Source organism: Galeopterus variegatus, unplaced genomic scaffold (assembly GCF_000696425.1).
Source record: "Galeopterus variegatus unplaced genomic scaffold, G_variegatus-3.0.2 Scaffold200, whole genome shotgun sequence".
Taxonomy (NCBI): Eukaryota; Metazoa; Chordata; class Mammalia; order Dermoptera; family Cynocephalidae; genus Galeopterus; species Galeopterus variegatus.
Window position 1 is genome coordinate 640,483 of NW_007726311.1, and position 72,089 is coordinate 712,571.

The following is a 72,089-nucleotide window of genomic DNA, read 5'->3' on the forward strand; positions in this document are numbered from 1 at the left end:
AACAAATTTTAGATTTATTATTTCTGTGATTTCAGTAAATTTGATTAGAGCAGCTCTTTTGAATTATCACCTTCTGAGTCAGTACAGCCATGACCAGGAGTCATAGGTATTGGCATAAACTTGGGCATTGTGGCTCAAATCAGTTCATCAGTTTAGATTTGTGTATTCTTCCTCTTCCTGTTCTTATTCTTATTTTAAGAACCTGATTGCTTGCTTACTTGTGTTATTTTCATATCAAAGAGTGGTTTCCTAAACTGGCCACTTCCATTCATACATAATTTGAATGTCTTTTTTGTAGCTAAAGAAGATTGGGAGTATGTTTATGAATAGAATCTTGATTTTCATCAGCAGAATAGCTACACTGACAAGAAGGAGCTGGAAAGCAACATTTTAAACATATGTAAGAGAGCCTTGAACCACGCAACAACAATGTTTCTGTCAGGCTGCTGTCTGGAGGGCCTGGCTGGAAGGCTCTCCTGGCTGGACAGAAAGTGTGGACATGGGGTGGACACATGGCACCGAGCAGTTCACACCTTGCAGCATCCCGGGGGTGCTGAGGTTTCCACAGTGTTACCTGCTGAAACCTAGGGAGGACTGGGCTTTCTCACTTTTTCCCAGAACCCTGGAGTTCCACTGTCTGAACTCAGAGTCCAGCTTTGCCATTTGCTACCTTTGCAATCTAGGGTATATTGTTTAAATTCACTGTGTCTCAGTTTCCTCAGTTGAAAATGAGGATATGAATCACAGCTACCTTACAGGATGATTGAGAGGATTCAGTGGGTAACTTACTTAGAACAAGGCCTGCTATACAGTAAACATGTGTTTCATTTAGTCATTATTCAGCTACAAGTGACAATACATTCGAATGTTTGTTTTTCTCATGTGGTAAGAAGTAGGCAGCCCAGGGCTCTGTGATGGTTTCATAAGGCCATTCATGCATACTCTAGCATATTACCACTCTGCAGTCCTTTGGGTGTCTTTGTTACCTCATGGTCACATGATAGCTGCCTCATCTCCAGCATCATTCTTATGTCCCAGGCAGGGAAAAGAGGAAGGGCAAAGAGCAAAGGTGAGCACCAGCTGAATTGTCTCTCTTTATGAAGAGATTTCCCAGAAGCTCCACCCATCAATTTCCACTTATATCCTGTTGGCCAGAATTATAACTCATGGCCTTATTTATAAGGGAGGAAAGGAAACATAGTTTTTTAAATTGGGCATATTATCATCCCCCAAAACATCAGGGTGGTTATTGGTAGTAAGGAAGAATTAGTAAAGGGATATTGAGTAGGCAAACCAGCAGTGTCTGCCACAGCACTCAGTACCATTACCAGAGAAATCGTCCTTGAATGTAGCTGTCCCTAGAGATAGGGACCTCAGAGGAAGAAGGTTTTAGGATCCTGATTAGGAATCGTGGAAATATGCAGACCTGTGGGGGACTGATTACTAGAGTGAAGCAGTAGCATTCATTTCCAGGCCATACAGGAGGAGATATGAGCCTACCACCAACCCATTCTGCATCTTTCTCCGGCTTTCCTAGCCTTATCCACCTACCCTCTCCCATTACTGGCCAGGGACTTAATGTCCTTATCAGATGTTTTCACTCTATTCTGTTGCCTGTAAGTTCCACGTTGCTTTTAGGGACCACCTAGAGACAATACAGTGTGGTGGCCCCAGCAGCACTGAAGACAGGGTGCAGGCTGGCCCATCATCCACAAGAGGTGGGGAGTGGGCAAGGAGCATGCTTTGGGGATTTGTCCAGTGTCCAGCTCTCTGCTCGATGTCTTTTTTCCTCCTCTAATCAAATTCTTAGGCCTACGTACTTCCTCGGTTTTATTGGATTCCATTCCCATCCTGAGTGTTGATGAAATGGAAAAAGAGCCTTTGCCTGAATTAGTCAGCAGGGGAAAACTTGGCTCACACTCTTGGACCCAGGCATGGTGTTTCCCATCTGTGGCAGCCATCACTGGAATGACATGCTTACAGGACACATCAGTCAGTGATTGTGAATTTCTTGAAGGGCAGGAGGCCAGATGGCATCATCTGAAATTCTACCTCAATCAGAAACAATGAAAACTTTCTCAATATGGGAACAACTACTTAAAATGTAGGGCCGGCCCGGTGGCGCACTGCTACAGTGAGCCGCTTGGGAGTGTGGCGGCGCTCCCGCCAAGGGTTCGGATCCCACATACAGACCGGCCGCTCACTGGCTGAGCGAGGTGCGGGCACAACACCGAGGGTTGCGATCCCGTTACCAGTCACGAAAAAAGACAAAAAGGGGAAAAAAAAAAAAAAAAAAAAACAGATTTGAAGAAAACCCTGAGAAACCACCACACCAAGGTATTTTTTGTTTGTTTTTCAAAGTTTGCTAATCCTGGAGGGGAAGTGAGACTGCTGCAAACAGGTATGGAAAGCACTTCAGTGTTGGCTGGTCTCATGCTTTTGACTGAATGCAGCCCAAAACATTGGCTACTAATAAACCAGCCTATAACAAAGCCCAAACCTAAATTTTTTTTTTTTTTTCCCTTTTTTGTCTTTTTTCGTGACCGGCAACGGATCGCAACCCTCAGTGTCGCGCCCGTACCGGACCGGGACTGGCTACGGGATCGCAACCCTCAGTGCTGCTCCCGCACCTCGCTCAGCCAGTGAGCGGCCGGTCTGTATGTGGGATCCGAACCCTCGGCGGGAGCGCCGCTGCACTTCCCAAGCGGCGCACTGTAGCAGTGCGCCACCGGGCCGGCCCGAGAAGATATATTTTTAAAGTTTGCTAGTGAAATATAAATACTACTATGTCAGTCTAGTCTAAAAAAGGAAGATGTTTGAAAAGACCAGTGTGTCATTAATTTAATTGTGTGTGTGTGTATAGTGTTTTTTTTTTTTTGGTAAATGGAAGCCTTCTCACAGTATATCATTCAGGTATTTCAATTCTCCTTGAACAGCCTATTTCCTTCAGAGTCCCCTCCTCAGAGGTAACCAATATTTTCACTGTCATGTGTCTTTCAAGACTTTTTTTCTGTGCATTTATATTTGCCCATGGAAATTATCCTTAAAACCATATATAGTGTTATTCTGTGCATTATACAACTTTCTGCTTTTGACAGAACAGTGTATCTTGAAGGTTATTGCCTACCAGTGCATTTATACTTATCTCATTCTTTTTCATTGCTGCATAGTATTGTATGTAATGAATACACCATAGTTTTAATCCTTCCCCTATTGTTGGGCATTTAGATTGTTGCCAATGTTTGGGGGATTTTTTTGGCTTTGTTTTTGGATTATACAGTGATACAGTTCTAGTGTTTGTCTTCCTGTACATATGTGTGAGTGCTTTTCTAGGATAGATACTGAGAAGTAAAATATTTGAGGCATAGGGTATGTATATTTTAAATTTGATTAGATGTCTCCAAATTGCCTTCTAAAGTGGCTGTGCTAAGGTACCCTCCTAGCAGCAATATATGAGAGTTTCAACATACTTTTTTACATGGCATTTCTTTCTATGTTTTTAGGCAGCCTTTAGTGTTTATCTTTTATATGCATTTTTATTATATAATATGTCTGGGGCTACATTTAGTGTGTATGTATTTAGTAATGCTTTTAATTTGAAATAGTGGTAAATATTAAATCACTCTCAAAATCACTGAAGCAGCAGCAGCGCAATGAGAAACTGTGTCCTCAAGTTTTTCTCCTTTAATGAGGTATGTTTGGAGAGATAACACTATTGATTACTATTTATAGTTGACATTGTTGGTTTCCTACCAACCGTCCATCCTCCTTATCATTTTCTTATTAGCAGAAGCTCCCCTGTTTTTTTCTTCAGAGAAGTGACACCAATTCAGGGGAAAGTCTTTGAAATATCATTTTCCTTGTCACTTGAATTTAGGGATAAGCATCTGATGATATTCTAATCCATGAGATAAGGCAAGACACCTGTAAAGGGACTTCTTCTCATTATTATTACTTATTATTATTATTACTTCTCATTGTGGCACCTACGGAGGTGGCCACGATCTTTTGATTAAAAACAACATGATGAGGGTGGTAGAATGAGAAGATGGAAGGAAACTGGGTGCTTGGTCTGCTAGATCAGTTAGGATTGCTCTCAACTGCAAGAAACAGAAATTTAACTGAAGTGGTTTAATTAGGGAGTTCTTTTTATCATGCATTTTTGGCTCAGCTTCTCAGTGATGTCATCAAGGCTCAGGTTGTTCTACTTTCCATGTGCTGATTTTTTCCCCTTTATGCTTGTTACCTCCTGGTCACAAGGTGGCTGCCTCAGCTGGAAGGGGAAGGAGCTCTTATTAGCAGAAAGCAAAGGCCTCTCAGAGGATTGGCTCTTGTATCTCATTGCCAGTACTGGGCCACATGGCCATCTTTACCCCAAGGGTAGCTAAGAAGTCAGAGATCTGGAATAGGCAAAATAGTTCTCATGATTTGCTTATTAGACTAGTCATGATTTACCTCCAGGTGCAGTCTTAGCTAGAATTTTGAAGTTATATAACGAATTATGTCGTTGCTTGAGCCATTTGGGGTTGGGTTTTTTACCACTAGCAGCCAAAACAGTTCTAACATACAATTAAACAAATGGGGATATAATGCCAGCAATTACTGTGCTTCCTCCTGAAGGCATGAATCCGGTTATGTGTTCCTTTGATGGATATGTGTTATTTGTGACTTTCTTGCATGTGTTCCCTACATCTTATGTGAATAACACTTTTATTTTCTTTTGGAAGACCATTCATTCTTGGTTTATGTAGGGGCAGCTGAGTCAGTGTCAGCACATGCTCCAGGCCTGGCCAGAATTATCATCTTAGGTTCACTGAGACAGCAGGAACTTGGGTGGAGTTATGAAGATGGGATGAATCCAATATAGAGGAAAAAGAGAGCTGGGAGAAAGAGAATTTTGTGCTAAGTTTTGTGCTCATAGCTTCTGAGCTATCTACCCCTGACTCTTCACTCTGCTGTGTTGTTTAGGTTGTGTTTTTAGTATTTGCTACTGAATACCTAACATAATCTCCAGATTAACTATTCTTTCTTATCTTAGTTGGCTCAGAAGTTTGATTTGGGTACTCTGAGAGGAGGCATTGGTGGGATCCTGTGGGGACAAACAGCCAACCACTTTCTTGTCCACATAGATGTAGGGAAGAAAAGCTTAGAGTTTCCTGGTAAATGCGCAGGTCAGATACAAGGGAAGAGTGGAGCATAGCACCAGGGGGTCTGAGATGCACTGGCTGAGCACATCACTTCCTTAAATGGACATTCCTGGGGGGTAGAGGGGAGCAGGACACTACTGGCGCTAGTAGTAGTGATGATAATTGAGCATTGTGGCCTTGCCCGGTGCTGTGCTAATAAGCACTTCACACTCATTATCTCATTTAATCTTAATAGCAGTGGTCTGAGATAGGTGACCTGGACAGCACCATTTTATAGAGGAAAATGAAGTTAAGAAACTTGGTCAGTGGCAGTAGTGGGACTTGAACAGTCTGATTCCATGACTGTGTGTAGCCCTGGGTGATGTATTTTCCAGCTCACCTGAGTGACCCCTACTCTGTGTTCAGCGTTCTTCCAGGAGTCCATGTCCTCCTACAGTTCTGGTCCCAGCTCACCCTGCCACCATTCCACACATTTCCATTAGCTTTGGCCTGTGAATTCTGCCCAACCGAGGCCTGTAGACTTGCTATTTGCCTTTCTGGGTCACTTTATTTGAAAGTAACATATTTCTTTGGAGCTCTGTAGCATGTATCAGCAATTCTTAATTTTTTTGAGATTGTGGACCCTTTGGATAAGCTTTATTCTGTAGAAAAATGTATATATGAATGTAAGTTTGCATACAGTTTCATGGGCTCATAAATATTCTGAAAACCACTGTTTCTTTTTGTATGCTGAGAATCTTCTAGTAACTAACAGACTAGATGTACAAGACAGTGGGGCTGAATGAAATGTTCCTGTCATGTAAATATCTTTCTGGTGTTTCAGGTTTCTTCCTAATTCCCTAGAAGAGAGGGATAGTCTCAATCTTGTATTGAATAATATATTTGTATATTATGATGTAATTAGCACAGCTATTTGTCTTATAAATTGTAGGGTTTTATTTATAGTGGCAGTTGAAAGGAGCACCTCTGCTCTGTTTTTTTGCCAAATCCTTCTTGTTCCAAGTAGTAACTGCATTTCGTAGTCCATAGTAATGGGTCAGGAATTTTCTTTATGGGAAGTTAACTGGACAAAGTAGAAATAAAATTTTCAGGCTGGGTAACAAGTTTAATCAAATTTGATAGGCTCAAGAAATGATTGTGTGCTATAGACCTACCACATTATAACAATGTCTATTTTATAGAGAAAGCAGGAATTTGGGATTTGTATTGCATTGAAACTTGTTTCAAATTTTCCAACTCCACTTTCTTACCAGTTTGAGTTGACTGGCACATGAGCCTTTTTTTTTTTTTTTTTAAAGGCCAACTAAACTGTTAAAAATTCTGCTTCATGTATGAATTATAGCTTTTGGTTTTGGATCACTGGTGCTAAGATTTAAAATCTTGAAATGGTTTTGTTGTTGAAAGCAGACTTCCTGTATCTCAGAAATTACTTGATGTGAAAAACATGTCATTTAAAGTAGTTTTCATGATTTTCTGAGAGACATGCTAGCGCCTTTCAAACTAAAGCCTCCATTTAATAAGATTTCTTCTCTCATGAGCTAAAATATGAACTTTGACAAAGCATTTTCTTGGTCTAGAATGCTTTTGTTGAGGCTCACTGTTGCAGAACAGTGTCCCCTGCTGGGTGTTCTGCTTTGTCCTAGACAATGAGCGAGGCTGACAGGGTTAAAGATCAGCATCACAGGACCTGGGGAGGCAGCAGCACTTCTGTTAGGATGCTTGGGGCCTGCCGTAGTAGCTCCCGGGAGGACCTCAAAGGGGGCTGTGCCTCTGAGTCCAAAAGAGGCATCCTGCCTTTGCTTGCTGTCCCCTATTGTTGGAGCCTGGATCATGTGACTTTTGATTCTGGTTCATAGTAGGTATGAATTTATAGACATTACAAAGCATCCATTCGGTCTCCCAAATATGTTCTCTGAGTAACCGACCTCAGCATTTAACTTTAAAGCTACCGAGGGAGGCTGACATGAAACTCCACTCTGCAGTTATGACTCCTGACAGTCCTTACGTTTGTGAGGCATTCACCACTGCTTTTGTTCCATGCAGCACAACTGGTTTTACCAGAGTTCCCCAAGCTTTTGTACTTTGAAGAAAGAATTAGAGCATCAACACTTTAATCTGGATTATGTTCCATTTCACTTCCTCCTCATCTTCAAAGAAATGTGCACAATTTTAAGGTGTAGTATGCTCAATTGAAAATCATATTGCTACAAGATTATTTGTTTGCATTTTTTTTATGGACCAGGTGGTGTGGTTTGCCCTCTGACATGTTTCAGGGCTTATCTGTGTGAGTACTTCCTTTTTTTTTTTTTTTGATTGGTTATATCAGATGATGGTATACTTAGGAATAATGTTCATGGCAATGATGTCAGAATGATGTGGCTGATTTATCTTTCTGTTCACCATGTTAACACCATGTCTTGCTTCGATGAATGAATGAATTTATTACTTGAGCACTTAAGAGTGTCAGGCATGGTGCTAATTTCTGGAGATAGAAAGTTGCCTGAGATAAAAGAGAGAGATAAAGAAGAGGAAACCATTCCTAAACAGTGTGGTGCAGTACATTCAGATGCATAGGTTGTAATGGTGGCATCTGGGGGTACCTCCTCTCTGAGGAGGGTCCTGTCTTAGCTGATGAAAGAAGTAACATAGGTAAGTCAGGTGAAGGTGAGGTGGGATACTGCCAGTCACAGAAAGCACAGAAGCAATAATGGCTTGATGTGTGCTAGAGAATATAGTCAGTGGGGACACAGTGATAGGTGGCTGGTGGCAAGAGATCTATGAAGTGGGCAGAGTCCTTATCATGGAGGGCCTTGCATTACATATTGCAAACAAAACAGATTTGGTCCTATTCTACAGAACTGACCAGGAATAGACATGGTCAGTAAACTGAATAAGTTGATGGTTCTGTAGGCTTGCTAAATGAATAGACGTTTTAAAAATCCGTCATAATGGATGCTGTGGGACTTAGGATCATTTTGTTGTTTGAAGTTTTGTTATGATGGTTGATGAAATGAATTAATCATGGTTTGTAGCACATGGAAATGAGACAATGGTAACAGTTCTCTCTCAGTGGAGAATGAAGTATTTTGGTTGCAAGAGGAGAAGAAAGGTGCAGGCTATTTCCTTTGCAGCCTCTCCAGGCTGGGGGAGTGTGCATGGGCTGTGATTTGTAGGAGGCTTGTTGTTCTGTGGGTGGCGGGCACAGCGGAGGGCTGTGAGAACGCTGTAATGATTTGTATGCATGAAGCTCCTTGCAGTTTTGTGAAGGCTCTTCATCTGTGTTATTAATTTTGAGCTCACGAAGTCCCTGTTTAAAAAAAAACAGTGAGTATTTCCAGTTATCATGACAGCTGAAGTTCAGAGAAGTTAAGTGAGATATTCAAGAGTGTGCAATTAGGAATTGAAAGATATGTCACAAACCCCAAATTTGTGACTCCAGAACTCATGTGCTTTCCATATCACCACACTTTTGCCCTATCTGATGGCAGTTCAGTAGACCTGGCCCTTTTGCTGCCGGCATTGCTTCCTTCGGCGGAGAGACTTGCATGGGCAGACCATTGACAGTATAGAAACTTATCTTGATCAGGTGAATGTGGTGTTGGGTCTGTTCTCTGGAAGCAAAATTATTTTGGTTATGTGATGCCTCACTTTGAATTCTTCCCTTTATGTTTTTGCCTAATGTCTTAGAAATACCCTTTACATCAAATAACAGTCATGGTGGGGAGGCACAGTGTGAGCAGAGCTGAGTTAGGAACGTTGTAAGAGAGCTAACACCTTTGTCTTTTTATCTTCACAGTAGTGACTTGCTACGTACTCAGAGCTGATGAAAATATGTTCTATTTTTGATGAGCTGCAATATTTTAATTCTGGTAACCCCCCGCCCCGCCCCCCCCCCTTTGTAGGTAAGAATGTAAGAGTTTATATTTTTATTTGTTCACCTAAAAAGGCAATAAGATGAATATATGCAAAAAATGTTGAAATGCAAGTTAGGTCTGTTGTGTAGTTAACCATACTGTGCCAATCAGTTTTCTGTTTCTGATAATGCACTGTAGTTAGGTGAGATTTTACCTAAGGGTGGAAGCTGGGTGAGGGGTACACTGATCTCTGTACTGTTTTTACAACTTCTTATGATTCTATAATTGTTTCAAAACAAAAAATAAAAGAAAAATAATTAGTGTATGTTAATAAATTTAATATTAAAGAAATCAGGTATTTTCTTTAGATTTGAAACAATTTGTCACGACTAAGTCATAGCACAAGTAACATACTCAATTCATCCATTCACTAGATATTTATTGAGTTCTTTACTTTGTGTGAGGGATTTTAGTTGTAGAATAAGGAAGATGTGCCTTACTGCAAGGAGTTAACTAGAAAGAACCTTAATCTCTTTGTTTCTCAGCTATAGAACTGGGTTTCTTAACCCCAAGCCATGGATTTCAGGGGTGACGTTTGTGTGTACAAATATATGTGCTTTCTGCAGAAAGTGTCCCTAATGTCCACCAGATTTGCAAAGTTTAAGGACTGCTGCTTTGGATGATTAATTCTCTTGTGTGGATTTTGAAAGGAAATTTTAATATGCAGGAAAGCCTCTGGCATCCTGAATGCATTAGGCTCTTGCTTAATAGTCTTTGGGAAACTTCAGCTGACTGATGGGAAAAGTGTCGGATACTTAGAAAAAGTTTGACTTCTGCTCTGGATTGATTGAATTGTGTCCCCCAAAGTCCATATGTTAGAAACTCAAATTCCAACTATAACTGTTGAAGGTGGGAAATCCTATTATGGTAATTGAAAGGTGGGTCCTTGAAGAGGTGATTAGATTGTAGAACCATGCTGTAGTGAATGGATTAGTAACCATGCTGTAGTGAATGGATTACTTCTGCTCTGGATTGATTGAATTGTGTCCCCCAAAGTCCATATGTTAGAAACTCAAATTCCAACTATAACTGTTGAAGGTGGGAAATCCTATTATGGTAATTGAAAGGTGGGTCCTTGAAGAGGTGATTAGATTGTAGAACCATGCTGTAGTGAATGGATTAGTAATGGTGGTCAGGAGCATGGTTCTCAGGGCTTTAAAAGAAGAGAGCATGAGGAAGTATCTCTCTTTCTGCCATTTTCTGCCATGTGAGACCCCTGAGTTGTTGTTGCCACCACCAAGGCCTTCATCAAATATGTTCCCAGCCTCTGAAAACTGTAAGCACTAAGTTTCATTTTCTTATAAATTACCCACTTCCAGGTATTTTGTAATAAGCAACAGAAACAGACTAATACAACTTCCTAAACAAAAGTGTTTAGAACTATTGAACTGATCAGCATCAGCTGTGATTTTGGGGTGGTTAACTCATTAAGCAATGCTTGTACATTGATTAAGAAACTTGTAAAATGTTTCTGAAGGAGCTTTTATGTGAAGTGTAATACTGAACGCTATATTGGCACTTGAACACATTTTTATCACCCCCTCCGTTCCAAGTGGCCAACTTGCCGAACACATCTCCATTATTCAGATTGCATGGTCTTTTAAATGAATTCCAGGTAAAGCTTAAAATTCATAATATATTTTACATGTTCTCTCTTCTGTATATGGTTGGGACAGGTGTGTGATTTTTCTCTTAAAATCAGTCTGGAACTTACATTGAATTATAGTGCCCTGCAACTGTAGATATGCTTCTTGGTAGCATTTAGGATGTTTGACATGATTCCATTTTAAAGGAGTGAGATGCTGTTACAATAAGAGATACAAAGTGTGAGAAGGGGATTTTGGACTAAAGTAGGTCTGCTTATACCTATAATAATGTATAATAGTAATTATAAAGTGATTAGACTGTGGGTCCCTTGAAGGCAGAGTTAAGCTTATTCAGATTAGTCCCTCAGCTTGTAGTGTGGGATCTGGAAGCCTATAGGCATCCAGGAATTGTTTGTTAAAAGACCTTTGTATTTAAGTACTATTTCTCCTGTGTAGGTACCAATGAACCTCATAATGCTCACCCAGGAATATATGGGAAATCATCACACTATCAAAGAACCGTAGTGACTAGAGCACTCAGTGTTGTTTTGTTTTTAAAATGTTCAGAACCTCAAATTGTTTCCCCTAAATGTGCATAAAATATTATTCCACTCTTAGCAAACTTTTATTTTAAAAGCTTACAACTTATAGTTGAATTTTGTCCAGTTGCTTAAATAGCTAATTTTGGGAATGGAAAGCATCTTTCTTTTTTCCATAAAAGGAAACTGAGGCCAGCAATCAGCAATGTGAGCTGAATTAATTTTTGTTCATGTTGTAATTTTTCTGTTTGTTTGGGGCTTTCTCTATGGATGTTTCACATGCTTAACCATGATGATGTTCATTTTAGATTTATGAACTGCTTAGGAAGGAATTCTGTTTTAATTTCTCACAGCACAACAATTTCTTGAATGCATAGATCTTAGTGCATCTGCTAATGAGAATGTAATTCTAAACATTTACGCATACTGATGATGAAAAGAATAAAAAGCATACCACATCCAGTTCCAAGTTGATTCTCTTTGCTGCACTATCCATGGGAAATGATAAATGCCTCAAACTGCTGGAAAACATACCAAATTAGATGAAAGAAACATTTAGAAGAATAATTAACATTTGCATTTCTATGGAAAATGAAATTAAAAATACAATACCCTTATTTGCTTCAAAGAAAATGAAATACTTAGGTATAAATCTAATAAAACATGTACAGGATCCGTATGCTGAAAAATAAAAAATGTTGATGATAGAAGCCAAATAAGACTTAAATACCTGGAGAGACATACTGTGTTCATTGATTGAAAGACTCACCATAGTAAAGATGTGAATTCTCCTCCAAATTCAGCTACAAATTTAACACAACTCCTATCAAAATCTCATCAATTGTTTTTGTAGAAATAGACAAGATAATTCTAAAGTTTATGTGGAAATGGAAAGGCCATAGAATAGCCAAAACAACTTGGAAAAAGAAAATAGGAGGAATAGTCTTCCCAATGTTAAGGCCTGCGATAAAGTTACTGTAATCAAGATTTTGTGATACTAGGGGGTGGATAGATAATAGATCAGTGGAACAGAATAGAGAATAGAGAATAGATCCATCCAAACATGCTCAATTTTTGACAAAGGAGCAAAAGCAATTCAAGAGAGGAAGAATAGCCTTTTCAGTAAATGATGCTGGAGCGATTGGATGTCCATAGGCAAAAAATAAACTTTAACCTAAACCTTATACTTTATACAAAAAATTAACTCAAAATGGGTAGAGAAAACATAAAACTATAAAACTTACAGGAAAAAATAATCAGGGCCTAGGATTAGGTGGAGTTCTTAGACTTGACATCAGTTAGAAAACAGGCAGAGGATATGCACAGACGTTTCACTGAGGAGGATACACAGATGGCAAATAAACATACGAAGATGTTTAACATTATTAGCCATTAGAGAAATGCAAATAATGAGATATCACTAGATAAGAGTACCTCTCAGCATCAGGGAAATGCGAACTAAAACTACATTGAGATATCACCTCACCCCAGTTAGATTGGCTATAATCAAAAAGACGGTGAATAACAAATGCTGGCGAGGGTGTGGAGAGAAGGGAACACTTCTTCACTGTTGGTGGGACTGTAAAATAGTACAACCACTCTGGAAAACAGTATGGAGGTTTCTCAAACAACTACAGATAGATCTTCCATAAGATCCAGCAATCCCACTTCTGGGTATATACCCAGAGAAATGGAAATCATCATGTTGAAGGGATACCTGCACTCCCATGTTCATCACAGATCTGTTTGCAATAGCCAAGATATGGAACCAACCTAAATGTCCATTGATGGATGGTTGGATAAGGAAACTGGTATATATACACCATGGAATACTACTCTGCCATAAAAAAGAATGAAATACTCCCATTTGCAACAACATGGATGAGCCTGGAGAAACTTATGTTGAGTGAGGTAAGCAAAGCACACAGGGATAAATACCACATGTTCTCACTCATATGTGGGAGCTAAGAGAGAAAGAAGGAAGGAAAGAAAGACCACAGTAGTGTGCTGTTCTGACAGAGGGAGAGAACATTTCTTGGGCTACAGAGTAGAGTTGGGGGGAAGAGGGTGGAGGAGGGAGGTGAGGATAGTTGGGTGGGGGACACATGGTACAAAAGCAATTTCTGGTAATGAGTAGGCTGCCAGTATGAATCTGGCCCTTGCATCATGCCATGAGGGGTGACAATCAGCATTATATCTCATGAATATTCATAATAAATAAATTTTTTAAAAAAATAGTACGTCTCTGAATGGCTAAAGTGGCAAATAATGACAGCTATTGAGAATATAGAGAAACTGTATTATTCCTGTATTGTTGGTATGGCCACTCTGGAAGATAGTTTGGCACTTCCATTTAAAACTAAAAATGGACTGGCCATGTGACCCAGCATTTGCACTCCTAGACATATATCCTAGAGAGATGAAAACTTGCACTCAGTGTTTACAGCAGCATTATTTGTAATAGTCCCAAACTGGGAAGTACCCAAATGTCCTTTGGTGGTTGAACAAACTGTGGTACATCCATATCATGGAATAATACTCAATAATAAAAAGGAATAAACTACTGATACACAGGACAACTTGGACAAACTCAGAGGAAATAATGCTGAATGAAATCAAGAAAGCTGATCTCAAAAGAAAACAGATTGCATTTATCTAACATTCATGAAGTAACATAATTATAGAAATGGAGAACAGACTACTGGTTGCCAGGTTGGGGATGGTGTGGATGTGGCTATAAACGGGTAGCATGAGATAGTCTTCTTGTTAGATTTATGGATTGTGGTGGTGACACATGATAAAATTACATAGAGTGACACACACACGAGTTCATACATAACTGGTGAAATCTGAATAAGTTATATGGACTCTACCATTGTCATTTTCCTGGTTTTGAGATTGTACTATAGTTATATAAGATGGTAATATTGGGAGAGGCTGAGTGAAGGGTGCCAGGGACTTCCCTGTACATTTCTTTGTGCTTTCTTGTAAATTGATAATGATTTCAAAATAACACGTGTAAAAACATAGACCTGATACTGCATCTTCGCATCTTAAAAATTGTAGCTTAATTCCTAGTTATTTTTCTGTGTGGCGCTATCTAATTGTAGTTCTAAGAAATAATGATACACTTATTATACTTTAGGCATTTGTAAACCAATAGAATTTTTTATGAAAAAATTAAAGCATACTTATTTCCTCCCACTTTAACCATAGTTTTTGGTTTTTTGTTAAAATAAGTGAATTACTGAGTTTTTGTGGTCCAATTGCCTGATGTAAGAAATACTCCTGTGGCCACTATTAGTAGTCTTTTCAGATTTACCTCAGAGTAATTTTTTGGAAGCTGTGTTCCTCTCATGTGAGTTTTCTGCGTGACAGGTGTGGTTGAGCGATAGCAGCAGAGTTTCCAGGATGGAGCTGAATGCGTAACAAAAGGTGAAGGGGTTTTCCAACAGATCACCAAGAATGTTTTGCATTTCCTGAATGATCTAGGTGTTGGTTTAGCATGGGATTGAGTGTGCATAAAACTGGAGAACATAAGTGAATAGACTTTAAAAATAACAATAGATATGTTTACTCTGTTAGAAGGAAAGAGTTACTTAAACTCAGGCCAAGAAGTGTAACTAAATGATGCTCAACATTTCTGGTGAATTTTATGTTAGAAAAAAGTTTTGGGATAAGTGATTTAGACTTAGAGTGGGACCAGATTTTATATTCATTCCAGTTAATCCATATTCTATCTTGTGCCTTTAGTCCCTTACCAAGTAATGAAAGCGCATAACATTAGAATACTTTGTCTTCTGTTGAATTAAATGCTTTCATAATGATTATGAGAAAATACTTTCAGATGACTGACAAATGATTAGAAATTGAGGAAGCCCTTTTCAAGTAGATATTGTCTTCTAACAGTGATACATGCAGATATATCATGTTACAGAATGAAGTGGCTATTTTTCTGGGATGAATTTTCTAAAGAATATTTTGAAATATGGAGGTTAAAGTTATTGTAAAACATAATTTCCCTCTCACAAATTAAAGCTTTTGATCCCTGTAATTTCCAAACATAAGTTCTAATGAAGATATTAAGATCCAAGTGTCTGAATTCTCTGTTTACGTAAAAACATTAAGATAAGGAAAATTAAATTAAAATTTGGATTTTTAAAAATGCCAAAGATTATTTTCCATTTATATCTATAGTAATTTAATAAGAAACAAAATGGTTTAACCCCAAGGAAGCAAGGATTGCAATTGATTTTGCTTAGCAATGTTCTCTTTTGATTAAAAAGTAAAAGATAAAGTTTTAAAAAGCATTTGAAAAGATAGTTCTTTGGTTTTAATCACTCAGCAACCTAGAGATTAATAACCCTTTACAATGCTGATAAACACTTAATTTTTGCAATAAGCATTGTTAATTCCCATTGAAATAAGGCAGGCAGAGAGATGATACTCAAAACACCTCTGTATTGCTTCATTTTGAACTTGCTTCATTCTCTCAGCACTAATCAATGGGAAAGACATGTAGGTGACCCTGGAAAGTTACTTTCTGGTCCCTTCTCCAGGTACTAACCTGACCCAGCCTGAGATCAGATTGAACCCAACTGAACATCTGTCATTTGATAATCTCAAGGTATCTCAAGCACTCAATGAGAAACTAGACGTTTCTCAGGTATCTGGGTTACATACTTGGTTAGATAAGCCAATTCTAATTTCATTAGCACCATTATTTCTGCATAAGTTATACAAGAAAAAGACTTCTTTTTCATATAGTACAGATTACCATAAAGCATTGTGTTGTATTGAATTTATTTTGAAAAGATATATAACAATTAGGAAGCCCAGAAAGTTTTATTAGGTTATACTGTGTCCCTGTGTTACAAGGTAACAAACAAAACAAATGCTACTTTTACAGCTGGATAAACTTGGACACACAGAGAGTAGGTGATTTGCTGACGATCAAACAGAGAATCGGGTGGAAGTCCAGGCCCTGAGCTCTGGCCTTGGACTCCTGCACATTTCACAATCTAATGATTGAAAACACAGGGGTGATCTGAATTAAAAAGAAATGTGTGGAAGGTCATTTACTGTAATCTCTTCTTCATTATAGTGCTTAGAGTGTGAGGATGTTGTTGTCGTAGGAGGAACAGAGGCAGGATTCAGCACTGGAATTGGAGTTTATCCCACCATATGACAAAAAGACAAGGAAAAGCTGTATGTCATTTTATCTTGGTCAGCAAATCCAAATTTGTGAGCATTATAGGAAAAGGGTTTATGTTCAGGGTTTTTTTTTTTTAGTAGTACTCAGATGAAAGGCAAATACTGATTTTTAGGAAGGTGGCAGTTTCACCTGCTCCAGCTCTGTTGGGATCATAATAGAGGTCTGAAGAATTGGACAGGCAGCTACATGAAGTGTTAGCTCATCCTTTAGAGTGGTGTTTCTCACCGATAAATATTTTGTAATATCCCTTTTAATATCCTGAAATGGGAATTTCATAGGCAATATAAAACACATCTCTAACCATTTTAAAAGTCAGTATAATGCCCTAACTGTAATGGAAGGAGAAATGAAAGTCATTTATAAATGTTCATATTCATTGCTCAGGCAAAACTATACTTACTAGAAGATGTGATGAAACCGTTAGATGCTCCATGTATGTGGAATTACCATGGCGAGAAAGCACTTGACCAGACACTGTGAGTGGTGGAGTGGTCCATGATGCAGTTTTCAAATAGTGAGCAATTATTGATCAAACCAAACAAACTAAGCCAACTAAAGTGATCTCTCCATGTCAGTGTTACCTGCATTCCTGGAAATTTTGGGTATGTATTAAAGTCAAGCACAAACATTGTGTTTTTATGTAATAAAAATACAATATGAAAAAGTTGTTTTTGTTTGTTGGTTTTTGTTTTCTTACCAACATAAACATCTAAAACTTTTGAAATCTATCAGGATGTAGGACAGTATACTGTTGCACACATTGTGAGATGTCCGTATCCCTGCTTTCTGCCCACCAAATGCTAGTGGTGTTACCCAATTATTATGACTGCCCAGAATGTCCCACACATTTCCAAAGGCCTGCAAGGGAGAGCTGCTCCTACTGAGAACTACTATTCATATCCTGCTACTTTTGGATGATTTGCTTACTTTTCAGAAGGAGCCACTCTGTCATACCTTCTAATTTCTCCTGCTCTCATTGGTTGTAGTTTTGTTGGGAGGTGGGTTGGGGAGGAGAAAAAGGATTGTAGTGGTGAAGAGTCTGTGCAGAGTGTATGGAAGATTTTTTCCATTAATTCATGAGGGCAGGTGGAACAGTATCCTTAGTGCTGCATTGGCCCCTCAAAGCACTATTTGATACAAAGCAAAAATTTGTTTGCATTTTTTTAAGCAAACGAAAAAGTCTTTTGCTTGACTTCAGTTTCTCCATAGTTAATCTGATGATTATGTTAGATACTATTGTGAAAAGATTGATAATTGGAATTTTTCTTAGGAACACCTAAGTGTTCAGTACTATTGACTATAACATTTCACAGCCTGTCAACCGCCTGGTTTTGGCCAACACAGTAGAATCAGTCACTGACAGCTGGGTGTGTGTACCAGCAGTCAAACTGATAGCGTAGAAATAGTATTTGCTGTAACATCATAACAGTGATTTGTTATCATATTGTACCAAAATAATGTTAATTGTATTTCAGATTTTACACCTCAGGAGGATGCACGTCTCTGTATGCCTCATCCCTGTCCTTGATCCTCAAAGCCGTGTTCATTCAGGGGGCCTGATCCCAGCTTCAGTTGATTGGACTAGGTTGATCACCAATCCCAAGCTGGCAGGGTCTCCTTGTAGGAGCTGGTGTTGAGAGGAGGGAGAGAGAAAGAATGAGAGAATAATTTGAATTGAAGAGAGAGAATGAGAGATCCTATCCCTCTGGGTAGTGGATTTGGGTGCTGAGGGCTGAGATCTAGCTGTTGGCCTGGTTGGTTCCTCCTGAGGGCTGCGAGGGAAGGATCTGCTCCAGGCCTCTCTCCTTGGCTTGTGGATGGCTGTCTTCTCCCTCTGTCTCTTCACATTGTCTTCCTTCTATGCGGGTGTCTCTGTATCCAAATTTCTCCATTTTATAAGGACTCTGATCGTATTGGATTAGGGCCCAACCTAATGACCTCATTTTCACTTTATAGCCTCTCTAAAGACCCTGTCACCTGATTAGGTCACATTTTGAGGTACTGGGGGTTAGTACTCCAACATATCTTTTTTGGGGGAGACACAATTCAACCCGTAAGAGGTGCTGTAAGCAACTGTCCTGCTATATGGGTTGGGGAGCACAGGAAGGTGATTTGCAGAAAGAAAGAATAAGGCACAAACAAGACATGGAGAGACATGACCTCACAGATTCCTGACTTGTCATTTCCATTTTTTCCTGGAGCTCAATTGTATTCCTAATCTTGGATTCTGTGAGCTACCATTGTGGCCTTCCAATACATTCCCCTTGCTAAAATTTGCTTAGGCTGGTTCCTGTTATTTTTATCCAAGTAATGCTCACTGATAGAGAACCCAATTGGGGCAGGCATTCTAGTATGCTGCTGCAAGGAACTGGATATTACCTTCTAGCTTTTTTGAAGCCATCACCGGTTAGGTGGAGTGGAAGAGAAGTAGGAAGAACCATTAGAAGCCCTACTGTAATGGAGTCATGCATGAGGTGGTGGAGGGAAAGGGGGGATGGAGCCAATAGACACTGGTCCATTTCAGAGTACCTGTTGCTGTACAAGCCCCTTCATTTAAGCGGGGTCTGAATTAAGCACACAGATTAAAGAGATCCAAATAAAGAGGGAGAGTGGGGAGGAACTCATGTTGACTTTGGACTTTCTGTCTTACGCAGTGGGGTTGTTGGTTTGCTGTTAACCAGACAGAGGACTGTCAGTGTTGGAGGAAAGATTATGAGTCTGATTTGGAAGTGCTGAGTTCGACAGCCTTGAGGATGGTGATCGCCAGGAAAGCTGGCTGTGGTACAGCGCAGGTGCAGGGAGTGTCCTTGGAGGTCACTGGAACATGTTACGGTGGTGGAAGCTATGTTGACTGGAGGCTCTCACCAGGGAGAAGAGAGAATCCCAGAAAGGGCCATTTATGAGCATTACCTTTTGAGGATCAATCAGAAGTGTCAACAAAGACGACCAAGGCAGAGAAGCAGCCATCTGATGTAGCAATTATGTTTAGCAAACTCAACAAACGTTTAGCAAACGTTTATCAGCATAGTGGGGACAAAAGTTGTGAAGTTGTGCTGCTTACAGAGTTACAGAGGCAAGAACTGTACATTGAAAAAGCTGAGGCAACAACATAGATTGTTCCCTTAAGATTGCAAGAAGGGAAGAGAATGATCATGTGAGATGAAGGCAAGATAGAAGGCGTATTCCCACAGGCAGGGGAACATCCATGTTCCTCCTAAGATACAATACTTAAAATGGCCATTACTCATAGAGGCATGCACGGTGTCTAGCACTGGCTGGATGTTTGATATAATCTAATTTACCCCTTCCACAAACCTGTGAGACTTTAGAGAGAAAAAGTTAGACAAGCTACCCAGTCTTTCCGTGTACCTCAAATTCATATAGCTTGTACAAGGTCAAGCCAATATAGGAACCGAGGTCTGTCTGAATCCAAAGCCTCCCTCATCTACCTCCCTGAAAAATGAATTATCAGCTAAATACAAGAAAATACAGGGAAGGAATTCAGGCCATCTTTTGGAATTTCTAAAATGGGATTTGCCAAGCTTTCTGCATTATTGAATTAAGTGAATGATAATAGGGTTTAAAAAAAAATTGTAAATGACAGTAAGGCACAGAGGTCCTGTTTGGTTTGGAAAGAAATTGGTCTGAAGTTAGATGTGTAAATAAATTAATAGGAGTAGAAATTCAGACTCACTGATTGACAATTGGGGGGTAAATCAGTAATGGAAAACTAGATGAACACTTTCACTCAAGGTCACTAACATTTGTTCAGTACCAAAAGGAGAATAATTAACCAAGCTAGATATCAGTGTCAGAAAGCAAAAAAGGCATGAGTTTGAAACTAGACCAGGAGATAAGAAAGTGCAAGATTAATGCAGGAAAATTAAGTAGAAAGGGTCGAGTGAGACCTCCAACCCTCCCTCCCAAAGATGAATTCTAATAGAGATGAATTCATTAATGAATTCCATTAATTAGTTCTCCACTGGGTAACATTAATACATGCCACATCTTTTATTGTATATATGAAAGGGTATGTGTAAAATAAAACCACGCAGTTCACAGATTTCAAAGTTGGCTACCATTTGTTGCAGTAATGCTTTCTAACTCACATTCCCCTGCCTTCCTGTCTTCCTGACTCTTAATCCCACTAGATCAGACCATGTGTGTCTTTGTTCATCTGTTTCTTTAGCAGTTCCCACTCTACCTAGTGTATAGTGGCCCTCAATAATACCTGTTCATTCTGTGTGTTCTTTCATTTCCATTTAATTCAGGAATATGAGGAGATTTAGATCTTCATTAGACGATTTTAGGTTCTTGATCAACAACTCACAAACTCAATAAAATATACACTATTTAATTTCTGTATCTGGAGTTAGAAAATAGGGAATCTTAAGTTTACATTGGATTTTTAAATGATTAGAAAATGATGTCTTAATTATCCCTTGGCCTTTGGTTGCAAGTCTGCATTTCTCTTATGTTGTTTTTAAACCCAAGATGACCTATCTGTAAATGCAGTAGATACTTTTATATTTAACTGTAACTTTGTCAAATTGATACATGACTATAGGAGGATACTTCAAAAAGTTCATGGAAAAATTCATATTTTTTAGTTTTAATGCTCTTTGATGAACAGTGGGATTGTATTATCTTTTCATTCTATTTTTCCACAAACTTTTTGAAGTATTCTTGTATGTTGCGTAAAGGAACAATGTTTTATTTTCTTGATTTTCTTTTGAACTTCTAATTGAAACATAACATGTATACAGGGAAGTGCATATACATAGTTGCTTTTTACTCTGCAGATGCCCACTTTCACAGTAGAGTTGATTGGTTGGTCTTGCTTCTTGCACTTACTTTAACAGATCATAATGTTCACTTCTCAGTCTCCCTAATGTGCAGCTGCTAAAGGCAGGAAGAAGGTCAATGTCTACCCTAAAAGAACAACATAAAAAAGAAAAGTCATTTACTTAGGACCTGCTAGAAGCAATGCATATGATGATTGGTTTGATTTTTGAATTAAAGTTCTGTGACAATAGCACAGACAACTGAATGAGAAATTGTCAAATCAATATTTATATGGATTTTACCATTGAAAGGAAATCAGTTGTCTTAGATAGAATTAAAATTTCAGGCCTTCTAAAATTATTTCCTGTAAATTCTTTGTTCGTTATGGTAGATGATACCAGTTAAAAACTTTCATTTTTATGGATTGATACCTTATATGCTAGCACTTTATTAGGCTTTTGTATTCTCTCAGTATTTGGAGGTCTTATTTTTTATTGCAAGGTGGTAATCCTGAGCACTTGAAATTTTCCTTGAGAGTTTTTCTGTTGAGCTCAACTCATGCAAGGTGGGAATAATTTGCTGCGGCTGCTACTGGAGATGGTTTTAAAGGATTTCCCCCAACCCCCAATTGAATGCGGGTGAAAAATGGATGTGAACTTAAAAACTTACACAGCTTTATTAACCTCTTAGGAGCAGCTTTGTTAAATTGCAGCAAACTCATTGAGATGTCCTTTTGTGGTCTGCTGATTGTTTCAAGCACTTTGGGTATCTTGCCAAATGTATCACCCCTTTATAATCTTAAGCATTTTAACAAACGAAATACTGTCCAGTTTCTTTGCTTGGTTTTAAGTGTATCCTGTTATTTTAACAATCCACATAGTCCATCAAAACCATAGTTTGCCTTCTCCACTTAATCCTTTTAGTCTATTTTTAGACTTATTAAGTGCTTCTCCTGTAGTTGATGAAAAAGCTTTTATTTTAAAAATGATTTCCACATGACCCTGCACGCCTCCCATTGTAGTTTAACAATAGTTGAGATGTTGCATGTTTATTCAAAACTTCCAAGTAGAGTCAATGCTGGCAGGTCAGGGAACTCTAGACTTACAGCTGGGAGAGCAGGAGAGGGGAGTAATTTAACCTCTTCACTGCACAGTTATTGATGCACAGAGTTTCAGCTGCTTATCCAACGTTAGTCCAATGGTTAGGCAGTGGTAGATCCTGATTCCTAAGTACTCTTCTTTTGCCCGTGAATACCCAAAGACACTCAAATCATTACCAAAGAAATGCCTTTCTAGTTTTTTTTTTTTTTTTTAAAGGTGACCGGTAAGGGGATCTTAACCTTTGACTTGGTGTTGTCAGCACCACACTCTCCAAAGTGAGCCACGGGCCAGCCCTACTTTCTAGTTGTTTTGCATGAGACCTCTAAAGGAAAACATACTTTTGTCCTGGATATTTTTAGTTTTAGCTTTTAAAGAGAGATTTATGACCTTTTGTTTTTTCCCTTTGGGATAGGGAAAAAGGGCAGTGTTAAAGGGGAAAACACCTGAAAACATCCCCATACTATTAATAGGGAGGAGAAAGTCAGGCTGTGTGAGGGTTAATTCTAGGTGTCAACTTGGTTAGATGAAGGAATGCTGAGAAACCTGGTAAAGCTATCTTTTTAGGTGTGTCCATGAGGGTGTTTCCATCAGAGATTAGTATGAGAGCCTGAGTGGACTAGGTGGGAAAGACCTACCCTCAGTGTGGGCAGGAACCATCCAATCTGTTGGGGGCCTGGAGAGAACAAAAAAAATGGAGAAAAAAAGTGAATCTATCTCTATTTGCTGGAGCTGGGATACACTCTTCTGTCTGTGGACATCTGAGCTCGAGACTCTTTGGATTTTGGGTTCTAGATCTTACACCAAGGATACCACTGGCTTCCCTGGTTTTGAGGCCTTTGGACTTGGACTGAGCCATGCTACTGGCATATAATTTGCAGATGGCCTATGATGGAAATTTCTTCACAATTGCGTGAGCTAATTCCCCTAATAAATCCTGTCATATTTTTATAAAATATCTGTGAGAAGTGCTCTCACCTGTCCAATGCCAAAGGATGAACATGGAGACACAAGGTATGATGAAGTGAGAGTTTAATGGCGGTCACGCAAGATTGGGTGTCTGAGGGACAGGCAGACCTGGAACAGTTACATTGAGCAATTTATTCCCTAGTGCATGAATGCCTCCCCCAGTTCCTCACTGGCTGAGTACTGTTGGGTATACAATCTTCCTGAACCTCACTTAAGTTTCATTATTTCCTTATAAGATATTTATTCTTCACTTCCTGCTAATGGAAAGGGATGGACTCAAGACAAGCCTGTGAAAAAGGCCCACCAAGAAGTCCTGAGCAGGGAAAAGAACCAGGAAGTAAAAAGAACAAAGGGCTGGTAACCAGCCACCATCCTGAGAAGTTATTTCTCAAAGGTGACTTGCTGTTGTGGTGACTTTCTGGGAGTGTGCATTCTCTGGGGTTGTCATACCTATAAACTGGTTAAGCAGTTTTTGTTAGGCTATTTTTGAAAATGAATCACTTAAGCTATTTTCTTACAATATCCTATCAATTCTGTTTCTCTGGAGAACCCTGACTGATACAGGCTGCATTGGAGCTACCTCTGTCTGTCAATTATACAAATCCTGTAACACGCACATGTGCAACAATGGTCTGGCAGCCAGGATTATTATTGTTTTCTAATAATCTCTCAACTCTGCCTTTATGTTGAACTATTCTGACACATGCAATGTGCATGGTGATCTTTTCTGCTGATTTAAAAAAATTCAGAAAGAGGGAGAGATTCTTTTTACAGTCTATTTCCCAGGGTCCCCTATTATATTGAAGTTGGTTCTTTTAAGACAATTTACTATATCTTTAATTTTAAGTCTCTTACTCCTCGTGCCTATTCCTTTTTCTGCCATATGTATATAGAAATTATATACATAAAATAGCCCAAGTAAATCTATTTAGGAAGAGAACTAGTTTTCAAAAATTGCTGTCTATCACCCAAAGGTGATTGGCTTACTTATAAGACCACCAGAGGCCTACACTCTATGTTGTATATTGTACAATAGTCTTGGCTTTGGCAAAGTGAACATTCCTGGTTTTGACTTTCTAAGGTGACCTACAAAGGTCCAAGACATGTAGTGAAATGTTGAGTTGCAAACTAGGGTCATGTGCAGGGTAGGACTTGTGTGGGGGATCAGGGAGTTAGCTGCTGTCTGCACCTGGATGAATTTTGTGGCACACTCCTTGTTTTGTATTCTTCTCAAAGTAATACATTTTTCTTTCTTTGTCAAAATGGTCCAGAAAAGAAAAAGGCCACCTGTGATTCATATTGATTTGTCTGTAAACTTGGGACTCATTAAAATCTTGCTATGTAGCCCTTTCTGTGTCAGTGTTAGTGTGCTCAATTTATGGTACCTACCTTATCAATTATTTGTCTATTGTCTTGATCTTGCTAGGAAGGAGAAGAGAGGTTTTCAGCTCTGGCTGCTGCTTGTTGGGAAGGAATCATGTTGGATTCTGTTGAGTTGGCATTGGGCCAATACATCTGTACAGTTAAAAGCTCCCTAGGTGATAGTGATGTACAGCCATGGTTAAAAAACATTGAAATAGACTAGCGCATGCAGATCAAAGAGTTCAGGGAAAATATACAACCTCAGATTAATTCCACAGGATCAGGTAGAGGGGCTGTTTTTGCTTAGATCTGGGGAGTGGTTGCAGAAGCCCAGGGATACTGGCAGTCCTGTTGGTAATGGGAAGATAAGCTCTCAAGGATTTAGTTCTATTTAGGTTCATTCTCCCAATTGACTTAATAGAAACTCTCATCTTGTTCTGAAATAGTTGTGAATGGGAGCCTAGCTGTTCTCTGCTACTAAAGACCAAAAATACTGGTGCTTTAGAAAAGTCTTGTCTCCACTCTTGCTTGGAAGCTACTGAATCAGTGTGGTATGTTTCTCCTATTTTATTCCCAACCCTTCTCCTTCTAGATAATTAAAGTGATCAAGTAAACTAAACCTCCTCCCCGCAGTCCTTGGAAATTTACAGCATACATTAGCATATCAAAGGCTGGGAAAGTCCTGTGGTTAACAAGCCAAAAAGTCTTTTGAAAACTTTGCTAAAACAAACTCATTTGCATAGGAAGAGACTTTTTGCTCCTATACCTACAATTGAGCAGTTTGTCCCTTCTCACCAGATTGGGAAAAACTGGCCAAGTCACTTTTTGATTCAGTGATTTTTTTTAGGATTAATTTCTAACAACTAAATTTCTCTTTAAATTCGCCTTTGAAGCTGGACGGAATTAACAAATGGAAGACCTGGCAAAGCAGTTTACTAATTCATAACTATATCCCTCTGCTTTCTTTGTGTTGCTAAGTACTATAATCTTTGACCTGAAAGGAAGGATACTGCTAACAAGTAAATATTTAAAAGGTCCCATGAAGTAAAATGTGTGTGAGTTTGTGCCTGGGGAGACGTCTTCTGGATGAAAGAAATGAGTCACTTTTCATCTCCTAATGAAAGTGAGGTGGTTGTTTTACAGTATGGTGAAAGGAAGTATTTTAAGTGCTAAAGGTTACATTTCTTTTTCTTTTTAGCTTTAGTTAGCCATTGGCTTCACTGATTTGATAGTTGTGTGGTAAGTCGTAATTCCTAAGTGTATTAGTTCCCAGTGCAGGTGAGTGAGCATTATTGTGAATGAATGGACTCTGTGCTGCTGAGACTGCTTGGAACAGTAAGAGGAAACGGAAACATGACTCACTGATGTTCTTGAATATCAAGGGGGAGTCGCTCACTTCAGAGCCAGACCTAAAACAGGCAGTGGTAGAGCAGGCAGAGTCCAGATTGGGGCAAGACCAGGATTGTAGTCCCCACGATGTTACTGACTCCCTTAGTGACAGTGGCAGAATCAGGGAACCTCTCTACCTTCTGTGCATAACTGGATGTGTGACTTATTTGTCACTAGGATAACTTCCAGCTTCAAGGTTCAATAAATCCTTGAGTCCTATGATTGTCTGGTTTGTGTGGAAGTGGGTGTGTATGTTTTAATGGCCTTTGGATGGTATTCATTAAGCCTCCATTGAATGAAATTTTATTTTTTAAATTTGATGTGAACTGCTATGACAGTTTGACTAGGAAGGTTTATAACAGAAAATGAGGAAGCACATAAACTTTGATTTATAAGACTTCTGGCAACTTATTTCCTGTGGCTGTGGCATTGGGTATATAGAATGGTGCATATGTAATGCTTTAGAAGAAAAGTTAGTTGTTGTCTACAGGCGAGAGTTTTGCTCCATCAGACTTTTTTCTAAAAAGCTCAAGTAGCTTTTAGCTACTCTGTTTGGTATGCTTTACTATATTTATAAAATTCTTAGGTCAGCCTACTAAAATATATCCACAGACATTATCTCTTAAGAACATGACCCGCATACCTGCCACCTTCCAATCTTTAGCTGTTGCTGCATACTTTTTATGCAGTCACTATTATGTAAGAAGATTCTTGTGTTCTATTACTTTCATTCAATTATTTTCTTTCATGCAGGCTAGATTGACAACTACCTAGAAATGTTGGTGCTGTCCCTCTTAAAAATTACCTATGTATTCTTTTTTTTTTTTTTTTTCCCCTTTTTGTCTTTTTTCGTGACCGGCAACGGATTGCAACCCTCAGTGTCGCGCCCGTACCGGACCGGGACCGGCTACGGGATCGCAACCCTCGGTGTTGCTCCCGCACCTCGCTCAGCCGGTGAGCTGCTGGTCTGTATGTGGGATCCGAAACCTCGGCGGGAGCGCCGCCGCACTTCCCAAGCGGCGCACTGTAGCAGTGCGCCACCGGGCCGGCCCCCTATGTATTCTTTAAAAGTGATAATCTGGCTTATTTATTTTATGTTTGAGGGAGCAGGGGGTAGTTAAAATTTGAAAGCTTCCATAATTTTATTTCTTTTTTCTGCAGTTTAAGCCACAATATATTACTTCCTACCAGTGTTTTTTCTCCCTCTTCAATAACTGGTACCAGTAGTCCTTACCTATTCCTTTTGCTGATTATATTCTGCAAATTCTCAAATTCAAAAAGATATGTCTGATAATAGCAATGATTTCTATGTAGAATGCCTATCTGCTTGACTTGTAATCCCACTAGGTGGTGGTATTGCTGTTGTTTTCAAATCATCAATAAATAAATAATTTTTAAAAAGTAAATAAAAATGTTTAAAATATATAAAAAATAAAATAAAATAAAAGTGTTGAAATCAAGATGAGAATCCAACTCAACCTGATTCAAATTTTTGTGCTGTCTGCTCCTTTATGTTGTTCCAGCATGTTATTGAGAGGGGAGAGGTAAGTATTTCAGCCTTGCTTCTTATATTGTCTATTCAATAAATTTTTCCTGAACACCCACAAAGTTAAACTTTTTCTTCTCAAGGAATTGAAAATAATTAGTGGACAGGAAAAGAGATAATGTAGGTGGCCAGACATCAGTGACCTCAGGCAAACTAAGGAAACCCTACATGACCAGGCTTTGTGGTGCCACGTGAGTTCTCAGAGTGGAGAGAATAAATAAATAAAATAAAGAGCCACTTTGGAGGGTCAGAAATGATGCTGCAGAGGAAAGAGGCCTGGAGAGAATCTAGGACAGGTTGGAATCTATTGTGGGGGCCTAAATGGAAGGCAGAGAAGCTTGGGTTTGATGAGCATTGGAGCTTGGAGCAGGGGTTTACAAGGTCAGGGCTGTGGGTTGGGTTGACATGGCAGGGTGTGTAGGCCAGAATGAACAGAGGTGGAGCGGGCTGCAGCAGGCGGGGCTGGAGCTTTCCTTACAGGAAGAAGAAAGAAAGGTAGGGGAAAGGTCAGACCTCGACTCTTCTCAGTTTTGTTCAGAAGGACATTATCTTTGAGTTTGGGTGTGAAGGTTGGGTTAAGACTTAAAGGAAAACCTGAAAGTTTGGAACAACTAGGGCCCAGTATAGGGTGCTGATCAACCTTGAAGTCAGGCTGATCAGCACAGTTAGCCTCTTTTCTCCACTTATGAGGCTGCTGGGGACTGACTGAAGGATTGGAGTGAAGAGGGAATGCTGATGAAGGGAGGCCGGGACTGTACTGACTCCAGATAGAAGTTGTACTGAGGGGAGGCCGATTGTTGTTTGCAGTAGAGGGGATCAGTGTTATTGGCAGAGGGAAAAAACACGTTATCTGGAAAAAGAGATTGACAATACAAAGTAGGGAGCAAATTCATTTGTGTTGCCAGTAGGAGATGGGAATGAACAAGGAGGGGGAAGATGGGATAAAGGAGGTTTTGAGCCAGGGAGGCTGCAGGTGGAGAAACCCTTGCAGGTGACCCAGCTGAACTGAAGGCTCCTTGTGGGTGCTGAGCAGTAGTGGTTAGTTAGTCTTGGCCAAGCCAGTAACTTCTTACTTACCCTGAGCAAGTCTTGGAACATGATTCCTCACTGGTGGGCAGGTTGTTAATGGTGCCCATCTCATGACCACACATTAAATTGTAGAGTACGTGCCCTCCAGGTGGTACCCAAGCCAGTGGGTCCCCAAACTCGACTGATAAGCCCACCAGGTGATTCTCTGATCCTTTCCCCAGAGAGTCTGTGCATCTGGGGTGGTGCCTAGGGGTCTGTATTTTTTTTGGAAGGTGGGGCAGGGGGTGCCTGGCCTGTACGGGGATCCAAATGGGGTCTATATGGGGATCCAAATGGGGTCTGTATTTTAATAAGCACCACCAGGTCATTTTGAGATGAGGCCAGTTTGGGAAACTGATATTTATAGTTTGGATGCTGTAAAGCCTGGAACACTGCCCTCTGTACTATTTCTTCTTTTTAATTCCTTCCCCATGCTGTCCCGTCAAAAGTACAAAAGACACTTCTGAATTTTAACCTCTAGGTTGTTGAGGTAATTAGATATTTGACCATTTTATTTTATGAGCTACCCTGAAAGTTTAGTGTGATGCAGGATCCTTCGCTGCTTACGAACCCAGTCTTGGCCAGTGTTTGAATTCAAATACTCCCTCACTGTGAATGCAGCCAATTCTCTCCTCCTGCACGCGGCTTTATTGAGGATGGGTTGTTCTCTTCTGCCACCTGCTGGTCACCTAGAGGCAAACTGTACTGTGTTTTGAGGATGGCCCTGTATGTGTAAGACATGATTTCAAACATGATTTTCCATGAAGTGGGGATGAGGCCAAAAGTCATTTCCAACAGAGGCATCTGCTCTAAGTTAAACCTTTTACATTTAATGTTGCAAATCTGACGAAGTTGATTTCCTCTTCTTTGGAGCTTTTTCCCAGCCCAGGTATTAAAAGTTAACAACAACACATTTTAAGAAATCAGTTTGCTGTGTTACTTTCGGAAGGAATGTTCTTTATATGCTGCTTGTCTATTCTATGGACAGGTGATTCTGGGGATTGAGGGCAGTGGTGAAGATAGATGGGGTTCAAGCTTTATATTATTGGGGAGGGGTGATCTTGGAAAATTGCTTACTTCTCTTAGCCTTGATTAGTTTTCAGTGTGGGTGCTTTGATTTATTTTAAACTGTGCCTGCCTCTGGATCCCAACTTTGGCAATGATCTAGCCCTGACAATTAATTTCTAAACATTTTATAGAGTAGCTACTAGGTGCTGGGCCACACAGTGGTAACCCTCTTAGATTCCCTTTGTCATGGAACCAGCATGACAGTGTAGCACATGACCTCTCAGATTCTTTGTTTCCTCATCTGTAAAATGAAAGAGCATGATCGGATTATTTCTAAGATCTCCTTTGATCCCCAGCTTCTGTGACTTGAATAGACAGACATGTAGTATGAAGTGTACAATTTAGCTTTCCTCATGACTGTGGGAGACAGTGTCCATTGTTGTGTCCTTCCCAATGGCAACAGACTGTCACACTCGGAGTCCTCTTGACACTGGTGTTTTGCACAGGAAGCTTCAGAGAAGGCAAATTTCATGCTTTACATTTGTTGGGAAAACAGAATAATTTAATCAGGACCCCTCGTCTTAGGTCCGGTTGAGGGTGGTGCTGTACATTCTTTGTAAATAAGTTGTGTGTGGCTGGAGTTAGTGCACCTGCCCAACGCTGTGACCTGGCTGGCACTGACTGCCTCAGGAGGCTACACCATGGCCATGCTCTAGAACCTATGGCTCCAAGGACCTTTTTGCTGGTTACCTAGCTCATAGACCTGCATGTGATGGGTCTGGTGACCCAGCCTGGCATGTGAGGGGTCTGGGGACCCAGCCTGGTGTGTGAAGTGTTTGTGATCCAGTCTGTGAACGAGCTTGAGGGGTCTGTGAGCTCCAGACCCAGCCCTAGCTTGACAATTGGCATAGTTGGCAGGATTATGGGTGACAGCATTTGATGCGTTTTTAAACATTTTAAAATATTAAGTGTTGGAAAAATAGCAGGTGTCTTCCTTTTCTTTGTCCTATAAATATTATCATTTAAGAAACAAAACTAGCATTTCACTTGGCAGCTATATCTATAAACAAAATGTAAACTTTCTCAGAGATTAGTGGTTCTTAAATGAGGGGGAGGGGACATACCTTACACAAACCGTGAAGCTTTTTAAAAACACAGGTGCTAAACAAAAAACCCAAAACCCAATCTACCCATGACCCACTGAATTAAGAATCTTTCATAAAGATGATTCTGATTGCAGCCACGGTTGAGAATCAAGGCACTGATAACAGTTTCGGTTGGGCCTTACCCATCCTATGTCCCTTGTCTGAGCAGTGCTGTTCCATTAAATGTATGTCCCAGGCATCAGGCTTGGCTCTGGGTCCTAGCTACCCACAAATACTTGCGGATCATCCCTTCTGTTCCCACCTCTCCCTTCTACCTTTATTAGGCTGGTGGCAAAACACTTGATTAGACTATTTATTTCTTTAGTGAGAGGCAGGCTATATACTCTAAAGATTTGGATCTTTCCTTACACTTCATTGTAATCTCATTTGATAGAGGATGTCTCTTCTGGAAAAGGCAGAGCATATACTTACATATTCTTAAGTAATTTAGTTAACTCTTAGGTGATATCACTTTCTGTATATTAAATACAGGCTATAAGCTGCTATAATTTCTTACATGCTGACTAACTGGTGTTGTACTATATTATAAATTAAAGGTTATTTATCACCATTAACTTTTCCCCCCTTATTTTGAAATGTAACTTACTTTTAGCTAAACATTTTCTTAACTTATTACCAATAATGTGTTTTTTATGGAGCTCTACAGTGACTGGCACTTTTCTACTGTGTTCATTTCTTTTCCTAGAAAAATGACCCATTAAGCAAACTTTAGAAATGCCTGGAACACGTTTTGATTCTGTGTGTGTGTGGTTTAACCAAATTTGGAGTTTTCTATAGCTGTTTTAAATAACTGGCATTATCTAGTTCTGCTACACCTGTCCTATTTTTGTAGCAGTTTTATTTGTTATTTATTTGGGCAGCTGGCTGGTAACAATTTCTTTTAACTTGTCAGGATTTCACACTTTTTTTTTTTTAAAGTTAAAAATTCCTTAATTTACAGGGCAATATACCTGATGTAATGAAAAGAAAAAGACAAAGCTACAACAGATAAAAGACCTCAGGAATGTACATCTAATTGACACTACGTTGCATTAATCAATAGCTGCTCTTTTTGCAAACTGTGGCTATGACAGTCCTGAACAAGAAGGGTTTCCTGTTGAAGCTGCAGTAACTTTTCTGACTATGGATCATCGTTCCTTCTGTGGCAGATTTTTACAGTTCCTCTAATGCATTTGGGACGACTGTCTCAAAGTAACCTGCAGCTTTCCTGACAAATCCTCGCTCTCTCTCCTGCTAAGAACTGTAGCCCTTTTCTGCTGTTTTTAGAACCTTCTGCTACCATATCCACCGCTTATACCACCAGATCCATAACCACCACCATAGGGACAGCCTGAGTTTCTTCCACCAAAACTATCCCCCTTCATGGGTTCATAATTTGATTGCTGTTGTCCACTGTAATTTCCAAAATCATTGTAGTTCCCACAACCACCATAGTTACCACCGCCAAAGTTTCCTCCTCCCTTGTAACCATCATATCCCCCACCACCGCCACCGTATCCACCACCTTGGTTTCCACATCCTGGTCCACCACCACCATAGCCCACTCTACTACTATAACCAGGACCACCGCCATAGTTGCCACCTCCAAATCCATTATATCTGCCATCACCTCCTCCATAACTACCTCGGCTGCCACCCCCTCCACCCCATAGCTTCCTCTTCCACCAAAGTTTCCACCACAGCCAAAATTACCTCTACCACCTCCAAAATTTCCTCCATGACCCATAAAGTTGCCAGCTCCACCTCCACGATCTCTTTGTGATCCAGCAGACTGCATCTCTTGTTTAGAAAGAGCTTTTCACTTCACAGTTGTGCCCATTAATAGTGTGGTATTTCTGAACGACTTTATCAACTGTATCATAATCATCAAAAGTTACAAATGCAAATTCTCTTTTCTTCCCTCTCTGCCTGTCTTCCATAACTGCTATGATTTCAATCTTGCCATACTTTTCAAAGTCTCTCATATTATATTTTTCTGTATCTTCTTGAATACCACCAACAAAAGATTTCTTCACTGTTAGATGGGCACCAGGCTTCACAGAATCCCATCTGGAAAAAGCTGTCTTTGGTTCCACTACATGCGCATCAACCTTGTGTGGTCGAGCATACACTGCTGCATCCACCTCTTCAACACGAGAATAAGGCACAAAACCAAAGCCCCTGGAACGCTTTGCTTGAGGGTCTCATTACCACACAGTCTGCGAGTGTGTCCCATTTCTCAAAATGTTCTCTCAAACTATCATCTGGAGTTTCAAAGCTCAGACCACCAACAGACAGTTTTCTCAAGTGCTTTGGTTCCTTTGGATTATGCCCCTCATCCCTCCGGTGGCCTCGGCCGGAGTCGTGCTGGGGGCGACCAGGTGGCAGTTTTACCTCCACTTTGAGACCGGACTCGCCCCTTACAACTCGAGTTCAATCCACACTTTTCTTTGAGCCATTCATTACCTCACATCGTTTTGGGAAGAAAAATGTGCCCCAAAACTAGGCAAAATGACACAACTAGCCAAAATCCTGACAGGTAACTTTAGAGTTTGTTTTTACAGATGAAATTTGGGTGCTCTGTTCTTTTCCTCATGATTCTGGCACGAGTGAAATATTTCCCAGAAGGGAATCTGCCTCTGCATCCCAGCTCCCCACCCCTCCCCGTACGTACCAGCTGTAACTTTAATCACTTGCTCTTGGCCTTAGCCAGTGTCCCCCACTTGTCCACCAACCACATCTACTTCAAGGACTATTAGGTCACCTGCTGCTACTTTGCTGCTGCTGTTGCTGCAAATAACCAACCAATTATTGAGTACTAATAATGTCAGCCCTTTCTCATTTAGTTTTCATAACAGCCCTAAGAAGTAAAGTCGCTGGTGTCTTTGGTGTGCAGGGGTGTGAGCACAGAAGTGAGTACCAGGGAGGGTAGAGCTGTAAGGCTCTGTGGTCCTTGCTCACTTGGTGCTCTTTGCACATTGCTGTCATAGGTCTTCCTGTGTTTCATGGAGATGACAGTGTGGCTGGGCTGGGGAGGAAGGAGATTAGACAGGCAATCTCTGTTGCCAATGCTTTCATTTGTGTTTACCAATCTCTCCCAACCCACGCCAGTCCACCATCAGTGGAAAACCCCTGGTGTTTATTTGTGGGACTTCACCCTTCTTTGAAGTTCTTTTTAATGGCATATCTTGGAGTAGCATATCATAGTAACAGAAGTTCTCTTGATTAAACATATTCGTTTTTGACCCTGGGGAACAAAGGTTGCATCCCCAAATTTTTGAGTGTCTTAAGTGTTCTTCAGGCCTTTTGTTTTCTAAGTTTCTCCTTAACAAATAAGTTTATTAATTTCAGATTCTGACAAATGTAATTGCACAGGGACAACTGAAGTACTCATTATCAAATTGAATTTCCCTTCTATAAATAGCCTTTTTACTTGGAGATTTTGAAGACTGTCGGAAGAGTTGGCAGTGCATATGACTGTAAATCTGTTGAGCTGAAGAGAAAAACATATAAAGATAAAGCTGTCTTTATATTCTGCTTGTTTCGTTTTCATGTGTCCCAGAAAGCTTAACTTTGTTAAGTTTTTAAAGAAAACGCGCTCATGCAATGCATAAATTTTAATAGACATAGTAATGTGGGAAAACACAAAAGGCCATGACCTTAAGCAAATTTGCATACTGCATATAGAAATTTAGAAATCAATTTTTAGTTATATCCAGCTGTTAAGTGTTCCTTTAATTACCCAGAAAAGGTTGTATGAAAAAGATCAGGAGAATTGGTTTATGAGAGGTACCAAGTCCACCATTCCTTTAGTTGCAGAGTGAGTGGAAAATGTTTAAAACTATTTTATAAAAATAAATTTTAAAATGATTTGGGCAGTATAATACCATTTATGAAACTTTGACACACAAAACAGTACTACCTCTTGTTGAAGAACACACAGATGTGCAGAAAAATTGTGAAAAAATATGTTTGGGAGGGATACGCACCAAATGTAGAATAATGGGAGACTGGGGAAAGGAGGGATGTTTCTCTGTAGCATATTATGTTTAAGAAACTGAAACAAATATGTCAAACTCTTAACTATTAAATCTGCGCTTGATTTCTCTTGTTTTCTATGTTTAAAATAATTCTGAATTAAAAATTAGGTGGTTAAAAATTTAATGTATGGGGCCAGCCCGGTGGTGCACTGCTACAGTGCGCCACTTGGGAAGTGCGGCGGCGCTCCCACTGAGGGTTCGGATCCCACATACAGACCAGCCGCTCACTGGCTGAGCGAGGAGCGGGGGCAACACCGAGGGTTGCGATCCCGTAGCCGGTCCCGGTCCGGTACGGGCGCGACACTGAGGGTTGCGATCCGTTGCCGGTCACGAAAAAAAGACAACAACAACAACAACAAAAAATTTTAATGTATGTTAGCATACAAATTATGGGAAAATAAAAAAGCCAAAATTAAAAAAAATTAAAACAAGCCATTACACTTTGTCCTGCTTGTTATATTCCTGGATAATATTTCAGTATATCATCCTTCTCTATTCTTTATTCATTTAGTACTATATCTGCACTTGTGGTATAATGTTTGTGTGTTTTCAGGGAAATTATGGGTAGAGACTTTAATTCTGCATATTTACTTGAAATTGTAGTGTAATAATTTGAAATTAGTTATTTTCAAATTTTAATATGTGTAAGACTCATCTTGGAGGCTTGTTTAAATGGGGATTCCAGAGGTCACCTCTCCAGAGGGCTGTACTAAATAGAATCCAACAACTTCCCACAGCCCAAAGTGATTCTCATACAAGTGTCCTAAGGAATACATTTGGGGAAACACTGGCTTGAGCTTTTTGTGCTTTTACTGTCCATGCAACTCTGAGTGCCATTTTTAGTTTTTCTAATTCAGGGTCAGCAAAATACAGTGTATGGACCAAATATAGCCCACCACCTGTTTTTGTAAATAAAGTTTTATTGAAACCCAGCCAACTTCATTTGTTTACATATTGTCCAGCTGCTTTTTTGTTACAATGGCAAATTGAGTAGTTGCAACAGGTGCAGTAGAGTTGGCAAAGCCTAAAATATTTATGCCTGGCTCTTTACAAAAAAAGTTTGCAGATCCCTGTATTGAATCCAGCCTTTCATGTGGGAGAATGTCAAAGACAGTCCAGTAAAGAAACTGGAGTACATTTACCAGAAGAGGGTTGAATGTGATGGTAAAGCACATTTAGTCAACCAGTTCAGGTTAACAAGCATTGATTTAGTGCTTACTGTGCACCAGGTACTGTGCATACAGTGACAATAGGCTTGGTTCTCCCTCTCAGGTGCTTACAGTCTTGAGTGGCAAATGCATGATTTTAAGTGTGATAGGTTAAGCACAGAATCTCTCTGCATGGGATGTTATGGGAACACATAGCAGGGGCACCTAATAGGAATGCTGTTTTAGGAATCTTTAACCATTGGTAACTTGCACAGCAGGTGCCTATAGTAGATGAGATTCAGAAACCCCTCCCAAATTCCTCTGATGAGTGGAGTGTAATTCCCTGCCCCAGTGATGTTGGGCATGGGCATGTGACTTGCTTTTGCTAATGGAATGTTATTAGCCCTGATGCAGAAGAGGCTTGCTTAGGCAGTTGAGCTGGAGTTCTCTGGTGCTGTTGCTGTGGCAGATAAGCTTGGACGGGCCTGCTGGTCCTAGGAGGTGAAGAGACACCTAGATGTCACCACTAAGGTGACCACCCATCTTGCTGTACTCAGGACTGCCCCCATTTTAAAACTCAATTTCCGTGCCCCAGGAAATTCCTCATTCTCAGGCACACAGGGACAGCTGCATTGGGGCAGAGCCACTCCCAGCTGAGAGTAGCTGACCTCCAGATGACCCACAGACTTGTAAGATATAACTGATTATTGTGTGAATCCACTGAGTTGTGGGGTAGTTTCTTATGCAGCAATAGTGAAGCGATATGGTGCCCGAGAAACACTTGCTTATTTGAATTGAGACAGCCCCTGGCAGAAGTTTTGAAGAGAAAGTAAAAGTTAAGCAGGTGAAGAAGATGAGAAATGATCCAGCAGATGGAGAAGTTTGTGCGGTCAAGGGCCTAGAGGCTGAGAGTGTGGCGTGAGCTGGCAGTGTGGAGGGCATATTTGAAGGGGCGAACACAGGATGTTGCGGTAGCCCAGGTGGGAGACCTGTGGGCAGTGGCCTCAGCATGGTGAAGACAAGGCCACTGGTTTGGGTGTTGGGCAGAATTCTCAAGTCTGCCAACTAGGAACTTGGGACCTTAGGCAAGTGATTCTATCACCTTATTCTTAGTGTCTTCATCTATAAAATATGTATAATAATACATATTTAATATGGATTTTGTTAGAGGGAAGAAACTTAGATCCTATGTTCCAGGCACCATTAGACACTGTACAAATGTTGCACTTAATCTTACCAAGAGCAGTATCAGTTGGATGGTAGTAATCTACTTTTACGGATGAAAAAATTGCTGCTCAAGAGAAGCTACGATACTCAGAGTGATTATCTGTCCGTCTGTTTAACTGGGCATATAGTATGAGCTATGTAGGTGTTAGTTGCCATCCTTTTGAAATGGAGTATTAAACAATGGAAACTAGTGACAAATGATTGTGTACTAAGGTTGTTCACACAGAAAAAATTAGTGAGACCATGTAAACTAGACATATCCAGCAAAATTAACTTCTCATTTGGCCAGACATTAGATACAAGTTTGTATGTGTGCCTGTGTGTGACCATGGGAGCAGGGAGGGAGGAATTTTTTGTTGTCATTACAAGTATTTTATATAAGTTATATTAATACAGAGACACAGGAGTTTGGGTAATTTAAAGTGATTTAAAAACCCGTATCTATTTGATTAATATTGTGTTTCTATTCAAAGAAGGTTGTATTTGATTTTCACAGCACAATTTCAGTACTGCGCTTGAATTAACAGTGGGAAAACAGGAAAGTTTGTGGTTTCTTTATTCTGACTCTACACTTTTCAAGCTGGCAGCAATGATCTGTCTAGAACACTGTGACCAAAAGTAAGTTGACTATTGCTCATTATGACTATTTGCTCATTGGTTTCAGAATTTTTTGAAATTTTCTTGGCTCTACTCTTTTTTTAAAAAAATATTTTTTAAAAATTCTCATTTAGGGGCCGGCCCGTGGCTCACCCGGGAGAGTGCGGTGCTGATAACACCAAGGCCATGGGTTCGGATCCCATATAGGGATGGCCGGTTGGCTCACTGGCTGAGCGTGGTGCTGACGACACCAAGTCAAGGGTTGAGATCCCCTTACCGGTCATCTTTAAAAAAAAAAAAAAAATTCTCATTTATTTTCACCCAGTATTCCCCAGAGGAAAAGGGATTTTGGGGTCTTAAGAAAAGAGAATACTCTGAAGTAACTGAAGATTCCTTCCTGTGTGCCATCTACACATTTTCAGTAACTTAAAAATTGCTCTTCAAATTAAGGCCACTTTGGCTAAAAGAGTAGCATTTTTCGTCATGTCATGACCTACCTTATACAAAGCTACAAATATTTTTAAACAATCAAAACAGGCATTATTTGGCTTAAAATTGAGTTTTTAAAAAGTAGAATGTCAAAACTTTCAATCCTTTAAGGGTTTTTTTTTTCATTCAAGTCATATTTATATGACAGAGACTAAAAGATTCAGACAGTAAGAGCTTAAGGTCACACAATAAGTCACCAATCCAGTGTCAACTACTCAGAACACTTGGCATATATATCTCCAGATCCTTATTAGATTTTTGGTCAAAAATTTCTATAAATTGCCAATTGTTGGCAATTTAGACTGCTTCAACTAAACCCCTATTAGGCCAAGTTTTCCAACTTTTGCTTTTATAAACAAACACAAAATAAATGGCTGAAAAGAAATTAGAAAATTTAAAAAGTGTAAGAGTGCAAAAAAAATCTCAGAATTCTTACAAAATGAACAGAAATGCTTAAAGATAGAACTCCGCTTGGTGTTCTCCAGCATTAGTTTCCTTTGGCTGCTATAATTTAAAAAAACAAATAAAAGCTACTGTAAACTTGGTGGCTTAAAACAATGGAAATGTGTTCTCTCACAGATCTGGAGGCCAGAGGTCTGAAATCAGTGTTGGCAGGACTGCACTTTCTCCAGAGGCTCTAGGGAGCCGCAGTTCTTTGTTTCTTCTAGCTGTGGTGGCTGAATCCCTTCAAGCTATACCTCTGAAGTCACATCGGTTTTTTCTTCTGCCCCAAATCTCCCTCTGCTTTTCTCTCATAAAGGACATGCGTGATTGCATTTACGACCCACCTAGATAATCCAGGATAATCTCCCCATCTCAAAATTCCTTAAAGAATCACCTCTACATACCTTTTTTCCATATAAGGTTAACATTTATAGGTTTCTCCCCTACACCCATACTGATACTAAAAAAATTAGTGATTATGGAGCTATTAATTTTTTGTCAAGTCATTGTGTTTACCAAATTATCGTATTAGCCAAACTCAGTATGCTGGGGCCAGCCTGCAGTGACTGTGAGAGCCCATTCTTAAATTTCCAGGATTTTAGCTGGCTGGTTGTTAAATTGTTGGTAGCTTGAAATTGGCCCTGGTGGAAGTCTTTATACCGTAGAAATGGGCAAATACTACAAATCATGGCTTCCCACATCCCTTTCCCCAGCCCAAGCTGGTTTACCAAAACACCACTGGTTGGCCAGATCCCCTTGACCGCTAGAAAACCCAGCTCAGAGAGTTATTTCTCACCTGTAGAACCTTCTCAGATCTCCAGAGGCTTGACTCAAGCCGCCTACTTGTTTTTTGCTTTTTGTATTTCCTCTTTTGAATTATGTTAAAAGTAACTGCATATTTGTCTCCTACAATCAACCTTAAATTCCTCTAGGGCAGGGCCAGATCTTTTGTGCTTTTGAATCAGCCTGCCTGGCTGATCTCCTAGCAGGGGATCAATAGATATTTGAACTGGTCCCTTTATCTGTGCTCTTTCCCATTTCTGAAGATGACTCCCATACTTATGCCTAGGGAGTTGTAATAATCCTAAATATGTGTATTTGCATTTCTGACTTTTTTCTTGTTTGGAGACATTTAGATTTGGGAACTGGGTGCCACTGATTCAAAAATTTTAGGTACATTATACCCAATTCTGTTAACCTATATCATTAGGAGTAAGATTTATCTGGTTCACTGGAAACCACTGCTGGTATCAGCAGTATTTAACTGTGTCTTGCATGTAGTAGCACAGTAAAGGTAGGCTGGATTGATAAAATTGTCTGTTAAAAAGCCAGATGTATTCAGTGTAGCACTATAGAGCCATAATGAAAATAGTTTTAAAGGTAGATTAAATAGAATACACTCTTTGGAAGGTCACTTAAAGTTGACTGTAAAATTCTTTGTCTACCAGGAAAAATGGATGTAAAAAATTTTTCCACTGCCACTGAGCAATTAAATTCACCTGGTGGAACCCAGGAGGACTCAGCCTGTGTGGATTACCAGGTAGAATGTGGGCTGCTTTTTTGATTTTGGCTCACAGTTGATTGCACCGGATTCTGGGCTGGATCGTTGGATTCTGGAATTTTTGCGGATGGAAGCCATGCAGATGTCCTAACAAATTATGAAAAGCATACAGCTTATGAGTTAATAACCTTCTTTCTTCTCAAAGTGAAGCAGTATGAGTATATAAATAATGGAATTTATCATTAAACCTTTAATTCAGATTATATATTTTTGCCAGTTTATAATTTTTCTTTTGCTTTTTGCGATTTAGCGATAAAGGCATGATTACAATAAAGGTCTAATTATCTCCTTGCCCTGAAACATTTTAAGATCAAAAGAAAGCAGTAATGTGGAAATGAATGGATGGTTCCCTTGTTCACCCTTTCATCAGCATTGTTTAGATGCTGGCTGTGTAAGGTACTATAAGAGACACAAAGATGACAGATGCACTCCCTACCCTCAGAGAGCATTATAGTCTAATATTGTGCCAACTCAAAGGTGGTCCCTGGACTGGCATTATTACCTGGGTGCATTTAGGAGTTCAGGTTTTCAGGCCCTTCTTCTGACCTGAGCCAGACTCTGCCTTTTAATAACATCTCCTTTGATTTATGTGCTTAATAAAGCTTGCAAAAAACTAGTTGAGTAGGTAGACAAAATTAATAAATACAGTGATCACCGGAGAGGTCATAGGAAAGGAATCAAGAGCAAAGGAAGTCATGAATTAAGAAAATATATTTATTTGGAATTTTAATTTGATCTTAGAATAAGTTTGCTTTTGGTCTTCAATCAGAAGAACCTCGAAGTTGATGCAGGACCTTCTCATCTGAACCCATTGGACTGAGGACATTTTCTTGGTTAAGATTGCTATAGACTTTGCATCCTTGATTACCAACTGCTCACCAAGCCTCTACGGTTCATGTTCTCTGCCTTTATTCTCGCAGTGAGCTCCGCCTCAGGGGATCTGGGCAGTAATGGGCTGCCATATTGCTCCTGTATCAAGTGATCCCATGGGTACAATGTAGCTAAGGCTTAGGATCTGTTCGGAATCCTTTCAGACACAAAGACATTGAAAGGTGGGATTTAGGCTTGTAATGATACATAAATATGATGTTTGTGTTTAATCTTTCCATTTGAGGGGGACACCCCATTAATTCCATTGAAAGGTACTTGTGACTTTTAAAGCCAGGGTTTAATGAAAATGCATTGCTTTTGCAGTGGTAGGTGAGGGCAACCTGAAAGTAAGACTGGCTCCAGATAGGTCATTAGCTGTGTTTTATCTTCCTTGACTTCTTTCTTGGATACAATCAGTTGTTTAAGTCCTTGGGGAGAATTTAGTGTTCTGTAAGGCGTTTGCTGTGGTCCTGGGGCAATATGCTTTTTGTTGTTTTGTTTTTTTAGTTATGGTTATCTGGCTTAAACTATTTAATTTTAGATGTTGAGATAAGCTTTCATTATGAGTGTGTACAAATTACCTCATAGGAAGATTTCCATTTAAATCTACTCTTAAATTATTCACAGGAGATGACAGTTGGGAAACCGACTGCACCCTGACTTAGAAGCTGAAGGTCCCTGTAGGTTATCTAGGTGATTCATGTGGTAATCTGATAAGGGGCACACTTCCCTGCTCCCTACCCACTCAGGGCTGCTTGTGAAATTGACATGGTGGAGAGCAGTTATCCTCACTGCTTCATATGGGTTTTTTCCCACTTTTGTCCATGTCCCTAAGCCTTCTGTTTGTGTGTCTCACTCCCAGACAAACCACCCCACCCTGTCAACTCTAACCATCCAGCATGTTCTTCATGGGTCTCTAGCTTCAGAGTTCTGCCTGTCCTGTTCTCCCTTCTAGGGTTGACAGGGCAGACAAGGTACACATGGAAATGAAAAGTCACAGTGCTCATTTATGGCCTTTGAGGCCAAAAACTGATGGCACTTGAAATAAGTTCTTATTTGGGGCTGGCATTTTACGCAGATGGCAAATAAAGCAATTGCATGCCTGATGGGGTTGAGGGGTTTGTCTAATCCTATATCCTGTCGTATATAACAATTTTTATTAAATCAAGAGCTTTCATTTGAGCTAAATTCCTTTTTAAGGATGCTGGTATATATTGAAACATGAAATATTGTGTCTTTTGGCAAGGACCTTCCAAACTTATTCAATCTATCTCTTTGACTCTTGGTAGAAACATAAATAAATCTTTCCAAGTTAATGAGTATTTGACTCAGTAATTCCCAAAGAAGATGATTCTGGAACTTCTTCTAGTAATATATTCTGGTGCCTCTCAGTTTTTAGACTTACTTTTCTTTAATGTATTACTTAAATTGTTCATAAGATAGTATAGAGTAATTTCATCAGTGACAGGTAAGTGACCCTCACATGCTAAGAACTTAATATAAAAGAGGCAGTCATAAACCTGATGCAGATCTATCTGGAGGTCATTATCTAGGGGCTGCTACTTCAGCCGTTTCAACCCTTGGGCTTCTATCCCACATGTAAAGGACAAGGGTGCTGGCTGGGAGGCAGCTGCCACTGCGTGCTTCTACTAAAGCTGTGCATTTGATTCTGTGAGCCCTCATCGAGTCCCACTAAACATATAATTTACACGAGCTTGTTTATCTGCTTCCCAGAGCCTGAAGCTCAGCTCTGTGGGAAGTGGTAGGAAGGGAGCAGCTATTGGCACATGTGATGACAGCAGAAGTTTCAGTCTGACAGCCTGACAGCGAGAAGGGAGACAGGGAAGCACACAGCACAGTAAGGAGCGTGGCTAAAATCTGTTCAGCAGGTCTGTTGAAAAGGTCTGGGTAGAGTGTATTCTATTGTAGATTATCATGGGAAAAAACGGTTAGATTAAGATGTTTTATTACTTTGAATATTGTAGCTGAAGTTATTTGAAAAAGCCAATTATACTTTAAAAGTAGGGATTTTCTGCGGCTGGGTTATTGTGAAGATTAGCAACGATATACATGCAGCATGGCACAAAGTAGCCCTGGCCCTGCTGCTGACAGGGGTGGATTTGTATGGCCCTTGGGTTGACAGTCCAGATCATTAAAATGTGTGGTTAACTGTAATTACTAAATAAGTGTAGTCTGAGTGAAAAGAAACTTTCAAACAGCCCACTTATGGGGTTTTCTAAGCTGATTGGAGTACATATCTAACGTGGACAGTTAAAATCTAAATATTTCTTCCAAAGCTAGTTTAAATCATTATATTTTCTTTCTTGGCCAATATGAACAGCATTGAGGGTGTTTATGTATTTTCTGGAGAGGTGGTCTCTTTTTTTCTATTCATTTTATATTTTGATATTTTCAAAAGTGAGGAAGAGAAAGAATACATTGGATATTTGAATTTTGGTGTTAGCCACTGGTATTATACATAACTATATTATTTTTGCCTTTATAATAGTGGTCAAAGTAGAGTTACCATTCTAATTTGATAACTGAAAAAGGCTCAGAGCATTTGGTGATGTAGCAAGCTTCGCTGGTAAGTGGTGAAGCTCTGATCCCAGTGGTGTCTGACATGACCTGGTCCTTGTTACTGAATCTCCCGTGTGACACTGGGTATGCACATACTTCTCTGGGCCTGAGTGTCCCTGTCCATAAACTACATGATCTCTTAAGGACGCTTTTAGTTTTTAATGAGTCTGCATGTGTGCCACCTGGACTGTTCTGTAGCTTCGCCCTTCAGCCCTAGTGCCTGTTCTCTGTCCTCGTTTCTGTAGTGCAGCATGGGCTGCCTATCCTGGGAACATTTTGCGAAAGCTCTGTGATTTTCTTCTACAAGTGTTCCAGTCCTGGTAAGCTTAGAGAGCTTTTTTCCTTAAAATCTCAGTGAATTGGAGTGGGAGTGTAATGCAAGATCCTGCTTTTATAATTTTTAATCAAAGTTTATTTTCTGTTGAATTTGTCAGTTTTAATATATTTGATCAATGCTGAGTAAAGCAAAGCTCTGGACCTAGTTCTCTACTTGTTGCTTATTCTCCTTACTCTGAATACTACTTTGGGAAAGGGCATGCTGACCCCAGCCTTTATGATGGAAAGTTGCGCGTACTTTTAACACCCTTAGGACGATGGAGTTATGTTGACGCTGTGTGAAGTGTGACACCCAAATGTTACTGGGGACCTCAATCCCTGTTAGGCTCAGTTCGTTTTCAGGTCAGTGAAGAATCAGAAACCCAAATCAATAGCAACAGCAAAGCTTTAACAAGTATAGGAAATATAGGAAGGAAGAAACACTTCAAGAGAGAAGTGGGCCATTCCCTCAAGCAGTGAATGGCTCTTACATGCAAGTTCATAGCTGTTTTATTCTACTAATTTTGCGTATGTATTTGTAAGCTTGATTGACACCCTTGATTGACATTTGGGGTTATATAATCTTTTTTTCTAGAGCGTATGCCCCTACCCATAATTCAGTCTGTTATAATGATATGTATTTATGGATTGCATATGTATTTAAAGATAATAAGCATTAGCATGTCCCAAGGTTACTTAAGGTCTCAAAGTGTCCCTTCTGCGCATGTTTCTCTATCTGGAAAATCCCTGATGTGCCCCCGTGGTTAAATTGCGGGGTCTTTCTTCTGTTATGTTGCCCACAAAGCGGTGTGTCTGGGCAAAGTTATGGACGAAGTCAGTTTTTCATACCCCCTCCCCCCCAACCTGCTCATGACTCTGTTTAACACAAATGCATTGCAAGATGTGGCTCCAGATATTTTGCAATGGAGTCTGGAGGCTCCAGCCTGTAGTTAATTGCCATTAGCACGACTCTCAGATGATGTTCATGATAGGACGATCATTCAAAGCTAGAGAGGAGTAACCTCTGGGGGCTGCCAGTGAGGAGGCAGAGGAGGACCAGTCCTCAGCCCCACACTCTGGCTGCTGCTGACAGGCAGGAGAGGGAACAACAGGTGCAGGACTGGCTGCATTTCACCTTTCCTGAAAGCTGGGAGTGAAGTATAGCTGGGCCAGTTTTCTTCTCTTTGAGAGTATATTTCCTCCTTAGAGGAGGCATTCCTAAATCCATCTAGGAATGCTGGAGGTGTATATAATTACATAGTGTATTAAATCCCCTTCTCAAAATCACACTTTCAGAAGTATGATCTAATAATTAATAATCCAGTTCTTTATCTTTTTCTTTTCCTTTTTCATCTCCAGAAGTCTGTGTTCTGCACAGACTAGCAATTTGCTGGGTTCAGAAGTTTGAGCAGTCGGTGAAGTACTGACTGCGGCGAGGCGGGGTTTTCCGTCTCCAATGAGATGCCTCCGGTGCGGGAAAGGCCTATGGGCTCTCCCGGAGCGCTCGCTGCGTCCTCGGAGCAGCGGGCACGCAGCCCGGGGCATTGTTTGTGGAGCGCTGCGGCGCCCGGGCTGCACGGACGGGCGAGGGCGCGGGGCGGGTCCTGGCTCTGCGCTGTGCTGGGACCGCGGGCTGCGCTCTCTCGTTTGTCGCACGTCACCTGTGCGGGTGAACTTTAGCCTGCGTGCTGGCCGGGCTCGGAGCCTTGTCCTCCGGGCTGCGGAGTCGCTTCCTTCGCAGCGGACGGCTGGCTTTCTGCCCCAGCGGGGAAGGATGCCTGCGAGGGGGCTAGGGGCACAGTGTGGGACGCTAGGGACACACCAAAGGGTCGGAGTGCCTTGGTTCTGGTCTTCGCAAAGTCCCGACAAGTGTTCCTGAAATGAACGCCCAGCTTCATTTTAAAAATTGTACTTTTATTTATTTTTTATTTTATGTTTTGCCGTGGCCGTTTCTGGTTTAGAAACCGAGTACCACAATGTGGCTAGGCTAGTACACTTTGTTTTGTTTTTTCTTTCTTAACCCTTCATTTCCCCTTTCTTTTTTAATTGGGTGACATAGAAGCAGTCTTTTTGCATAACCCTGTGCCTGACTCTCAACGTTGTCTGCGTAAGTAGGAAGGAGGCTGCTCTTTAAAGGACCCGGGCCAATTTAAAAAACAAGCTTTTTGTTCGTTGCGCTGTCCTTTGTCTCTGGTCGGTTTTGACGTGAGAGAAGATGAAAAAGGAAGGCTCTTCAGGCTCTTTCAGACTCAGGCCAAATTCAGGTTCTCTCTCACGTGCTGTGAGTTGGATAAATTTCTCCTCCCTGTCCAGGCAGACAAAGAGGCTGTTTCGCAGTGATGGGGAGCTCTCGGTCTGCGGGCAGCAGGTGGAAGCGGACGATGAAACCTGGATATACAGAACCCAGCCCAGGAAAGGTGACTTGACGTTTTTTTTTTTTTTAATTTAAGCATTTTAAAAAAGTTTGTTATGCAGAATTCTTTGTGTCTGTTACTGATTTCTCTTTATGATTTTTGCCCCCATTAGGGGTTTCTTTTTCGTTTGCTTTTGTATTGGAATTCAGCTTCATTCGTTTACATGTTTAAAATAAAAATGTTCTTCAAACGAGATTCATCTAGAGATTGTATCCTTCTAGGAAGGGTAAATTAGCTGTGGTTTGTCCTCAGCACTCTCCCTCTCTTCATCAGATCCACACACTCATGTGACTTGTGGAAAGTTCAGTGGTAAACCACCATCATGGAGAGCATCTTCTGATCTTACACCGATCTGGGGTTAGAACGTGGAGCTCTTTTCTGAAACTGCACTGAGCTAACTTTGAGAATTGCATACAGTCTTCTTGTATCTTTCTTGTAGGAAAACTGATAAGTTACATGAACATTTGGATTTAACAAATGCTGAGATGTGACATTAAGGAAAATGAACACACAGGGGCTTCCGCTTGACATCTTGGCCAAAAGGAGTTTTTGGATTTCTGTCAAGTGCCTTTTCAAACCAGTGTTAGTCTCTGTTCCCAGGATTAGCACGTTTTGCTTCCCTCAAGGTGAAGAAACATACCAGTCCTGCTGGGAGAGAGGAAAATATTTCAGTATTTCTTAACACACCTCTATTTTATATTTAGAATTTCCGATTTCTTCCTCTTGGAGTGTTTACTGTAGAGATTGAATTGTTAAGCTCTAAAATGGTTTCTCCATTGGTGCAGTGGCAAAGCCCAGCAGGGGGGCGCTATTTAAATACTACAAAGAAACCTAGTCCAGACATTCCACTTGATTGTGTTTTCCCTGTTTATCACATTCTTCCCGTGCCAAGAGAAACCTCGCCAGAATCTTTCAGGGACCTGTTCTTCACCCTCTTTTGGGATAAAAAAAAACTGCTGAAATGTGAGAGAATCAACTAAGCTAAATATGTGCTTATGGGCACAGTGATTATATTGCACACATTGAGAATTAAATGCAGCCCGTCAAGTATAATGGTGTTATAAACCATTTGTTCTTGTCTGTTAAACTGTGGCACAAGAGGGACTAGTTAATACTCGTATGAAGATGTCAGTTGTTTGTTATGTCAAGAAAGGTGGTCAACAGTGGTCTGCTGATACTGAGCTTAAAAATGTGGGATTTTAGTTCGGATGCTGTATAAATGCCAGGCTTAGAAAAGCCAGTTGTGCTTTCTGGCTGGAGTTGTGTAGTTTAATAAGTCCATGAACTTTACTTTTCTAAATCAGGAATAAGCTGTGGTTTTGGTAAATGGTTGGGTTGTAATGATTGAAGCAAAAATGTTTGACGGGTGGATACAGTAGTACTGTGGTTGCAAAAGGGTGTAGTTTTGATTCCTTTGCCTTTGCTAAATGTTGCTTTTGGGGACTTGTTTTGCTTTAAATCAACTACTGTCAAGATTTTGTTGAAGATTGTATTCATGTGAGCTTGTGGCTTTAGGATTTCTACTGTAGATGCTTCATCTAAATTAACATTAAAGGGAAAGAAACTGAATTTTTGTGTATTAGTTTGTTGGTAAATGAAGCAAATACTGTACACTTGACTTGTGGAAAATAAAGAAGTCATTGTAAAGAATAGGGGTGATGTGTAAAAGGAAGGGAGGACTTGTTTATGTAACAGTATAAGAGATTGTGCCCTTTACCCTTAGTATAAGGGGATACAGTAGCCTCCTGAATATAAATGGAGGCATAATATAGTATGTAAATTTATGTGATGCTTAGAAATAATTGGGCATGAATGATATATGATTTTTGACATATGGAATTAGTGGGAATCCTTAAAAAGCTGCCTGTATAGATCAAAATTCATGGTATTATATTCTGTTTTAATATTTTACTTACAAAAGAAAATTGGCTTCCAGCTTTGACATATTGTCTCAGGGGCATGTTATAACAGTCGATCTTTATTCCGTATAATTCTTTCCTTTGGAGAAATGCAGAATTGACATTTGTTTACACTAGCAGATGAAATGCGGAAAAGTCTTTAAGACAAACTGTGAAGGATTGAAGTTTTTTCTAGGAATGCCCAATGGCCATATTAGGATTTGATTGCAAATAAATATTCATTGGAAGACACATTGGTCTGATGGGAATGTGTAGCATCTTTTATATCTGTCTGCCCAGACCATGTGCAACAGAATCTACCTTCCTTCCGGTAGTCTCTAATCTTACATCAACATTTTTTGATTTGCAAAGGTTTCTAAAAGCCTGCTCTCCTTCCTACCCTCCCCTACATACAGATACTACCATCAAGTGGTGACAGCTAGAGGTAGGGCAACTGTAGCTTAACAAGCCAACCTCACATCAGTGGTCCCTCCTGTGGGAACTCTGGTTGGCAGGGAGTCCAGTTCTGCAGCCTCCTGGCTTCCTTCCTTCCCTCCAGCAGCTGCTACTAGATCAGCCTACTTGCCTGTTCCCTGCTCACTGAATCCAGGTGACGTTGCTTTGCACCATTAACCCACCGATTCCCTACTATCAGTGTGAATAAGATATACATTCATTTTATAAAACAGAAGGTCTCTTGATAGTGAATATCTATGCTGGATTGTTTATCAGTAACATCAGAATAAAATTTTTAAGTGGTTACACTTATGGATATCTATCAGTACAACAAACCCATAGCTGTATGATTTAATGTTGTCACTTAAACTCAAGAAACTAAGGATAAAATTACAGTGCTTGAGATTTCTTTGGAGAATCTTTTTATAATATTAGAAGCTACTAATGTGCATCTTTCTAATTAAACTGCTATTCCTGATCTTAAAAAGTAATTAGAAGATACATATTGATATGTCCAAATCAATCACCAGTAAGCACTTGTATATATTTTTTTGTTACGGCACATTACAAGTTTCAGAACTCTTGTATCGACATTTGTATTCAGGGAAGTAAGAATGTATTGGGTAAGAGCAACGATCAGTTCTTATATTCTTGTGTGATGTGACCTGCTACAATAGCAGTTGAAGTTTTGACTTAATTAACTGTAAAAATCAAAGGTATGAATCAGTATCTTCATTAGTGTTAAATTCAATGAATCATGAGCTGTTTTATTATATGCCTGTATAGTAAAAAAATGCAGTTTTAAATGCGACAATATGTAGCTTTTCATGTGAACTTGTGAGAGAATTTACTGGTGAATCTTACTGAGTACTATGTGTGTAGGATACAAAGAAATATAGCATACAGATCCTGAAGTCATAGAGTTCATACTTAAATGGATGAGCAGATAAGACATCTAAGGGGAAATTAAAAAGGAAATTAAATTGTGAAAAAGTGTATCATGAATGGTTTAGGTGAAAGGGTCCAGATAAAGAACATTTTCATGTTTTGTATGGTCCTCTGCTGTTAGCATTGAGTGAAACAATATTTAATGAGTACCCACTTCTTTTCCAGCACTGTGGAAGGAAAACTGACTAGTGGTATTTATTCTGTGATTCCCTTTTTTTCCTCACTCAAATAAAAGCCAAAGAGGTGGAATAATAATGGGGTATCCTGTCAGTGGTCAGAGCATGTTTTGTTGTGTCCCAGCTCTCCATTTAGCTGGCCAGGGGCATGATTGATGATCCTGGTATTGGCAGGTCGGCAGATAGAGAGGGTAATTGTATGCCAAGCCTTGCTGTAAGCAATGTTTTCACTCTTTCCTTCTGCACTTTATCATATAGACTTAGTAATGTTACTAAATTTGAATCATTTGAATTTCGGTGTCCTCTCTTCCCAGCAACTGCAAAAATGGCCACAGAATGGCCTTACTAGGTATCAAGGGTAATGAATAATCCATATACTAGGTAATCAATTCTTGAGTGTGTGAGTTGGCTGTATTTAAAGTAATTTCATTCCAACCCCCCCCCCCATAAAATAGTTACAGAAAGCAGGATCCTTGTGCATAATTAGATTAGTAATTAGATAGTACAATGGAGAAAAATGGCATGGGGGACTAAAAGCACCATGGTCAAGATCCTATTTCCATGTAAATAGCTGTGCTTTATTTTTGATACTAAGACTTTTTTAAATTATGGGACTTAAGAATAGTTTCTTTATGGCATTAAGGAAACCTGGAAAAAAAAAATGGCAAATATTGTCAAAGTAGCCTTCCAAATTAGTTTTATTAGTAAAACTAAATAAGTTTTATTTATTCTGAGAGTTATTCATATATCAGAAAAATAGCTAAATAGAGTTTATCTTGGTGTCTTAACAAAAGATATAAGAAGGATATTCTCAGTGCAGTGAATGTAATATTTTTTTTCTTACTTCCTTTTGGGGTTGCCATTCTGTGAAAGAGACAGTGAGTGGCACTTGACACTGTATCTGGTCCAGCGAGACTGCCCTTTATTGATCTTCGATTATTTTTTTCTTCTGGAGTTGTCAATCCTTATTGTATCGCTGCCTTGTTCCATTGCAAAAATGATTTTGTTTGGTAATTAAATTGAAGTTCTGTCGAAATGATGTTTTATCATTTATTACTTTTTAAAAATTAATAAACTTCCTATATTAAGTTTTTTTTTTTTTTCCTTTTTGTCTTTTTTCGTGACCGGTAACGGGATCGCAACCCTCGGTGTTGCGCCTGTACCGCGACCGGCAACGGGATCGCAACCCTCGGTGTTGCGCCCGCACCGCGCTCAACCAGTGAGTGGACCGGTCTCTATATGGGATCCGAACCCTCGGCGGGAGCACCACTGCGCTCCCAAGTGCGCCACCGGGCCGGCCCCCTATGTTAAGTTTTAAAAAGTTGTGGACTTGTTTTGAGAATTAGACACTTACTTAGATTGCTAGAAATATCTTAGAATGATAAAAGAAGTAACTCATTGTCAGGGCTTGGGTTTGGAAGTAAGTAACCTGTGTTCTTTTCCATTGAAATGTTTTAACTCAGTTATTAAAACTTTTTTGAAATTGTTCTTTACAAACAGTTATTTTTAAAAATAGTTTTAAAAAACCCTGCCCGTGGGAAGTATCTTGCAATTGTTATAGAACGTGTTACATTTCCATGTAATTTCAGAGTTTTTTGGTTTTAACTATATTATTTTTCTATCAAAGTAAAGGTTTTAAAACAAATACAGTATTTCCTAGCAAATACTTCATTTAACGCCAATCTCATCGGTTTTATCTCCTAAAGGTCTGTTGCCTTTGCAACATATAGCTTAGGCCCTCATCCCTGATTCCTGCACTTCTGAATAGTTTTCTATCCTCTCTTGCTGTCTCAACTCTGTTCCCCTTTGATCCATCCCTGAGTCTATATTGTTACCAGACTGATCTTCCTAAAAACCAAATATAATTGGGATGCTCTTCTGTGGCTCCCCATTGCCTACAGAATGAAGAACATATCGCTTAACTTAGCATGAAACCCAATGCGATCTGCCTCGACCCTGTCCCCTAACCCCTGTAACTGCAGAAATAGCGTACAGACTCATTGCTCTTTCATGACTCCAAGAACTTGCATCTCCCATTTCCTTAAGCCCCCTCCTCTGCCTGTTGACTTCCTATTTAACCTTCTAGACTGACTTTGACTCTGTGAAGTCTTCCCTGATCCCCTCGGGGCAAAGCTGATTACTGCCTTGTCTATGTTATTTCTCTACCTTCTTCATCTCTCTGTAATTGTGTTTATCATAACACTAGATCATACTTCTTTGTTTACTCGTCTGTGTCTTGAACTAGACTGTGAACTCTTTTAGGGACAGAGACCCGGTCTTATTTATCTTTTTTATCCCCAAGGCTAAGTGCCCAATAAATGGTTGCTGAATGGTGACCATGACTCATCTGGGACTCTGTTAACAGTGCTGTTTGCACAGGCTAATGTGCCAAACAAATACTTTGTGAATTTGGCTTAAAGAATGGGTTGAGGTTACACTGTGTGCTTATTACCAGTGCTTTCAACTCTGAACTTTTTTGAGTGTAGTGAAAGAGAGGGTTCTGTTTGTGGGAACATAATTTTGATGGCAGCCTGCTGTTTACTGTAGCTCTACTTCAACTATACACATTATCAAACACTTTGTAGAAAAACTTGATCATGGTTTTGACCAGTTAGTAAAGTTGACTTTAGTGAACAGAGGTAAGGCATAGAACTGAGGATGCCACACCTGATAAGGAGAAGCAACTGGTGCTATTGCAATCCTTTCTCAGCCCGCATTCCTGCTTTCAGCTTTGCGTACCCCTATCCCTCCAGATCAGGCTCATCTTAACAAAGCAGCCTCAGTGATCCTCTTAAATATCAAAATAAGCCTTGTCATGTAATTTCACTGCTTGAGACCCCTCAGTGGTTTTCTTTCTCAGGCAGCTTAATAACCAAGTCTCGACAGTGTTCTTTAAGGCCGTACATGACCTGTCTCCCTCACCCCATTACCTCCCTGCGCTACCTCCTTGCTCTTCTCCACAGTCATGCTAAGCTTCTTGTTGTTTTTACAACAAGCTATGCAACTTGACCTACCCGTCTACCTAGAGCCCCAGCTGAGCACATGGTTCCCTCCTTCCCTCCCTCCCCTTTTTCAGGTCTTCCCTCGAAAGTCATCTCAGTGACCCTATTTAAAATTGTCATATATTACCCTCATCCTGATCTTTTTCTCCAAATCACTTACTACCATCTGATACAATATATATTTTATGTATTTACTTTTGGTATTAGCTATCTTCTCCAACTAGAATTTAACCTCCAAGACAGAAGAGATTTGCATCTGTTTTCCCAAGCCTGGCATGTAGTAGGGGTTCGATAAATTTTAGTTGAAGGAGTGAATAAATGGTGGAAAGAGCATGTCTTAGTCCATTTCTGTTGCTTGTAGCAAAATACTCAGAACTGGATTATTTATAAGAAAACAAACTTACTGCTTACAGTTTCAGAGGCTAGGAAGTCCAAAGTCCAGGGAACACATTTGGTGAGGGCTTTCTTTGGTGGTGACTTCAGTGACAGCAGGGTATCACATTGCGAAGTGGTGTAGAACAGAGAGCAGAGACTAACCTCCTCATTCACTGTCTTATTAAAGCCCTCAGGACCATGCCCCTGACCACCATTTTTCATAGTTCTCTACTGCACGTCTCTACAATCCAATCACCTCTTCAAGGCTCCACCTTTCAATTGCCATAATAGGATTTCTCACTCTCTTAACAGTCACAGTGGGGACTAAGGTTCTAATACATCGAACTTGGGGGACACAATTCAAGCATCAGTGAGTTTTGGGGGGACATAATTCAGTCTACTACAGAGCACTAGGTCTCAGGACATCTGGATATTTTGCTTCTGTCACTTGTTAATTGTATGACCCAGAACAAGTCATGCAATCTTTTCATGCTCTAGTTTTTATTTCTGTAAAATTGGGATAATACCTATTCATTATATACATATCAGTAGAAGGGGTAATTTGTTTATTGAACAGGAGTATTTGTTTTACAGATACTTTATCAACCTACAAATTAGATTTGGTTGAATTTAATGGTATTGGCCATTTGGTTAGCAATCTCTTCACTATCAATAGTCAGTTGAGTCAAAAGATGCCTTTATCCTACTGGGGAATATACTATTCTGTAGAATTTTCAGTATAGAAGTAAGTGTTTTTGGAGTACTTATATAACCTAGGCAACTCAAGTGGAATCTATCACTTTCTTTAAATAGTCCTCCAAGGAATTTGTACTTCACTGTTTATGTCAAATCCTAAGATGATTAAAATACTAAATTGAAAGTTATGTCTGCATTAGTCAACCCACCCATAAGTATAAAGCTAATACTTACTGAGTGCTTTCCATCACTAGACACTATTAATAACACTTTACATGAATTAACTTAATAAATATAGTCTGGATATCATAAGTGTCCAATAAAAATAATAGTTGGTTTGTTAACCAAAGAAGGGTCAAATCACTAAAGAGAACTGAAAACTGGGCAGAGAAACTTAGATGTGGCAAGACAGAACCGAGTGTAATTCTTAAGAAGGAGAAAGCACCCAGGGCATTTTGGGGTCATGGACTAAATAATTTTTGGCTTAAGGGCAGATTCTCTGATTTGGGGATATTTGGGTACCTCGTCATATGTCTCTTGAATGTGAAGCTCTTTGAAGTCTAGCTTTGTCTTATCCAGCATCTTGCATTTTGCAGATATCAGGTAAATATTTGTTGCATGAATACGTGGTTGAAACAGTGTTGAAGGAAAAATGCTCAGGTTATGGCATGCAGAATGGATTGGAGCATTAGGGACTAGAACCAGATCATCTCGGGGATGTTGTAGTTGAGAAAAGACAGAGTGCTTATCAAAGCGCTTATTTAGGCACATGAGAAAAAGCAGTTATTAAACTACAGATTTTTGTGTTAGGCTATCTTTATTAAAGGAAGTTATAAGTTTGAATAATTACTTGTTCCTGTGGTAACAGCATCTGTGATTTTCAGAGGTATAGTTACACTTTTTCTAGCCTGATGAAATGTGGGTAGTCTTTACTGTATATTTCTAATCTTCCTAATTAAAGATTATATTTATGGCAATCACTGTCATAATAAATGTGATTGGAAAACTTACGTATAATCAACATGCACACTCTTCGTGTACACAAATGAGCATGATGTGAGGCTGGGGGAGCCTGAGCTGGTGGCAGTGTTGTGTCCGGTCTGCCCATCTTCCACCTGCACACTTCTTCTCTGTACCATTGATCTCAGCGTCTCAGAGTGTGCTCTATCATTTCGTGGCTGACATTTGATGATTGACTAGTTATCATAGATATTAAACCAGCAATTACTCATTTAGTTCTTGCTGAAACCCATTATTGTGCTGACTGCATCACATTTGGATATTTGAACATATATGATAAATAGTGAGCTCTTTGCCTAGCCGAGCAGTTGTCTGAGACTGTCTTCCTGGGGGGACAGGAGATTGTTAGCCAGATTTGCCAGCAGTGCTTCCCAGTCAATACCCCACCCTTTACTAGACTTATTCCTAGTGTTCAGGTACACATTTGGGTATGTACTTCATATGGCAAGCATGTCATGTGCTCTTGTGTTTTGAGAGCTCCTGTTGCTCAGTAAACTTGGTATAAAGCAACCTTTTGAGAAAGCACTGTGAGGGGCAAGCGTCTCCCAGACTCAATGTGAAAACGGCTTGAATCCTGAGATCACCTGGAGTGACCTGGCCCTCAGGGCCTTTCCCAGAGTGGGCACTCATTAGGGTTGGTGGAATGAAGAGGGACTCTACCCTGCCATTTTCCTGGCCTCTTATTTTTGAAAAAGACTGTGTTGAGGGTGGTAATGAATGGAAGATAATGGAAGAAGGTGGCAATAAACTAGAGGGCAAAGGAGGGGATAAGCTATAAGGAGAGAGGAGATAATGAGTCTCCGTATTTCTCTGTTCTGCCTTCCCTTTGTTAAGAGCTTTTTGATCCCATCTTGTAAGTCAGTAGAGTAATGGTAGTCTGTGGGGACTCAGTCATGTTTCTAAATATGCTGCTTGCATGACTAATTGTGCACTTGTAGTATTTTAGGTTTGTTTGTTTTTAAGACATAGCTTAATAAAACTTTTGTACATGGTTGAAAAAGGCACCGTACAAAGATAAAAGCTAATCAGTTCACTGGTTAAAATAATTTTAGTGGTACAAGTAAATTGTCAGTGTATGTTTATCCTTTGAAAGAAAACTCATTTATAAGCAAAAGCTATAAGCAGTTGAGATTTCAATAAACTGTACCACTTGACTTTTGTCTTTTCCATAAACTTGAAAAGAGAAAATGCAATGAATATGTTACTGTTGGTATAGTTTCCTTGCCTCTAGTCCCTATGGTTCTCTTTCACTTTGTAACTAGAAATGCCTCAGCTAAAGTAGAAACTGGGTATCTGATGTTTCTGGATTCCATTTTGAGATAAACCGGAATTCTTACCTGAACACAGGTGTGTATTGCTTTAGTCTTGATTGGTTGGGGATTCTTTTACAAAGCATATAAAAGGCAGTTTGTGAATTTACCTTCGTGGGTGGTTGTGGCTGTTGCTTGGTTTGGTTGCTGTGATCATCTTGCCTGGTAGTTATTTATTTACACAATTTTTTTTCACCAATAAAAAGTACATAGAGTGCTCGGTCTTCTTGGAAAAAGAACTTTGATTTCTACCTTAAAGTAATTTCACCAATAGAAAGTACATAAGGTGCTTGGACTTCCTGGAAAAAGAACTTTGGTTTCTACCTTAGAGTAATTTTGTTACTGAGTTAATGAACACACTCTATTCCTAGTATAAAAGTGTTTTTGATATTTTCCTTGCTAGCTTCCCAAGTCCAATTTTTTGTCCTTAGTATAAACGCCTGAATGTTGTTCTGTCATAAAGATGCCAGTTCTGTTTGATTCATAAGCAAATTTTGAGATATCGTGTCTCATCTGTGTTATTGATGTTTTGTGAAGCTGGAAAGTTTGGGGTTTCTCTTCTTCAACATTTTTTTGCATCATCAGGCCCTGGTTACATCCACACTCTGAGGTATGTGTTGGTTTATCGAGTCAATCTGTGTTCTTACGTCATTGTAACCAGGGAAAGGTTATGCCACTGACTTTAAAAATCTTGAATGTTACGTTCCAACTCCAACTAATAAAAGTCTGAACAAAAATCCAATTAGTAAAAAAATTAGTAAACTTTCCTCTAGTTTCTGAGAAAGTTGAGCTAGTTTTCTCTACAATACATGTTTGCTGCAAGTGGGGGAAAGAATCTTCATATAAAGTGGAACCATGTTATGAATGTTTTAGGTTCTTCAGTGCCCTAGAAGTTTAATTATAGTTGTTTTCCTAAGTCAGAGACTTTCAAAAGTTTTGTCTGTGTCTAGAATAATAAATACTCTTTATATTAGTTTCTAGTCCACACATCATGTGCATGCATGTGCACACACACACGTACACAGGTACACAGCTTTGTGAAACTACTTAACCTTTACTGCGTGTCTACATGTGATACTCTGTAGTCTCTCTTCTGGTTTATTCTATTCTATCTTATTAAACAGAAAATGTCCTGACCTACTAAATTGAATTTATGACTTTGTTAGGTCACAGCCTTCAATTGACAAAATGTTACTTTCAATAGACTCTACTACTTTCAGTAGGATTTTATTATGTTGTGTACCAGATAGCTCCTTGCCAATATTTAGAAGTTACAAGATAGGATGGAGTTTCTGCAGATAGGCCTCTGTTTTCTTGGTGTTGTGGAAAGGCCTGGCACACCAAGACTACCTTGAGATGCAGTGCGGATTAATGGTGCATCTCAGAAAACCATCTGGTCTGAAACCAACTTGTGACTGTGAGCGCTTAAGTATTCATCCACCATAAGTCCTTTCCTGGGTTTCCCTCTGCACCCCTAGCCTGGTACCATGTTAGTGTATAAGGGGCAATGCTTAAAAATTAACAGCAGGACTGAGTAATTTCCAGTGTGAGCCTTGTCACAGCATTGAAGATCCCACTAATGCTCACAGACTGGCTCCTTGCACCTGCTGACTGACCCGAGGGAAAGCCCGTGAATATCAGTGTCTGACCAGTTTCTGCCTTTTTCCTGTAGATTTCTCTGTCGTTAGGCTTTCTGGCCTATTGTCCGTCACCCATGGGTAGATTAGTTGAGAAATTTAGTCCATTTAATTTCACTTTCGAATTGTTGGACCTCTAGCCTGTATGTATCAGAGCTTTGTGTCTGAGCTGGTGTTTTCTATGAGATGTAGCATTGTTGTTGTGAACAACTGGTGATTGGTTAGAGATGCTTTTCTACATTCTGATCGTATGGACTACATATTAGCTTATATAAAATGTTAGAGGAATATGCCTTTTACTTACTTGTGTTTCCGTATAACAGAAGCGTGCGTTATTCATCTTTCAGAATTCTACCACAATTCAAAAAATTTTTTATGAACATCTTTCTGAAGTAGAATTTACAAATAGAGTCTATTTGCAGGTCGTAGTTTACACAGTACTCACACACGTATAGCATCATTTCATCGTGATGAGAGTCCTGTGAGATGGGCAGGACATGGGGCATTACCCCTTTTAATGGTGAGAAAGCAGTTCCTAAAAGATTAAGTAACTTGCCTGAAGCCATATGGATAATAAGTGGTCTAGACTGGCTTTGAATCCACTTCTTGTGACTTAAGCCCACACTCTTCCCATGACACTCTGCAAAAATTCCATTCAATCCGCAGAGTATAATTTTACCTTGTTTTGATGCCTTGGTATCACTGTGAGTAGCTGTTCATCCTTGTAATAACCTGGTGGCCGTTGAGGTTTGTAAGGACCTTTGCTTTGGCATGCAGTGGATCTCTGCTGCCGTGGTCTTCAACCTGCACTGACTGCTTTGTATTCCCTTTTGCTGTAAGGCTTTCTCTTTTTATCAGTGTACTTGGGCCTGCCTCTTGTAATTCTCACCACTCTTTGGTTTGGTATTTCTAGTTTGTTACCTTTGGGCGGGGGGAGGCCTGGGCAATCCAGTTATTGCAACAGTATTGACCCGAAGAGTGCTGGGGTCCTGAGCCACAATCCTGTGACTGGTGCTGTCTGGGCAGAGGCCATTTTGACTTCTTGCTTCTTGGCCATATCTTGAGTGGTTGACTTTGTCATAAAAGTGATCTCTTGATAAGTGGATGTCATTGTAACATATAAATATGTTTTGTTTTGTTTTGTTTTTTCCTTTTTGTCTTTTTTCGTGACCGGCTACGGATCGCAACCCTCAGTGTCGCGCCCGTACCGGACCGGGACCGGCAACGGGATTGCAACCCTCGGTGTTGCACCCGCACCTCGCTCAGCCAGTGAGCGGCGGGGCTGTATGTGGGATCCGAACCCTCGGCGGGAGCGCTGCCGCGCTCCCAAGCGGCACACTGTAGCAGTGCGCCACCGGGCCAGCCCTTTTTTTTTTTTCTAAATATGTTTATCTTCTCTTGACTTTTCTTTTTAGTACAATTGAATAAAGTACATGTTTGCATTACTGTTATGGACTTGTGACTATGTTTGGGCATTCTAGTTCTTTTTTAAATGTTACATTTTAAACACTTCTGAATTTTTGAATAGGAGTACTGTCTAGTGCATCGTTTTACTTGTAAGCAAGTGTAGCTTTTAAGCTTTTAAAAGCTTTGGTTTCACCATTAACCACTTTCTCTAACAGCATGTTGGGCTTTCCCTCCCTTTCTTTTTATCTGATATTTGCACACCAAATATATTTACTTGTTTTTCATATGGTTGAAATTCCCTCCCCAAATTTTCTTTTTTGTATCTATCTTCCCATTATCTGCTTTAAAAAAGTCAAGAAATGGTGAAGATAAGACATATTTCTGGGCCGGCCCGGTGGCGCACTGCTACAGTGCGCCGCTTGGGAGCACGGCGGCGCTCCCGCCGAGGGTTCGGATCCCACATACAGACCGGTTCCCGCTCACTGGCTGAGCGAGGTGCGGGCGCAACACCGAGGGTTGCGATCCCGTTGCCGGTCCCGGTCCGGTACGGGTGCGACACTGAGGGTTGCGATCCGTTGCCGGACACGAAAAAAAAAAAAAAGACATATTTCTATTATTTGAAACCATTCTAATTCTACTAAACATTTTTGGCCAAATACTTTAAATGACATCTGATCCTCATCAACACAAATGGGAATTATGTAAAATGTGTCTAAAAAAGCTGATCCGACTCTCTTTTTCTGTGAATTTCTTCATAAACCACTAATATTACAACTCATAGAATTTGTATGACCTTTTAATAGTCTGTTGAAATGCTGTAATTCCCATTTTGCATTCGGGCCCATGGTAGTTGCTCAATGAGTACTTTAATTTATCCATAGGAAAGCTACAAAAAGGTTTGAATGCAATTTGAATTAATTCAAAGTGGAGTTTTAAAAAAAAATTTTTTTTCTGTGGCTCAAGAAATGAGGCTCAGAGAAAGTAACAATTTCAAAAAGCATTGTTATTCTTTCTCTGATTCTCCAAATATTGGAGAATTGACCAAAGTTGCTCACTCCTGAAAGGAAAAGCTTTTGGTACCCAACATAGTTACTGTATGTTTTGGTTGTAAAATCTCAGAGATGATGACCGTTTTAAAGATGTCTTTCTTTTCTGATGAAATGAAAATTCAAAGAATTCTGACTGTTTTGTGTTTACTGAATTAGGGAAACCAACTTTAATAATTATTTAGGGAGAGGCCTGATTGAAGCAATGACTGCATTTTTTCTCTCAGTGACATTTAAGGGCATTTTAGTAAATATTTGTATATAGTTTCTGAAATGGAGGTATGAAGGGATCCTGGAAGAGTTACCATTAACAGGGCTATCATGTTAGGGCTGGAAGGAACCTCAGAGATAACCCTGTCTGATCCCTTGTTTGACATATAAGAAGTGATGATCCAGAGAGGTGAGTTAACTTGTTCAAGATCTCACAACCAACAGGGGCCCAGTTAGGCTATGTCCTTAACATTCCTTTCTTCCCTCTTAAATGGTATTGAGAGTGTGTTCTTTTCTATTAGTTTTTGTAATTTGGGCATTCCTGACTGCCCTGGTGAAGGTCAAGTGACAGATTCCTTTGCCGACCTCATAGAACAGGTTTTGGAAGCTTTTTATTCACTCTGTATCATGCAGAAGGTTTTCTAAGCAGATGTTCAAGGGACAAGCAACTTACAAAGGCAAAAGAGGAAGAACATCAACCCTGAAAACAGGCCCTCTGGTGTCACTTTCATTCCACTCAAAACCAAAATTCTTTCAGTTTTCAAATAATAAATGGGGGTGGTGGGAGGGGAGAGAACCCAACCCAAGGGCAAAGGCTGCAGTCTTTCTTTTGTATGAACTGAAGTCCCTAGAGACAGTTGAATCACTTAATAGAGCTGTCAGAAGCACACCTGCCTCTAAAGAAACAAATACATCTTAAAACATTAAACTTAGTATTCTGTTTTTGACATATAATTTTTTTCCTCTTGAGTGGCTATAGATTTATTACAGTTAACAGCTGAATTTGCAGAGATACATTAAATAAAAATAGAATACCAAGTAAATTGCAGCCATTACCCTTAACAGAATTGTGAGTTACTTCTATTAGAACTTTACTGACAGAGAGAGAAAGAGAGAGAGAGAGGAGAGAGAAGAGAGAAGAAAGAAAGAGGTAAAACAAAAATAAGAAAGGAAAGGGCTCAGGTCATGATCAAAGAGGAGGCTGAGAAAGGAGCTTTTTTGTGGGATGCACTGTACTCTGTGGCTCTTGTAACTCTGTGATTATCATGTCCCGTGGCAAGACTCCACCTCTGAAATTGGCCTGCCGATTTGAAGAATCATTTTTCTGCTTATTTTTAAACTCCTAAGGACAGGGAAAAAAGACTGAAGGAGCCCTAAGTGCTGTGGTTTCCTCAAACCATTATCGTTGTAAATCGTATGGGTCCTGAAATAACTCACACTATTCCTGAAGTTTCGAACTGCCTGACTACTCAGAAGACTTGGCAGTTGAAAGGGAAATGATTAGCTCCTTCCTTGAAGCGTTGTCACCAAGGTTAAAGTGGGTCAAAAGTAGGGGTGATTTTGGAAATAAACAACCTTTTTTTTAAAAAAGAAATTTTGTAGTTCTTTACAGAGCTTTGAGTTTTTCAAATATGTACATAGTTGGCTTCAAAACAATATTTTAAATTTGTAAGTCTTAAGGAACTTAAATATTTGATTATCTGTGTAGAAATCATATCAGGAGTCTAGACATTTTAACTTGACATATCTTCCTTTTAGTATCTTAGTATTTTTTTTAGATCTTTTTTTGCTTGATGATTGAAAGTAATTATAGTCCAGTTACTCTCCCTTGTTATGGACTTATGTTTTATTAACACATAAATTGTGGCAGAACTAGTGGTCCTCCTAGCTGGCTGGTACATAAACTTGAATAATTCTGATTTGTAGACTGCTTTCTCTTAAGAATGATTTAGGATGATGATGTTGTGGGCACAAGAGTTGCACCTGTTTCTGTAGTTGAAGGTTGGTTGTTGTTTTAACTTCCTCAGATTACTCAGATGCTTAGGAGAAGGTGATACAAATGACCTCTTTATTTTAGGTTAGTTTTTAGTTTTTTGGGGGGATGCCATTGATCTGTGTATTTTGAGAGTCAGTCCCTCAAGGAGCACGTTTATGAAATATATAGTATGAATCGACATGGTGCCGTATCATTCCTTGAGGTTATTTTTATGTGCTTTAACCTAGATCCTCCAAAATATAATATACATATATTAGGTGTAGTGACAAATAGCTAAGCTTTAAGAGAGTAAAATTTAGACTCCAGTGCTTTTGTTTTTTTCTCTTAAAATGCGTTTTATTATACGTTCACTAAGAAAGGGAATTTGGGGTTATTATGATGACATCTTTTGGTATCCTCCCTTCAGCTGGCTGTACTGACATCAACGTTCTTGTCATAGATACTTGCATAAAAAGTTTTTTTCTTTTCCACTTTCATCATCCTTCAAATATTTAGTTCAGGCAAAATGAAAGTAGGAAAAACTGCTTTCTGAGTTTGCTCTGGTGAACATGGCTTGAGAAAGAATGGTATCTGTGTGCGTTTGAAAATGGGATCTCTTTAGACTATTCATTTCTAATGATGACTTATAAAAATTCCACCATAAAATTTAACTAATAATAATCAGTGACTGTTATTTAGTAATGAGTTTCAATACATTTCTATGTAGGGAAAATAGCGTCCACTTATTTAATTTTAAGGGATATATTAAATATTTCTATGACTTTTCATAGGAATCAAAATGCTATTGGATATATGTCTCATCCAGGTTTTATACACTTTCCACTGACTATTTGCTTTTGGATAAGATAGTAAAGTAAAAATTATTCCCGTTTTATGTGTTTATGCTACAAACATCGATCACCCTCACGTTCCAGTCACCCTGCAAAGCCTCGGCAGTTAGTGTGAATGAGCAAGTCCCTACTTTAAGGAACTCCCATCTTAGGTGGGAAGAATTGTGCCCCTGTGTTATCTGTGTGAATAAAGTGCCATGGAGACGTAGTGTAAGGTTGGGATTGATTCTGCTGCTGGAGAGGAGCATGATCAAAGTTAAAAAACGGGGTAGTGGTGGGGACTGTGTTCGAGACAAAGGAAACAATAGCCTGATCAAAGATAGTGGAGGAACAGGACCATATGGGATATGCACAGAGCTTCCCAAGGGGGCCTCTTAAGGGGATATGTCCAAAGTAGCTTGGAAAAAGAATTGAGCCCAAGTCCAGAAGGACCTTTATTGCTAGATATGAACATTTTTGGATTTCTTCTTATCTCATGTTTTTTACATACATGGAATGGAGAGAGAATGGAACAACTGGAGAGGATGGAGCGATTGGAGTATTTTTGGAAAGATGAATTAGGTTTGAAGGTGGATTAAGAGGTCAGATTTACAAAGGAAAAAAAATCTTCTACCGAGGTACCAGGGAGTGTTCTAACGCAAAGAAACATCTCAGCCACAGGCACTATGTGTTGAAGCTGCACCAGGGCTGGACTGATGGCACAAGGTTCCACAGTAAAGACTGCTATCTGCAGCTGTTGCTTAAGAGGTGTTACTGTGCTTCTGAGGAAACGAGTGGAGTTACAGCTGGAGTGAGGCAGCTGCCACCTCTAGGGTGATCAGGAGAGGCTAGAAGATTATCTAAGCTAAGAGCCCAGTCAACTTGAAAACTCATTGTTATGTTCCCTGGGAAGATGGACCCAAAAGGGTCCAAAGATTCTTTAAAAAAGAAAAACAAAACAAAACAAAAAACCAAATCCTTTGGATGTTACGAGGGCTAGCTACAAATTTCATGATAAGGAGCCAAATGAGGGCTCCTTTCTTATTTGTGATGTCAGGAAATCTAGACTTGGCTGTGAAGGAAAAAAAAAAAAAAAAGAAAAACCTCTAAGAACTGGCTCAGTACAGCATATTTTTAAGTGGCCAATTAGAGCAGCACTGCCGTGATTCAGGGAGAAAATATAGTGACGTGAGTAAGTCTACCTGAGGCCAGACGCAAGTGAAGAACCTCAGTGTGGTATTTGCTGGTTGCCTTGGAGTTCCATATTTGGTTTGTGTCCAGGCTTCAAATATGTCCTAAGAGAAAATTGACTGCAAAGAGGGTGAAGGTTGCACTTGAATCATGCAGGTCAGGCTGGCTCCAAAGTACAGAAAAATCAAACAGGATACAAGGTCAGCTGATGTTAGGAGGAAGAAGTGTCCAGAACAAAGACCTATGCTTCAGATTTCTCTGTCTACAGAGGTGGCTAGACTCGGGGCACTAGAACAGGAGGACTAGTTTAAAACTAACTGGGGAAAAAGTGAAATTAGCCAATCTAAAGTTACAGTGGTATCAGTTTTTTCCTTTTTTTTCTTGTGCCTGCAGTAGTAATAAATATACAGGAAAACCCAGACTTCGTCTCTGTCTTCTCTAAGAGATTCAGAATATTGGTAACACCAAAAGTATTCTAGAACAGTAGGGGAGCCAGGAATGACTAAAACTTGTGTAAGATGGTGCCAGTCATGAAGGTCATGGGTGCCACCAGGGTGAATTCTTCCCCAGAAAACTGGCTTAACCTGCTCATTCTCATCTTAAAAGTATCAGTGGGTTTCAACATCTTCAGTCTTTTGCCATACAAGGGAAAATGGATAGCATTGGTGATTAGAAATATTTCTTTGGTCTCCTCTGAGTTCAAAAGCTCATGCTTCAAAAGCATGTCTAGATATATAGGTATGAAAACAGGCATTAACCTGTTTGGATACTTCCCAGTTGATGTAAAACAAACCCTTAAGTGGGTATGGAGAAGGGCTTTTTCCATGTTTATCTGGCTTTTTGTTAAGAGTCATGATGCACAGGTACAACATAGAATATGCCTGGTTTTCTTGTATAATTTTGTTTTGTGTTTTGCCAGGAATGAAGTAGAATTTTGAGCTGATCTAGACTCACTGATTCTATGTGTTATGTAAATTAATTCCTAATTTCTTCTCATCCCCATTGTTTATTAAAGGCAAAACAAAATAAAATTTATTTGGCAGTTTGCAAGGCACAATTATCTGAAATGTTTGGCTATTTATGTGGCTGCCACTCCCTCTTTTGAGATGATAATGTTAAACTTTAACATGATGCTAGATGTTGTAATCCTACAAGGGAGAAAAGTAGTTGCTGCCCTAAAATCATTATTGGCAAAGGCAAGACCTTTGTCCTGTCCAGAGTGGTTTAAGTTCTGTGAGTCTGAATCATCCTGGGCCTGCTCCCTTTCATGCAGTCTTCGTAAGGTATTTATTTTTCAATCTCGGTAGCAGTGATCAGTGGTGGCAGACAATGGTAGTTTTTAATGGATAGTTCCTTTTCCCCCCTAGTTTGAACAGTGTGCTTTTTCATGTTTTATTTCTCAAACATATTCTCAGTTGTTCAGTGGTCAAAAACAAGGGATTTTTTAGAGTGATAATCTTATATTTGACATTAATGAAAGCCCATTTTATTTCCATTCCTTGAAATTGATGCTGCAAACTTTTCAGGTTGTGATACGTATAATTTCACTAATTTAATAGATGGTATTTGTGCTGTTTAGAAATGCTCTATTATAGGAGGATTTTTTTTCCAGGTAAAAATTTAGTTTTAGTAAGTACAGGGTATGGAAAAAAATAGATATTAAGCCCCTGTAAACATTAATTGAAGGAAATGTAAAAAGAAAAAAAAAAATCATGCCTCTTCTCCCATAATTCTTACATTGCTAAATGTGGTAGTTTCCGAAGGCTGCTGTAACAAATTACCACTTATGTCATGGCTTTAAACAACAGAAATTCATTCTCTCACAGTTCAGGAGGCCAGAGTCCAAAATCAAGGTGGTGTCAGCAGGGCCATACTCCCTCCAGAGGCCTTGAGGAGTAATCCTTCCCCCATCCCTTCCAGCTTCTGGTGGCTCCAGATGTTCCTTGCCTTTGGCAGCATAACTCCGGTCTCTGTCCTCATCTTTACAAGACTGGCTCTGTGCCTCTGTGTGTCCTTTCCTCTCTTATTAGGACATGCTCATTTGATGCAGGGCCTACTGTAATCCAATGTCATCCCCTCTTGATCCTTAATTACATCTGCAAAGACCCTTTTTCCAAATAAGGTCTCATTCCAAGGGTAGACATGAATTTTGAGTGGACACAATTCAATCCTCTACATTAACTTAGGAGTGTTTTAATCTGGTTAGCAAGAGTAGCTAATTAGATGGTAATAGGCAAGAAGCTATCACTGATCATTATTAATTTTGTGTATTCTTTTATTATGTAACTTATCACATTGAATTATAGTTATTTATTCCACTCAGCTCTTGCAGTAAACCATAAGAAGGCAAAGACTTTTCCTGAGACTTGACATAATGCACCTAACAGAAGTGGTGTGTGTGTGTGTGTGTGTGTGTGTGTGTGTGTGTGTGTGTGTGTGTGTGTGTGTGTGTGTGTGTGTGTGTGTGTGTGTGTGTGTGTGTGTGTGTGTGTGTGTGTGTACATACCAAAACAATTAATGGAACATGATGGAATCTTAGAGTTAATTTAGTCCCCATATTCCATTCAGTCCTTACATTTACAGATAATGACCTGCTATAGAGACCAGCTATATAGTGACATAGATATGACTGGAATCAGATTCTCTTTACTTTCCAGTCCAGTGTTCTTTCCAGCATATAAAGTCATCTCTATTAAAAAAAGGTTTACACTGTGAGTATTCATAGAGTGCTATTAAATAGATACAACCACCCCAGATTCTGTGTTAGAAAGTCTTCACTCTCCAAGGTAGAAATCTCTCTCTCTCTCTCTCTCTCTCTCTCTCTCTCTCCCCCCCCCCCCCCCCCCCCCCCCCCCCCCCCCCCCCCCCCCCCCCCCCCCCCCCCCCCCCCCCCCCCCCCCCCCCCCCCCCCCCCCCCCCCCCCCCTAACCCACAAGAATGTTTTCAGGAATACCTTTTCAATTCATATATTACATGGAAAACCACTCAAGACAGGAGAGTACAGAGAATAACTCCGAACAGTTATGGAGCGGGTCACTTGATGAGATGCAGCCACTAATTAGGTGGGCAAATCCCCTCATGGTCTACCAAATGACATGAGCTATGAGTATCCTTCCAGTTCTGTTCGAAGAGTTTGTATCACTGTTTATCATGCAGGTTTTTTTCCCATCCTAACTAGCTTCTGTTTAGGGACCTCTACTTATATATTTTTTTGTGATCATAGCAACTAGTATAATGACTTCCTCCTAATAGGCAACTTATTAACCAGGTACTGTTGGTAATATAGGATGATGAGGAGCAGAAACCCAACTAGGACATGCTGAACTGTATACTGAAAGCCAAAAGAACATAGACACCTATAACTGTGTTGCAAGGGCTGCAGCCAGCACCCCAGGACACAGACAGACAGATAGATTGGTTCTGTGAGTCAGTTTCCTGCATCCTGTAGAGTCAAAAGGAAGACCTGCAAAGAGCAACAGGCCTCGTGAACAATGGCCACTTCCTGCGGCCAGGAGACTTGCCAGTCTATGTGTGGAAGGACCTCAGGGCCACTTCCTGTTCAGACGGCACTTTCAAGTAGAGTGCTCCTGAGGCAGTGTCTCTACAGATTCTCTTCAGATCTGTCATAAGATTTCTTCTTTCACTTTTAACCTGTATTCTAGAGTTCATGGTCCTGTAGCCCCGAACTTGCCAGAGTGAATTTAGCTTTCCAGTGGAGGGGAAGAAATTTAATATTCTGATTATAACAGTAGAGTTAGAAATTCATATGCTCTAATGCTGACTTTGTTTCATCACCTGAAAAAAAGGCAATGCCATAGAAGTGTGACATGCTTCACATTTTTATCCTAACACTCAAGTTTATTAATAGTAGTAGTGGTACTAATGATTGTCAACACTTACATGGTGCTTACCAGTTGTCTGGTACTATTAGGAGCATTTCACATATATTCACTCTTTTATGTAGACTCAGACAGCTGTGTGCATAGTTTCATATTGTAATGTTTAGTGTTAAGTATGTACCAGTATACGACAGTTATTCCATATTAGGAAAAAAGGGAGCATGTGAACAAAAAAGGAATTATGAAGTCAAAGAGTAGTAAGTCAGAGTTATAGCAAACAGTTAAAGTGAATGGAATGATTTCTTTTTCGTGTTGTTGATCACGTGAGTTGCTGCATCTGCTGTGATGGAAAATGCTGAGAGATAAGCACAAACCAGTGCCCCCCCACCCCACCCCACCCCCGCCTGCCGGTGCTGGTCTGCACTGGATGATGTGAGCAGTGACTGCTGACCCCCGCCCTCCCTCTCTTTTCAAGATGATCCTGGGCTGATTCCAGGGTGTGAAATCACAAAGGAGAGAAAAGGAGGTGTCAGCAGCACAGCCCAGAAAGCTGGGGATTGGGCAGCGGCTTCCTGGAGTAACAGGCGCTGGCTGGCTGCCCCGCTCCCTGGCGGTGAATGCTGAGGAGGTGGGCTGGGAGACAGCTGTGCCTAGCACTGCAGGCTGCAGCCGACACACAGCACCAGCCCCTCCATGGAACTGCTGCAGGATGTTCTGCCTGAAAGGTGAGGGAGCTTTCGGTCCATTGGGGTGGTAAAGTTATAGTTAGGGAAAATTGTCATTTAGCATCAGAGTGTAAATCACGGTGCTGGTTGCATTAAAATCAAAGTTGGAGGGAATTTGGGAAGTGAAAAAGTTATTGTTCTTTTTTGTTGCAAACAGGAAGAAAGACCTCCTGCTGGGGAGATAGAATTCTCTTTTAAACAGAAAGGGATATTTCTCTATTTGAATGTGTTTTGTGTGTGTTTTGTCATAGACAAAAGCAGTTAAAAGTTTAAAATAAAAGAGGGCTCTTTGAAAGTTAATAAACATCAGAATAGTTTACAATTATGGTGAGTCCTATTAGAGAAGTTTTTGTGTAATGAGTTTTTCATGTAAAGGGTTAGAATGAGGAAGAGGATGCCATCGCTTTAATGTGTGAATTCAGGAATAAAATTAATCTTACTGTAGAACAGTAAGATTAATTTATTCTAGCTGTGTATGGCTTGTAGTACTTCCTAAGTACTATGAGATGGTGAATATATGACTCTATGTAGTGATTCCCTCCTTATTTGAAGAGTGTTTTCTCTTTTTAGGCAATTATTTTTCCCTTCAGCTCTATTTTTCTTCCAACTCTCGTCATAATGTAATTAATTTGGGCATGTCTATGAGCTTGTTGAAATGGGGCAGTTCAGATGAATTTCCTTGGAACTGCAGTGGACTATTTTGTTCATATCTTTCAGTGTATGTCATTCTGTTGATGGGAAATTCTTAACAGCTTTTTCATTTTTGAATAAAAAGTGGTCCTGGTTGGCTTGCTTGGCAGATTGCTGCTTTGTCTTCAAAGTCTGTTAATGAGGTGTAGACATGGATTCTGTAGTCTCAGCCTTCATTGTTTTAACCCTAATATGTCAACCTTGAAGCCCACCAAAGCCTTTAATATTAAACTTAGAGCTTGGGATATTTGTTTATATAGTAGGTGCAAGTGTGATAAAGTTGGGGGTAAGAACAAAAAGGAGTATCCCATTTTTCTCTCCCCAAGCATTCAATTAATTCTCACTATAGAGAGTATCTAGTTGCAATGAATTTCTAAGGAGCCACAGGCTGAAGTGAATTTGAGTATTTCTGGAAAATAATTTTAGATGAAAGGAGTTTCAAGTTCTTATGACACTGTTTCTTAAAATTTTTTTTCTCAAAAAAAAAAAAGAAAGTTCGACTGTGAAGCATCGACAGTATTATTGGATGAAAGTACATGCTAACCTAGCGTAATTTCCACAGTGTAGTGAAAATCATCATGATCCAATGCTAGCTTAAGGTTTACGGTTTTTAATTGAATGCAGGTGTGGAATTGTTGCTGGGTATGACTTCTGCAGCTTCAACATATTTTTCTCCACCCATTCCCATAACAGCAATTTCATTTTATTAACGAATCTTCAATTTCATGGACTCTTAGTTACTGTGGTAACTCAGGAAATCTTAAAAAGTCAAGTATATGGCATGTGATGACAACTGAGTACTTTTATGCTGAAGTGTGTGTTCTAGTCAGGAATCTACAATAGCACCCTTTGAAATCCCACTCTCTGATCTCCCAGAAGACAGGACAAAAGGTTGACATTTTGCTCTCTTCCTGTGATTTATAACCTTTGGATTTACAATAATGATTTGTAGGTTGTCCTTTATGCTACATGTTGAGATAAAGCCATGATGAAGTAATGGTGGGTGAGATTAAACACAGGAATATGAAGATCTAGCTACTAGTTGATGCTTTGTGTTCTTACTTAGAAAAAGAGGCTTTCAATAGTTGGCCTGTTTTTATGACTAGCCAAGGTCCTAGGGGCTATTGAGTATATATGGTTGTTATTAGCATTGACTTTAAAGGAAACATGATTGCTCCCCCTTTTTTTGTTTGGTTTAAATCGTGTGTCTTGTAATTACTGAAAGAAAACATTCAGATTGAATAGCCTCCCACATTGATTTCAGGGTTTCCTTTTCTCCATTTAGATATTTTTTTCTCAAGTCAGGTCTACTCAGCTTTTTGATTTGGTGCCTGGAAGAGAAATGCCATTTTTGTCATTACTGTTGCTATAACAACTCATGCAGTTGCAATCACTCTTTGCTATTGCTGTTGAACTGTCTCAGGTACATCAACTCCGCCCAAGTGCATTTTGTGTGAGCAACATCTGAGCGCCCTGTCTCTGGGAAGATGTTCTCCAAACTTCTGCCAAGGTCCCTGTGGTTAACAAAGGCATGGTGTGTTGATCCTTCACTGTGTAACCGATGATTCATCATGGTCTGGAAAGTTTCTGGCTAATCAAATAATATGATTAATAGCAGAATACCATGTGTATATAGCATACCATTCACAGATTATTCAAAAAAAATTAGAATAAAATGGTTTTACCACTAAAACTACATGAAACGTAATTTTCTCTGAGATGGTTCAGAATGCAGATTTCTTAATTATAGTATATCAACTTGATCTTTATAAATATTAATTGCCTTTGCAGTGCTTCTCTGTGATGAAGAGTTTCTTTAAAAATTTCCAATCTATCATAGACTGATAGTTTGATAAAACATAAAATCATGGTCTTGTGTGATATCACTACATTGTCAAACAGCTATAAAAGTCCTCAAACATTTCATCTTATTTCCTGTGCTCATCTGGTTGTATACTGGTAGCAATGTGTTGTCCTACTGACACTGGTTGGTAGACAAATCTGTATTGGTTTTCTCTGGAGCTGTCATAACAAACTACCACTAAGTTAGTGGCTTATAGCAGAAATGTATTCACTCACAGTTGTAGAGGCTACAAGTTCGAGATCAAAGTGTTGGCAGGGCCGTGCCCCCTGTGAAGACTCTAGGGGAGAATCTTTCCTTGCCTTTTCCAGTTTCTGGTGGTCCCAGGTGCTCCTCTGCTTGTGGCAGCATCACTCCAATTTCTGCCTCTGTCTTCATTCACATGGACTTCTTTCCTGTGTGTTTCTCTGTGTCTTTGTGTCAGATGGCTTTCTTATTAGGACACCAGTTATTATATTTAGTAGGGCCCATCCTGATCCTCATTAGGTATATGACCTCATCTTAAATAATTACATCTGCAAAGATCCTATTTCCAAATAAGGCCATATTCTGAGTGGACAT

General features: G+C 39.8%; 1 protein-coding gene across 1 annotated transcript; it reads right to left on the reverse strand.

Moving 5' to 3' along the window:
• Window positions 1-31,764: 31,764 nt before the first annotated feature.
• On the reverse strand, window positions 31,765-52,900 carry LOC103584695 (heterogeneous nuclear ribonucleoprotein A3-like). Its single transcript, XM_008565603.1, is given in 10 exon segments — window positions 31,765-32,439; window positions 32,442-32,590; window positions 32,592-32,975; window positions 32,977-33,196; window positions 33,732-33,798; window positions 40,253-40,363; window positions 45,470-45,830; window positions 46,318-46,429; window positions 49,714-49,764; window positions 52,864-52,900. Coding segments are annotated over 10 exon segments (1,878 nt in total). The 3' UTR covers window positions 31,765-32,053.
• Between the last annotated feature and the right edge of the window lie 19,189 nt (window positions 52,901-72,089).